The sequence below is a fragment of the Mercenaria mercenaria genome, chromosome 4, assembly GCF_021730395.1.
Source record: "Mercenaria mercenaria strain notata chromosome 4, MADL_Memer_1, whole genome shotgun sequence".
NCBI lineage: Eukaryota > Metazoa > Mollusca > Bivalvia > Venerida > Veneridae > Mercenaria > Mercenaria mercenaria.
In genome coordinates, this window is record NC_069364.1 from 87,001,712 (window position 1) to 87,073,800 (window position 72,089).

The 72,089-nt window shown below is 34.6% G+C and overlaps 1 long non-coding RNA gene and 1 pseudogene across 1 annotated transcript; one reads left to right on the plus strand and one right to left on the minus strand.

Moving 5' to 3' along the window:
* Positions 1-23,137: 23,137 nt before the first annotated feature.
* On the minus strand, positions 23,138-26,260 carry LOC123553554 (uncharacterized). The gene is made up of 4 exons (XR_006686781.2): positions 25,321-26,260; positions 24,753-24,814; positions 24,084-24,144; positions 23,138-23,514 (listed from the first exon to the last, which is right to left on the minus strand). It is a non-coding gene; the product is annotated as an uncharacterized LOC123553554 (long non-coding RNA).
* An 11,089-nt stretch (positions 26,261-37,349) lies between these two features.
* On the plus strand, positions 37,350-41,503 carry LOC128556689 (uncharacterized; annotated as a pseudogene).
* The last annotated feature ends 30,586 nt before the right edge of the window (positions 41,504-72,089 follow it).

Genomic DNA, 72,089 nt, shown 5'->3' on the forward strand with positions numbered 1-72,089 from the left:
AATCTGTTTGTTTCATTAGAGGTAAATTCACCCTAGAACGATTTATCAATTCGCACAAAATGCATCTCGTCTGAGATGAAGTACTTAAATAGTGTTCATTTCATTTTGATATGGAGAAACAGCACTAATAGAAATTACTGAACTTTTCCAGAATATCTTCTAGAATACAGACTACATAAGGTCTCTTTTCTTAAAAATTCTCTAGAGGCCTGAGCATACCAGACAAGCATACAGGCGTCACCATTCATCTTCTGCGGGAGACTGATTATAAATATAATAACACTCATTTCCATTTAAAACTAAATCGTCTGTATCTTTTGGTTTATTGGTCTTCAATACATTGCTTATTTGTAGTTTGTTCTCCTTATGGCCGTTACCAGTGAGAAACAAGCTCAGTATTGATTCCGTTCCACTTACCTAAAAAAATTAGCAGTGAAAAACTGGAAGTGAAATGTTAAACGTTTACGTTTATTAGTAAACAAAAAGATGTTTGAAATTTAAAATCTTCCCAATGATGTTTGCAAAAGAGTGTGTTTGGATTGCTCACTTGTGTCATTATTTAGTATCAAAACAATTTAAGCATTGACAAAATGGCTTCGGACATTTATGTCCAGAAAACTGTTTGTAAAAAAAATTAAGTATGAAAGGGGCATAATTCTGTCAAAAATACAATTAGAGTTATTGGGATTGTAACCACACATGCAGATGATGATTAAAAAGAAATATATTTAATTTCAAGTCATTATCTTTTAAAGTACCAAAGATATGTCTATAAACAAAGCTTTCGAAAAATTAACATAAAAATAATTAAAAGTATAGCACCTTGGTGACCTTGACCTTGGGTATAACAGTCTTAAGTTTTGTTTTATGCAGTCTATTTTGTCATTTAGTCATTTACGTACATTTTTAGTAAGAAATGTTTTTTTTGCAAACAGGCATTGTTACGGACTTGTCTAAAGTAACTGTAAGACGTCAGGAATTTGAGACCATAACGTATATTAAACACTTTATCAAAGACATAGAATTCCTTGACATTTTAAGATATTTTAAAATCAACCGATTAACATGATGAATGTAAAAAGTCTGGAGTATCTAAAACTTATGTTATTCATATATTATGTCATTTGGATTCAGCTGTCACCGCTGATACTCAGTGAGATAGTGTAGAATTGACATTTAAGAAATGGAAAATACGATTTAGTAAATACTTGGTTTCCGAAATGGCTTAAAGTGTCAAAAAAGAAATGGCGTAACGGCGTAAATTTAGATACCATGTAATAAAAACCATGACCCGGAAAACGGCAAAAAATCATCCTGTATATAAATGTCATCCCGTTTGTACATTTATGTAAACGGCAACAATGCTTTCTTTTTAAAGATAAAATATGACAAAAAAAAATGTTGAATCCTGAAATGATTCCATATAATGCTTTCAACTTCACTTTAATAATGCTGGTTCCTAAATCATGTGTACATGTAGAACACATATACTATTACATTTTATTTGACCACATGATAGACAATGTGATAACTTACAACTGTTATATTGTAATGGAACCTATTCAATAATATTTCAAAGATCCACTTTATGAGTCTCGAGGAGTATTGCTAATTTATTTCCTATTCAAAACTGACTTAAGAAAACAGAGTCTTGTACTATTTTGCTTGGTTGCATTATATGCTTTCGAAAGTTGTCTTAAAGATTTGATTTACTTCTAGATCGGCTTTTTATTCGCAATAATATGAGAGATCTTATCTGAAGTAATTAAGGATAGGGTCTAAGTTTCTGAAAGAATGAGTGATATTAAGAAGGCAATTGTGACATTGATGATGAATAAGATCCTAGTTTCCGTAAAACTATCTATTAATATGCAGATGAATGATATATTGTCAGTACAAAATGTTAATGAATGACCAAGCAGCTAGGATATTGCGTGAAGCTTGACAACTTGTCATTATTTAAGACTCGTCTGTTCTTCTGGAATGTCTCAAGAACCTTACAACGCCGAGGAGTTAGATAACAACAGTGTTTGCATATCCATTCAATATTCTGATAAAGAAGGCTTCTGTTTCACAGTCATTTAGAAACTCAGAAATGGGGTTTTAAAATCTTTCATCAACATGTGTATTTATTGTAATAATATAATGATAATTATTATCCAGCCTTTTTAGTAACGTTCGTTAGAGAAGAGCTTTGTTATAGAAAACTAACGCCTTTTTTGTTTAATTAGTGGCCAATTAATCCTTATCTTTGATTTCAGTTAGAGCTGTGTTTCCAGAACTATTTAACATTTTGGATGGCAAATAGGTAGGTAGGTAGGTAGAAGACATTTTTTCTCAATTTGTAAATATACAACATGATTTTTATGTATAAAAATATTTTTTTGAAAGTTACAAGAAAAGAAAAACATGTTTGTCCTCCTGAATATCCTTTTCATTGGCCCTGTAATATAAATGGGGATGAAACAATGCCTTGTTAAATGAAATGTCATATAAAATTCAGTTCAGCAAACACGGCCAGAGTCATGCATCACCAGTACGTTTCAATTATATTCAATATGCAAAAATGGGGTATGGGGTAACAAATGGTTAGGGTGTTGGGTTAAGTGGAAAAAGCAAGGATGAATGTTGGGATAAAAATTACTTGCCTATATAAAAATATGTTTTATTGTCATCAATAAAAATATTCGCAGTGCTTCACATAACTGATCACAACTCCAAAAAGTGTACCGCTAGAAAAAGTTGATCCTCAGTCACAATATAAATCAAACTTGAAACGGAAGTAGATCATTATAAAAAAAATGGAAATTAAAAAAGTGCAAGAAGTCAAATCTCCCAAATCGCTGGAATGTAGTCGTTCAATTGGTTTCAATTTATTCCAATGCAGTCGTCGATTTTGAACAGTATAGTCAACAAAAATAATATTTTATTACCTTGTCCGAACCTTAGTCGCAGATAAAACATTGACCCGCGATACTCCCATTTATTGTTTATGATTAACAGGACGAAAGACCCTGCTCTTTAAGATGTCTACCCAAGTGAATATAAAATCTGGAACATGTCTTACTAGTGATAAAAACCAAAAGGTAATTATACGAAATCCAGATAATTTTACGTGACCGTATAATGGTAACCGGTAATAGTAATTAAGAATTTATTACTGGAGAAAATTGCACAGCCATCAATCAATGATCTTTGACAGAAGGTAATGTTCAGAATTATCACTTAAAATTCATGAGAAAATATGCCATTCATATGGTCCGGTGCATGTGCGGTACAAATTGTTTGCATAGATTAGGAAAACCACGTAATTGATGTGTATCTGTCGTATCATATAGTATGAAGACTGACGCTGGGTAAAGGGCACCTCGTAAGGTAGAACACATGACTGAATAAAGACTGATCATTATAGATGTCATTCAAGTCGTAGAAAAATGTATACAAAAACTATTTGAAAAAGAAGCTCCTTTCACAGATAAAATGAAAGCAAATATGACATTTTCAAATATAAGGAACACGTTTTATATTAATAATGTGAGTGGATCTAGACTTGGGAATGTTTGTTCATTCTGACGAAAATAAGAATAAAGCCGAGAGACCGTACGTTAAGGAACTGATCAGAATTATCATGTCATGTGTAAGCGTAGTAACTAGTCAAGAACATTTAACTTTTAAAGAGAGGTATTTGTGCGTGCACTTGTAATGTGGTATTTTCTATATATCTGACGTCAATGCATTTTATCCACAATATTTAAACAGCAATGTGTTTGAGGTATAGTCGTATAAATGCACGAAGAGAAAAGCTACTATGTCTATTACAATTTCCTATTAAATAAATTAATCGGACGATGTCTCTTTCTCACCTTTGGAATGTTATATTGAGATTATGCGTGCCTTGGGAAATTTCGTGCTTTCCATAAAATAATTCAATCTTTCAACGTCATCGATTATTCATTTGTAGCAAAATAGAGAGGCAGCTCGTCTACTTCCTTATTTCTGAAACCTACCGTACGTTTTCGTTGGGTGATGCTCTTAGATATTCGCAGAGAGCAAGAAAAACTTATAAATAGTCCAAAATTTAGGGACGAAGATTTTCTACTTAATTTCTACCTTTGACAGTTGCCAAGTTGACATATGATATACCAGCATATTTTGTTTGTTTGTGATTTAACACCGTTTTTTAACAGTAGTTCAGTTATGTAACGGCGGACAGTTAACCAAACCAGCGTTCCTGGATTCTGTACCAGTACAAAAATGTTATCCGCAAGTAATTGCCAACTTCCCCTCATGAATAAGAAGTAGAGGACGAATGATTTTAGACACAATGCCTTTTATAACGGTTTTTTAATGTTGAGCTGAAACTACATTGAATTTTGCCCTGACAATCAGGAGCCAGAGAAAATCGTTCCATGCAGTCATTTTTTTTACATAAAAATGCTTATTCTCAGGAATCTTGGTATATTTTACCATCGTTAATTATGAATGATAAAATATATATTTATTCTATTATCAAAATTGTTGTTTTTTTTATATTAAAACAAACAACTTTCACAGGTCCTGGTATAGCATGAATAGAAATGAGTATATGGGGACAAAGATGGGTCGATATTTGCAATCTGTTGCTGCAAGAGACAAAATAACATACTGCTGCTTAGTCTTTGTAAAGTTTAGATTTTTCTAGTCCCCTTTGTGGCTATTCCAAACTCAACCTACCAAAAAAAAAAAAAAAACCCCAAAAAAAACCGTAGCTGTTGGATGTTTACTAGACTGGCATCAGTCGTTAGAGTCATTAAATGTAAAGCACCTAGCCATAAAATCAATCCTCTCTGATAGCACTTTCTGAAAAATTTTACAAAATCTCTTGTCTCTGTCTCTAAAGAAACTGGTATAGGTGACATTGCTCATAAATATAGACTTGATATATCAAGAGAGCACACATGTAAGATTAGTCTTACCTTGAACAATATTCATACTATGGCATATCAGTTAAAGTTACATATACACCTTGTTAAAGACATCTGAATACCACGATACGTTGAAAATGGTGAATCATAAAACGTCGTATACTAAACATATTTCGGCAAAGAAAAGTAAAGTAAAGTATCTTGTTTAACGTGGGTAGTCGACGAAAGTCCCCACCTGGAATGGATGGAACAACTTATTTCCAGTTGAAATAACAGTAGGCGTCATATTTACCTCCCCATCATCAAGTCTAGCCCGATACCGCTAATAGTACGAATTTAAGTGAATCACCAAGCACTGAACAATAGTCGGGTTATCACCCGCGACCGGGAATCGAACCCGGACTGTTGGCGTTGTAGTCCAACCTGCTAACCACTGTGCCTCTGACTCCCTGTATGATTCTGTTAACTAATAACTACTTGTTAATCTAAATGATTATGAAACATGAATTATTCAAACCCCTTTGGTGCCTCAAAATAGTTTTTCTTTGGTAAAAATATCTACCTAAGAACAAATATCTAATTGCTGAAGAAAAATTTCTGGTACATTTTATGGTTTACTACATATGAAAAATGAGGGCAATTTACCATATATTTTCGACGAACTTTAAATTTTTCTTACCAATTATTCTACAATAAACATGTCCCCATAGAGATGCCTTTTTTATTATTTTGTATAATAGGATGTCTGTTACTCACCTGAATCTTAAATACTCCACCTTACTATCGTGGAGATTTCAAAAATAGTGCAAAAAAAAAAAATATACTTGTAAATTATGTGTTACCTGTCTAAAATTTCAAGATATATTTTCTTAAAAAATACTGTAGGGGCCTCAATTTCCAAATAAATTAGTGTGATGAACATGTTTATTCATATTTCAATACATTTAACCTAAAACAGATGCACATTTCATCAAATAAGAATATTTTCTTTAATTTCCCTTAAAAATGGAGAAAAAGACTAATTGTCCCCTTTTGGGGCCTCACAAAAAATAAAAATGGATTTTTGAGCCTGATATCTACCCAGGTTGAATAGAAGAAACAACAACAAACGTTTTGAGGTATGATACCATATGGTACTAAACAATGCCTACGGATTTGTTAACCAGGGGCCGTATTCATAAAGCATCTTAAGTATAAGTTTTGTCTTAAGTTGAAGATTTTACTGAAGTTTGTGGTAATTTCAGCTTAAGTCTAAGTAAAAAACTTAAGTCCTATTCATAAAACAGCTTAAACACTTAACATACGTAAGAAATGACTTAAGGTATTTGGCCCCTAATAGTAATGCTTAAAAATGGAATTTGCTTGGTATATTCTTACAGTTGACCATGCTTCGCACTGTGTCGCAATATTTTAAAAACTTTTACCTTGCCGTTTTTAGCTCACCTGTCACATAGGATCTTTATGAAAGTTGGTCAGAATGTTCATCTTGATGATATCTAGGTCAAGTTCGAAACTGGGTCACGTGCCATCAAAAACTAGGTCAGTATGTCTAAAAATAGAAAAACCTTGTGACCTCTCTAGAGGCCATATATTTCATGAGATCTTCATAAAAATTGGTCAGAACATTCACCTTGATGATATCTAGGTCAAGTTCGAAAGTGGGTCACGTGCCCTCAAAAACTAGGTCAGTAGGTCAAATAATAGAAAAACCTTTTGACCTCTCTAGAGGCTATATTTTTCATGGGATCTGTATGAAAGTTGGTCTGAATGTTCATCTTGATAATATCTAGGTCAAGTTCGAAAGTGGGTCACATGCCATCAAAAACTAGGTCAGTAGGTCAAATAATAGAAAAACATTGTGACCTCTCTAAGGGCCATATTTTTCATGGGATCTGTATGAAAGTTAGTCTGAATGTTCATCTTGATGATATCTAGGTCAAGTTCGAAACAGGGTCATGTGCGGTCAAAAACTAGGTCAGTAGGTCTAAAAAATGAAAAACCTTGTGACATCTCTAGAGGCCATATTTATAAATGGATCTTCATGAAAATTAGTCAGAATGTTCATCTTGATGATATCTAGGTCAAATTCGAAAGTGGGTCACGTGCCTTCAAAAACTAGGTCAGTAGGTCAAATAATGAAAAAACGTGACCTCTCTGGAGGCCATATTTTTCATGGGATCTGTATGAAAGTTGGTCTGAATATTCATCTTGATGATATCTAGGTCAAGTTCGAAACTGGGTCACGTGCGGTCAAAAACTAGGTCAGTATGTCTTAAAATAGAAAAACCTTGTGACCTCTCTAGAGGCCATATATTTCATGAGATCTTCATAAAAATTGGTCAGAACATTCACCTTGATGATATCTAGGTCAAGTTCGAAAGTGGGTCACGTGCCCTCAAAAACTAGGTCAGTAGGTCAAATAATAGAAAAACCTTGTGACCTCTCTAGAGGCTATATTTTTCATGGGATCTGTATGAAAGTTGGTCTGAATGTTCATCTTGATAATATCTAGGTCAAGTTCGAAAGTGGATCACATGCCATCAAAAACTAGGTCAGTAGGTCAAATAATAGAAAAACATTGTGACCTCTCTAAAGGCCATATTTTTCATGGGATCTGTATGAAAGTTAGTCTGAATGTTCATCTTGATGATATCTAGGTCAAGTTCGAAACAGGGTCATGTGCGGTCAAAAACTAGGTCAGTAGGTCTAAAAATAGAAAAACCTTGTGACATCTCTAGAGGCCATATTTATAAATGGATCTTCATGAAAATTGGTCAGAATGTTCATCTTGATGATATCTAGGTCAAATTCGAAAGTGAGTCACGTGCCTTCAAAAACTAGGTCAGTAGGTCAAATAATGAAAAAACGTTGTGACCTCTCTGGAGGCCATATTTTTCATGGGATCTGTATGAAAGTTGGTCTGAATGTTTATCAACTGGGTCATGTGGGAAGAGGTGAGCGATCCAGGACCATTATGGTCCTCTTGTTTATAAATGTTGTGTAATTTATGGTATTCCCTCAAGCTGAAGAAGAGACAAATTTCAAAGTTGTGGCCTTTATCCAAAACGTTTGCAGAGAATTCATTTTACCATTATTTTTTATGAAAGAAACAACAAACTATTGGTAAACAATTATAAAACTTAAAATAAAACTGTAAATATCATTTTTTCTAGGGTGCCTCAAGTAAACAGATTTAATGAGACAGAATTCTAACGCCAACGTTAGAAAATTAAGATCGAATCCTGCGGGTCTGTTTTGAATTTGCTCACCTCATTCAAAAATAACCTCGGGGCAGAAGTAAAACCTACCTGCATTTCTTCCACAATATGTAATCTTAAGAATGAAGGCAAAATACAGAACTTTTACCGCATGTAACTCAGTATTTTTATGAATGTCTAACTCTACCCCTTCTGATTCAGAGGTTAATTCACTTTGAACAGCAAGAAATCGCTTAAACAAATGATTTCTTTCCATTTTTGTACAATAAATGAATAACAAGTCTTGAAAGAAGTGAAAACTTTCTAGAAAAAAAAGAAAAATAAGGAAAAAAATTTGGTCCTGATGGGGCTTGAACCTACGCCCCCTGAAAATTGCAGTCAAAGTAGGTTTATGGTAGGAATTGAATACTCTTCAAAAAGGAGGTAATCCATTATGGGCCTAATACCTTAAGTCAGAAAACAAAATAGCGTCGTGAGTACTATTAAAGTGTTGTTTTTCAGGTAAAAGCACTTTAAACATAATTGTGCATGTTGTATCTGTCTGAAATTAATGTTGTTGTTTTTTTTAAATGTTATCGTCCACAATAAAAGCCAAGACTTACGTATTAAGTTGTTTTATAAATAACAAATATGCTTAAGTAAATTAAATTTCTTACTTAAGTAAATAATCAATTTCTTATACTTATACTTAAGATGCTTTATGAATACGGCCATAGGCCTCTTTTCCCAGTTAGCCAAGTGGGCGGGCTATATAACAGTATATAGTAATACAGAACGAAACTAGCCTGATGAAGGCTAAGATCATCTAGTGCAGACTTGAAATAACAAAGTTGTATATCTGATGCACTTTTTTGTCAGTTCGCTGGCCAAGAAAAATAAAACATGCGATATGATTGCCATTGTAGGACGTTAAATGTATAGGGAAAACAGGAAGGAATAAATGCACTAACTGTACAATTCTTTGTTTACTCAAACGATGTATTACCTATAAAACACGAAATAAAACTTAAAACATCAGTACTGTAATAAAATAGAAATGTACATAGGCCCAAAGCAGAAAACATGTTAATGATGGGCAATACATATTTGAACATTAAGCGTGTTTCATTTTACTCACTACCATTTCTTTTGTCTGTATTTTATATTAACATGATGACATATACCATATACCATGATATCAGACGTATCTCTATCTTTAGATATTGAAGATATATTTCATTGTAATTCTGTAGGAATATTTGAAAGACAGAGTCTACAGGTAGACACTTAAAAAACATTAGTTGAAATCTTGCATTAAAATGGATAAAGAAACTTCATTTTTTCATTTATTTTCCGAGCGTATTAGTTTGTTTATGTATATAATTTATGTGTTTATTCTCGCATATCCTTCATAAGTATATTGTAAGGTTTGACATACATGTATAGGTATGCTTGGGTTTATGGGAGAAATATATTATTGCTATAAATGATATCATCCCTATCTATAAGTACAACAGAATGTATTGATCGAAGTTGACAATCGGAGCACATTCTGTGCATGTATACAACAAGTAAGAGGACGATCATTAGAAAATAAGGAGGGGAGAGTAGAGTTTGGGACATTTATTTACTTTTCACCAAAGGCCAGATTATTCATGTAGAAAGGATCAATTTAGTATTAATAAATGATGCAAACCTGAAGCAAGCATAGATTGTTTTACGCCTTCAGTAAACAGAAACATCACTATACAAAGAAACATATACATGTAGGCATAAAATTGTATGTACCAATACGATACTAGTACATGTATACAAAACAAAAAGGTTTAAATAGTAAATGTATAAGCCTATATATTTGATATACAGATTTTGAAAACAATATACACGTTTTAAATAGCATATGTGTAAATAATGGAATGACGTTAAAATACATTCTTCCAGAAATTGATTCAAAATTATAACAATAAAAACGAAGGTTTCATTAGGAATATGTACGAAATGTAAATAATGTAATATTTCATGTAACTGACGCGAGCAAAATGTTTTAACACCGTCGGTTATCTTTGAATTGAAAACAGATATTAATATTTGTTTGTCAGACGAACTTGTAATAATAATCTGAAGGATATGCTAACTTTCCAAATAATTCTCGCGCCAAGTTATATTTTCAGCGGTATCTAAACACTACTACATCATATATATGCTAACATGATATATGTACATCAGTAACGTGGTTATTAAGTAGATAATTTGATTTTAGCGTCCTTGTACAGAAAGTCATACTCGGCCAATGGAATTGTAGAAAATGACTCAAGGGGAAAATACCTCGTACATATGTATTGTGTTACTGTAATAGAAATGGTAATTATGCGATCAAAGAACCTGTCAAAGGTCCTTGATGGTACTGTATGTCCTAAGATTCCCTTCCGGGTAAAAGTTCAGACTTCCAACCGGAAGTCAACTGAATAGCCCAACTCACATTATACTGAGACCGGGCTGACCAGTCCGAGCACTATCCTTTTAAAGCTGAGTGCCAAGCGAGGAAGCCACTAGTAACCAATTATTACGTCTTTGGTATGACGCGGCCAGGGATCAAACCAACGACCTCCCGCACTCCAAAATGTACAGCATTACATGGATAGATAGTATGGGACTACTTTGTCGGCTACTGAGAAAAGAAAAACAAAATTGCACAAAATGCAGGAGCCAAATTGCCGAGCAAATACATACAGCATTCATATCGAAATAGGGGTACATGTAAATGCATTAAGATGAATGCTGAATGCAAAACCCTTCGGGATGTAATGATATAATATAAGCTGCATTGTCTTCTCGAAGAAACTAGTCTTGACCAAACATAAGCGTGTCCATGTGGAGCAAAGCTTTGTACTGTGATATAATTAATAATTAATGATGACATCACTTCTACTAACATAAGGACACTTCTTGTCTTAAGTTTCGGTACTTATTTAATATATGAAAAAGGCAACGACTGTGCAAACTCAAGACAGAACATTATTATTTATTAAAGGTCAAATTAGTTCTCTGTAGCATAGGAAAAGATTGTGGGGCATTTGATGAAACTAAAAGATATCCAATGGCCATCTTACTCTAAAATGTTTTATCTTTAGATATTGACTTCAAATGTACATTTTATTAAAATCCTAATCAAATATACAGAATGTATTTAACTAGTTATTTACGTTATGATTGCATATAGGGCCACGTTCATAAATAAATGTCATATAGTAATAGCTGAATGTTTAAAAAACAAAATATCCAGTTATTTAGTGGTAGTTCACATTTATACTGTGTATATCTATAATTGTATAATATTCCTTTAAGTTATAGGTTAGTGAAACGATCACTAAATGGTAAATATTTGGCATCAAAATTGTTATATTTATATTTATGCATAATATGACGTAAAGTATGATGACATGATGACTGAAAAAGCTTTCGTGACGTCATAGTATATTGTATCATCGATGGTTCCTGAATTATCTCTTAAGTTGTATCTTTGTAATTGTAACATATGTAAATGTTGAGTGGGAAAGTGCGTGTGCGGTAGCATGTATTTCCACCACCGCCCATGAACAGTTTCAATGAAACGGGTTTTCCTTTTTGTCGTACGGGGCAAGCTGTTTTTAGCCAGTGCTTTAGTAACTGGCTATAGCTCTAAATCAACTACCAAGTTTCAACCTCGCGTCGTTCCAGTTTTCCTTCTATTTCTATGTGACCGCATCACACAAATATTCTGGACGTTTACAAAATAGTCCCATATTTATTTGTTGTATTCTTGGTATTGTGTGAGTGTGTGAGCGACTGAGGACTAATGTTTTAAACAACACAAACAAGCAGCAACGGATTCTAGAATAATTATGAATTTGAAAATTCGGAATCACTCCGATCAAGGGTAGGGTTTAGGGTTTAGGGTTAGGGTTGAAATTGGCCCCACCCTGAGGCAAACTTGGTTTAACATAGAGTTGTATAGGGAAAACCTTTAAAAATCTTTTTGTTTTGAACCACAATGCACAGAGCTTATATATTTGGCATGTAGCATTGTCTAGGACCTCTACCAACATTGTTCAAATTATTACCAGGTCTATGCACAACGAAATATTGATTATTCAGGCGTATCGGTTGAAATATCACTGAATAAGCACTGGCTATCAGTTCTTTCTGGGCTTTGATTCTTTTTTCACAGCAGACTGTTTGTGCAGTGTGGCGGCCGTTAATCACGACCCTTACATTCAATCAGTGTTGTGATATTTCAATATACTAAGATTGTCCAGCATGAAATTTGTATTGATACTGTCTTGCGGAAAACAGGAACACTGGTTAGGCTAACTGCCCGCCGTTACAAAACTGAAATAGTGATGAAAAACAAAGTTAAACCCAAACAAACAAACAAACAAACTGCGTCTGTGCTATGTCTTAGTTTTCAAGCTTGGACATTTTGGCTTTGAATTCATAATTCTACACTCTTTACATATGGAGCATGCTTTTTAATTTGTCTTTTGTAACAGTCGTGACATACAGGCTTTATATTTTTGCATACCTTCTGTTTTGTTCTGCCCGTTGTTTTCTAGCTTTAAGGGCTACCCTTTAATATTACGTCGCAACCATACGTCTACACTACAGTGTTGTATCATTGAAGTTTCCAAGCACACCAGGAATACATCGACGGATATCTATCTATTGTATTTTTGCACTTGTACAATGAGTAAATGTTGAGTTCTCCCCAATTATTAGCTCGTGGGCGTGGATGGTAGTATGCATTTGCACTACCGTACATAGACAGTTTCAATCATACCGATTATGCAACATTTTCATTTCTGTTTTGTTCGGCGGTCTGTGACATTTTCCACTGTTTTTCCCCACTTTTTCTACTTTAAATCATAATAGCTTTTCAAATACTTAAGTACTTTGTGTCATTAATTATACAGTTTTGTCATAGATCAACATATTTGTTTTGTTAAAGCAACCTCTACTCTTTTAATTCCAAAACCTGCTCCTAATATTTAATGTGCGCATATACGCTAAGAAATTTTATCAGGCATGTAAAAACGTCAACCCCACCCCCGCCGCCAAACAAAATCAGGTCGGTCCGGTGTTTCATACAACCCTCAATACATATTTCGTACATGTCATTTACTTTGAAAATGGAGAAAATGGCACTTAGAAGAAAATGAGAGCACAATGTTCCTTCGTACATGTTTTGGCTTTTGTGTATGCTGCTTACTTGATACTAAAGGCATGGTCATTAACGAGGAACATGTTATGTTTGAACATAATGTATTTACCTTTCAAAAATATAATGCTTCTGGTGGTAGTTCTGGCTTACGATTTTGGTTGTAACTATTGTTAGTTATTGTGTTAACTGATACGCAATATCAGCCTTAGTACATAAAACAGAGACGGACGATATCATAAAATTATCTCGCTGGTCTATCTATCTACAAGATCGTTTAATCTAAATAAATAACTGCAACAGTCTTCACATAAAAACACATGTAATAACTTTTACACGTATTGCGTGCGATATAATTGCAAATACACAGACGAACATGTTTATGATTTTGTTCTAAATGTAATTTTCATTAAATATTTAAACGGAAACGGCTTTGTGACGTTAAAACACATCAAAACAGACATTATGCCAGTCTCAATTATTAAGCTGTATCAATAAATTAAATACCGTTCAGAACAAATTGTTTCCACGATCTTAATAAATCATTTTAAGCATTTTATAGGAGACTACCAACCCAAAATCTGGGCTGACAGCTTTTATGCTAAAGATGTTTATGCAGTTACATATTGGTGTCGACTTAAAATGTATAGATAATGAAATAGAAATTCCTTTGTTGTCAAAAAAAAAAAAAAAAAACAAACATATATATATGTTACACTTTTACATTAGGTCATAAGAATTAGAACTAGACTCGGATTACTTTTCTTCAACCACCTCGAAGTACATACGTGACTACATTTATAAGCATAAAAACATTTAACGGTTTTAGGATGAATGGTAGCATTTAAAGCTGTAATCAGAAATTGTACTTAAAACGAGTGAATGAAGCATTGCCATGCAATACAAAGTCCCCTACTGGAAGGCGACAAATTCTCTCAGCTGCAGAAATACATAATGATCTGATATCTGCCAATGATGTATTAACAGTATTGTACTATTATACAATATGTTACAACACAACATTAAGATTAAAATTTCAATTGCATATTTAAAATTCTGCAGTTCTTTATTGCTTATTACATGTATAAATACAACAATAGTATTTTTCAAACTTGATAACATTTATTTTGAAATTGGTGAATATATATAACCATATAAGAGAAAATGTAAGACATCATGTTAAAGGGAAGTAATTCTGAAGAAAATACACCAAGATTTTTTTAACTGAAAAATGAGCTTATATTAAAATATCTTACTGACTGGACGGGAAAAGATCAATGTTTATTTATGACCTTCAAGTGTGACCTTGACCTTTGAGCTACGGGTCTGGGTAAAGCGCATGCCACATTGTCTTATTATGAGAAATTATTGCGTCAAGTAGTATTAAAATCCCTTACAGGATGACAGAGTATTGGACCCTATTGACCCCAATGTGTGATCTTGATCTTAAAGATAGGGGTCTGGGTGTTGTGCTTGACACGTCATCTTATTATGAGGTACATTTGTGCCAAGTATAATTAAAATCCCCTAATAAATGACAAGAGTTATGGACCAGACAGGTTATAAACCCTCTTGACCTTGACGTGTGACCTTGACCTTTGAGATAGGGGTCTGGGTGTTGTGCATGACACGTTGTCTGATTATGAGGTATATTTGTGCCAAGTAATATTAAAATTCCTTCAAGGATTGTCCAGTTACAGACTGTCGTCTCATCCGGGGAAATATTTGTGCCAAATAATATCTAAATCCTGTTCTGTATGATAAAGTTATGAACTAGTCAGGACAAAATCTGTTGGCGTTTGATCTCCACGTTTGACCTTGGCCTTTAAGCTAGGGGTCTGAAAGTTGTGCGTGACACATTGTCTCATTATGGGGTATATTTTTGCAAACTAATATCAAAATTCCTTCATGGATTGTTGAGTTACAGACCGGACAGGAAAAAAAACACCTATTAACCTTTTACCTCCAAGTGTGACCTTGACCTTTAAGGTAGGGGCCCGGGTTTTAAGCAAGACACGTTGTCTCATCAAAGGAAACATTTGTGCAAAGAATCATTTTAAATCCCTTGATGAATGACAGAGTTATGGACCAGCCTTAAAAATGCGACCGGATTGACAAAATGACGGACGGACGGACGGAAAAGCGCAATCCTTTATTCCCTGAAAGTGGTTTTCTGCCAGTAGGGGACTAGTAACATCAACTTTATTATCTGTACTTTAATTCATCACAAGACATACGTTAGGCGGGCGAATGATGAGATGGAGGTGCGTTTCTATGATGGAGAAAAGGATCACTATGATCATTTTTCCTACGAAATAGTGTCAAAAATTTATATTGAAATCTACAGTAAATATAATCAAACTTTTTTGTACGTTTACAAATATTTTATGCTGGTATTTTTCTAAGCTGTAAAATTCAGACCATTTTGCACTTAAATGACAACACCACCATTCAATCCATTCAATACATTTTTTATGTCAAAATGTGATTTTCATTCTACAAACGAATATTCTTGTGGAATTAGTTACAAGAACATTAGGACAATATGCCGATTTGTGATACTCAATATGTCTGTTAAGCACTCATCAAAGTAATAGCTTTCATGACCTATTTAGATACTATAAATCAAACGATTAATATGTATGCAGTAAGTCTGGATTATTTTAAATCTGTATGTTTTTTCCAGTTACGAAGAAGAAATGACAATATACTAGTTGAATTTAGCTGTCACCGGGCGGAATCTGTAAATGTGACATGTTGTAGATGAGGTATTGTCATATCAATTATTGTAAAGTATTTCAGAGTTATTTGGAAGTATACAAGATGCAGTGATAGTTAACCGGTATTATTCGAAAGGAATTATTTCTTTATACACGATTAAAAACGCATTTAATAATAAAGGATAATTACAACTGAACATAATATAAATAGAAAGGTATGTAAGAATCAGAAAAGAAAAATACGATTGTATAAAAGGTTTTTGTCACAAATGACTGAAGTTTACAATAAAAAACATACCACGGAAATGAAGATTAAACCACCACTGGAGAGCTTAAATCATTTGTGGTGCGCATCTAGCCTCATTCTTAACAGTCAAACATGTTTGAAAGCTGAAGTACAGAGTAAATAAAAGTAAACCCAAACAGGTAAACACCTAACACACCGCTTAAAAAGGCTAGACAGCATGCAACTTCGGAAAGTGTCCATAATATGCTACAAGTATCAAAATTACTTAAGGCAGTAGAAGTTGAGTACATAAATAAAGTATGACAGATGACAAACAGTTCAAATGCTAGTACTATATAATGCTTCCTATGTCTTACACACACAGACAACTTGAGCAGGTTGAGGTTTTCATTGGAAAGTCTCTTTTTACAGTGGTTACCTGTATCCAACGGTTCATGAGAAGGTTTTGAATATATATATGTCTAAAGGCCCCTAAAAGGGGCAGATCTTACATTGACGCTACAGATTAAGATTTGGGAACATCCATTAAGCTCTTTATGATAAGAAGCCGTGTAAGATATTTCTAGTTTTAGCTCTAGCGGCGCCTAAAAGGAGTAGGATGCCCCCGTTTGAACACATGTGGAAGCCGATCAAACACTGATGATATAGACTACTTGTTATGAAGATCCATCAAGCAGTTCATGAGGTGAGGTTGTTTAAATGAATTTCTATTTTAGGTTTAGTTGCCCCTAGAGGGAACAAGCTCACCCATTTGAACAAATTTGGGAGAAGACCTTACAATGGTGCTACTGACTTAAATTTAGTGAAGATCGATCAAGCTATATAAATCTGATATAATTCTGTAAAACAAATAATAATTCATGCGATGTAGTTGTTTAAATGTATTTCTATGTTTAGCTCTAGCAGCCCCTAAAAGGGTCGAATCACTCCGATTTGAATAAGATCATGATAAGGCTACATATCAAGATTGATGAAGATCCATCAAGCGGGTCATAAGAAGATATTGTTTTAGGGTTTTTCTACTTTTTGTTGTAGCACTAAGAGCCCCTAAAAGGACACAAGTGCTTAATTGTGAACGAACTTTAGACAGAACCTTATATTGACGCTACAGACCAAGTCTGATGAAGACACATCAAGCGCTCCATGAGGAAAAGTCTTTTTTCTCTTTTTAGCTAAAGCATATTAACAAACTAGAGAACCATGCCAGGATGCAACTGACTAAATTTGGTGCAATACTGAGCAGCAGTTTCATAGTACATGTTATTTGAAGAAAAGAGTGGACTATAGCTCACCCAACCATTTGATACTCAGGTCTGCTTTTTTTAAACAAACAAAAGGGTCATCGTAGCCAAAAATTGCTCTCCTGGTGCTGAAATTGCAAAGATATGACAAAAAGGAGAAACAGGACCCGTGTATCATTGAAGGTTCCATGTTCACCGCCGTTTGAATACATCTGCGGATGTCTCTAAATTTCTTTTTGTATTTTTAGCATGTTGAGTTCTGCTCAACCCGGGGGTAGAGGGCGTGGACGTTAGCATGCATTTCCACTACCGTTCATGAACAGGCTCAATCAAACCGAGCCTGCAACATTTTCGTTTTTGTCGTGTTGAGCGACCTGTGATGTTTCCACATTTTCTATTTTATACGCTCTGTGCCCTGGTAGAGGTCACTTAGGAAATGTGTCATTATGACCAACTAAACTATATTCCAAAAAGTATATAATGAAAACATATTTTCTGTTTACAGCGCTTTTGAACGTTTATTTTATAGATGAAAAGAGCGCTATAAAAAAAATAAAATAATTATAATTTTCAAAATTAGAGAGACATCAGCAATTTTTTAAAAATAAACTCAGTTCAGTCCATTCCAGGTTTAAGTGTATGGCTTCATGGCCTATGATTCACGAAGTCGCCTGTTAGATCTGTTGGACAACCGTTAACAGTTTTCCAGACAGAGGTCACATTCGGGTCAAGTCAAGTGCGTTTAATGGTCAGGAATATCAGGCACTAGGAATCAATATCTAAGAAATTCGTGAGGGATATTACTAGTATATATTTTTTCGTGAGACTTATTTGAACTAATTTTAGATTAGATCATACAAAAATGTTTCTAACTGTCAGATCAGTCAAGCATAATAAATAAATATATAATAAATCGCGTTCCCCAAAATCAGTCAACTGAAACCATTTGAACATATTTGAGTGAGGATATTTAAAGAATACTTCAGACCAACTTTGATGATAATCCATTTAGCGGTTAGGAGTAGAAGTTATCTAAAAGTTATTTCATTTTAGCTACGGTGGCCCCAAAAATCTGTCAAGCGGAACTATTTGAACAAATACAGAAGATGACATTAGAAGGATGCTAAATACATTTTTGGAGACATTCCATCAAGCAGTTCATAGTTTTAGCTATGGCGGCCCCTTAGAGCAGTCAAGCGGAATCATCTTAAAAGGATACCAAAGATCAAGTTTAGTGATATTCCATCAAACAGTTCATGAGATTAAGTCGTCGGATGGCTTTTCTATTTTTAGCTCTTTTGGTCCCTAGAATCATTCAAGCAAAACCATTTAAATAAACTGGAAAACAGGACCATAAAAGAATGATAAAGACAAAGTTTGGTGACGATCCATCAATCGCTTCATGAGAAGTTGTTTTAAGATTTTTCGATATTAAGCAGATCTTATGAACGAAACGCATGTACTCAATGCCTTTGCAAGAGACAGAACAACATAAGAAACTTCCTTAAGGGTCCGACAAACTAAGCCAGAAGACATATATATTTTTGTATGAAAAAATCTTTGGATAATGTTTAATCACCCCTTGGATATGGTGCCTGCTTTTTAATTTTGTCTTTTTGCAGTTTCTGTGATATGCAAGCTCCATAACCACAGATTTCCTCTGTAAATTCCAGTGCGTTTAGTTCTGCCCACTGTGTTCTCGTTTAGGACAAAGCCATAATTTTATCTGGGGACCATACGCCGCTTTTCATGGATTTTCACTCTGTTCATCATTGAAGGGTTCATGTGCACGGCCGTGTGAATACATCTGCGGATGTCTCTATATTATATTCTAGTATTTATAACATGTGTAAATGTTGAGTTCAGAGGGCGTGGGTGGTAGCTTGCATATCCACTGGCTCAATCAAACCGGGCCTGCAATATTTCCGTGCTGGGTGGTCTGTGGTTTTCCACTTTTTTATTCTAATACCGCTAGATAAATAGATAAGCAATATCTGGCCATAGAACAAAAACATATATTGAGAAAAAGACGCACCAAAGGGGTACGTAGGATTTGGGCCAATTTTGGCCCCCCACCAAAATGATGATAAAATATGTGCCGTTTTTTACCAAAATGCATGTATTTTTCAAAAAATAAACATTAAAATCTGCAAGGACAATTGTTTATGGAAAATCTAATGTTCACCTTATATGCTGTAGTGAAAGAAAGCATTAGCGTATCTTGGGGGTATACTTCAATAAGTTGGAAAAAACAAATTAATAAATGATTACTGTTACAAATGTATGATTAAATATGAATGTAAACACATCAGGCTATTCAAACATACACAAGCCGTTAACAGAATTGTCATAGAAACGGTCTTAACTAAGGGAAATCACTCTTTGGAATCCTGAAACTAAAAATTTCTTAAAAAATCAATATTTTATTGTTTAAATTTTATTAATGTTTCAATGTATGATTTAAAATCATGTGCAGAGGTAGAATTCTTCGCCTGGTATATTTATGAGTATAAAATTTGTACTTTTACTGTTGGTTGCCATGGCAACAGGGCTAAAATTTATCATTTTTTAACTTTCTGCATGTTATAGCCTCAATATTTTGAAGTTAGTACATTTAATGGACTTATCACTGTTACAATTGACATTTCATAATGCTCCTGTAAAGAAAGCAGAAAAGGGCCTTTCAGTTGCCATGGCAACGAGGCTAAAATTTAGCATTTTTTAACTTTTTGCATGTTATGACTTAAATATTTTGATGTTTGGATATTTAATGGACTTATCACTGTTACAATTGACATTTCATAATGCTCATGTAAAGAAAGCAGAAAAGAACCTTTCAGTTGCCATGGCAACAAGGCTAAAATTTAGCATTTTTTAACTTTTTGCATGTTATGACTTAAATATTTTGATGTTTGGATATTTAATGGACTTATCACTGTTACAATTGACAGCTCATAATGCTCATGTAAAGAAAGCAGAAAAGAGCCTTTCAGTTGCCATGGTAACAGGTCATTTGGTAATCTGTTTAATAATGTTTCGTTAGGATAAGTAAGTTTTCATTATTTGTTGTCACAACTTTTAAAATTATAAAGATAAATTTGTTAGCAGTAATGAAATGGATTTAATTAACTCACATTGTTTTGCATGGGAAAAAAAAGTATAAAAATATTTCATTGCCATGGCAACAAAAGTGAAAATGTATGTTTCAAAGGATAGAGTACGTTTACTGGAAGACAATAAGTAGAGGCTGCACAATTTCGAAGAGGGCCAATTTAAGAGCTGGTCTAATAGCAATGGCAACAGAAACTAGATTAGTGTCCATAGGAACAGGTGCCCCCACTCCTGCCACTGTAACATGGTTTAATGACTCGGGTTAAACAATTTTTAAAATGTTTGCAACACAAACTTTCAAGAACCTTATGTGTATTTTTCGCTTAATTGGCCAACACTCTGGCCTAGATGAGTAAAATCCTAAAGAGAACACTTCATAGGCTATAAAACAATCCTGTAATGTTTTATGATCCTAGGTCAAGTACATTTTAACATACATGGTTCACAAACTTTGTTTTGAGTAAGTCTGGACAAGAAGTCTGGTCTTGTGTAGTGAAATAATGACTGTAGGTAAATATCTTCGGAGGTAAGTGCGACAAAACATTAAAATGACAATTTTTTCCTAGGTCAGGGGCCATAACTCCTACAATACTGAATGAATCAGGACACGAAACCCCATGTGTACAACTGCATATGCTGACCAACATTCCTGTAAACTGGTGACTCTAGGTCAAATACTTTTGGAGATACGCGAGACACAACATTAAAATGACCAATTTTTAACTAAGTCAGGGGCAATAACTCCTACACGACTGAATGAATCCGGATGCGAAACCCCAGATGCACAACTGCACATGCTGACCTACATTCCTGTAAACTTTGGTAACTCGTGGTCAAATCCTTTTGGAGCTACGCACGACAACATTAAAATGACCAATTTTGTACTAGGTCAGGGGGCATAACTCCTACATGACTGAATGAACCCAGACGCGAAACCCCAGGTGCACAATTGCATATGCTGACCAACATTCCTGTGAAGTTTTGTGACTCTATGTCAAATACTTTTGGAGCTAGGCACGACACAACACTAAAATGACCAATTTTAACAGTCAGGGGGCATAACTCCTACACGAGTGAATGAATCCGGACGCAAATCCCCAGGTGCACAACTACACATGCTGACCAACATTCCTGTAAAGTTTTGTGACTCTACGTCAAATACTTTTGGAACTAGGCGCGACACAACATTCTCGGAAGGACAGACGGACAAGAGCAAATCTATATGCCCCCACCACTCATCGGGGGCACAAAATAATATGTCTCCCATGATGGCCTGTCAGTGATGACTGGGCATGTTACTTGCATTTATTTTCAGTATGGTTTGAATTTGAACTTTGACCTATTTGCCAAATACTATAGTGGTCATCTACTGAACATAGGCATTCATGCTTTAATGCTGGATGATCATAATAAGTGAAAGTGTTCTCAAGCTTATATAACCTGAATCAGTTGTTTATCTAATTGTCAGTGACCTTTAACTTTTATCTACTGACCCAAAATTATTCATCTGTTATGATTTAAAGCCTGGTGACCATGGGCAAAATTATCATTCTGTTTTCCATAATAAAATATTTCAGTCTTAGGGTCACTGTGATATTGACATTTCACTTACCAGCCCTTTAAAGAAAGAGATCATCTACTAAACTACAATGAATTTTGACAATCATAAGCTAAAGCATTCTGCTATTTTTGATCAGTTACTGCTTTCATCATTCTCCATATTTTGTGTGTAATCATAAATTCCATTTATTGCCTTCCCTTTCCAGTTATTGAAGGCTAAACATGAGATATGACCAAATGCTAACTATTACTTTAGAAAATGAATGCAATGCATTTTCAGTTGTGTACACAACTGACATTAGAATTCATATAATTGTGATACTTGGCTATCTTATATGAAGTTAAAGAAAGGAAATATGGAGCTAGTTCCAATCATAATTATGCAGCTTTTTTTCTCATAACAAATCACCATTCAAAAAATATATGTTTATCATATAGCTGCATCATACCTAATCAATATTATTGCCAGTAAGTATTTATTAATTTATATTTGTAAGGCCATACTATATTAATTGTTAGATTATCATCCACTCACACTATATTTATGCATCCCCTTAATATTTTTAGTTTCAAAGATCATCCATGGAATATTTCTATAAAGAATGTTATAAATTATTAACTTTCAGTTATTATTGCTTTTTATCAAATCCATTTGACAAAAAAAAAACTATTATAATTATGTCATTTTTTCTCTTTAAAACCTCATTAAAGCAAAAATAAAATATCTGATCTGAAATCTTGTGAAGAAAATTTAATCTAGCAATTAATTTTATGATGGCCGCAGATACAAGTTAGGAAAACTATACAATGTTATGTATATTCTGCTATTCCATGAACTTGTGAAAAGTAACTGCCTATCTTTTCATCAGTTTTGTTGCATTTATAATAAAGTTTTGACAGATGATGGCCACTGAATGTATCATTTTTCAAAAAGCAAGATATTTACACAGAAACAAAATTTATTACCATTTAACGTGACATATATTATATAACTGCAAGCATTTTATATAAAATAATGATGTAGGAATGTGATAAATTAACCAGTTTGATAAATAATTAGTATTCATAAGTTATTAAAAACACTTGATTATCAAGAATTTAGAATTAGCATCCACACTGTAACTTAGTTTGAAATGTAACACTGGTAGTCTCTTTCAACACTGTAACTATTACCCCCATGTAAATGTTACAAACATGGATATTGCACTTTAACATAAACATTAGTCACTTCTCAGTAAATGTGTATTGTGCAATTATTTATTCCAAGTATTAATTTCTGATGCTCCAGCAAGCACCTCCAAATTCATTGTCCATGGCTGTTTTCAACCCAGATTGTACACCTAAAATGAAAGAAATAAAAATATCTTTCTGTTTAAAAAATTAAGTGTAAACATGTTGAAATGTAGATGCAAATTACTAGAAAAGGATTTAGTGTCATGACTAATTGAAATGAGATATTCAATCATTATTATTATAAGGTTAAAAAGAGAAATCAAACATTCAAAATACTTAAAAGTCCATAGAAAAACAGCTTAGTCTTTCAACATTTTGGGAAACTATATACTCTGGTCTGTAATGTAATATAAAGCAACCTGATAAATTCTTAATATATCCTTTTGAAATAAAGTTCCTGAAATACTGAATTTTGTTATGACATATATTGAAATCTGTCTACTTTTGTCATAGTTGACAAAAAATTGATTCTGAATCTTAATGTGCAGAAACAAATATATACATGAACTATCTTCTCATCTCTATAAAAATAAAAATGCAAGGTACAATCTGTGTGTACATCAGAGCATAATTAGTGTTTTGAAGTTTTATTTATCAGATCTTCCTTAGGTAATTAAATTCCTCAGTTACAGGTTTTGTAATTTTGTGAAAGGCTAGGAAAAGAGTTCTAAAATACCTTCTTATCATACTGGTTGTTTTGGAGGCATTCAATGCTTCAAGACACACAGACATACTCCCTGAAATAAAAAAAAGTTAAATAATATTTTATGACATAACCAATATGCATAACTGTGTGATTCATCAATTAATTTAATTACAAGGGTCATATTCATAATGTTTCTCATATCTCTCTAACAAAATATTGAATATCTTAGATAAAAATAATCTTAGAAGCTTTATGAATATGACCTCAGGTTTATAGATATAAAGCCACAAACTTGATTTAAAAGCAACTTTCTTAAATTAAAAGGTAATGTTCTGGCAGGTACATGTGTATGACTGGCATTCCACTGCAGCTGATCTTTCATTGTGTCATGAGAACAAGTAAGTCACACACCACAACTATATTTTGGGTCTCAGCTGATCTGGTGTTACTCTTGCATAAATATGACAAACATTTTCTTTTACTCTAGAAAATATAGGTCACAGAAATTTCATAAAAGTCATGTGATACACTGAAACCCTGGATATACAGAATACAGAATAGTTATTTTAAAGTGTTTATGCTTTCAGTAGAAACAAAGTAGACACATGGTAAGAACTGTAGAGATTAACTTGGGAGGCCTATAATTATCATAAGAAAAAAGTGTGTAAGGAAAAATTTACAGTTATCAAAAAGACATACCTTTTGACCACTGACCAGTTGAAGGTAACTAAATAATCATCTCTATATTCATACTATTATATCTGAAATATAATACAAAACAAACACTGATTAGTGCAAGACATCACAACATGTCAATATTATAATAATGATAATAAGAAACTACATTACAAGCCTTTATAATTTCAATCATATTCTGTTGACCTTGAAGCATTCTTTCATATCTCAAGGATTAATTGTCTCATTTGTGAAGGACACCAGAAAAATATTCCATATTTTAATCAATGAACAATGTCTCATTGCTTGTATTTGTCAAATTACGGCTTCATTAATTTCATATACAGTACATGTATTCAATGAGTACACACCATTCATCAGGTTGAATCAGAAAAATAATGCAAAATGTAAACACTTTCACTGTGTCAGTAGATCTTTTGTCTTCCTACTGTGAGTGTCACAGATAACATTAACAGTCTGCACCGTTGTGCTACTTGTGTGTCAATAATTCTGCTCCATTTCCATTGAAATAGAATTGAATGAATACTTCCCTAGTTATTTAACACAACAAAATAGCATTTAATCTACTTACCTTAAAAATTCAACGTAGAAGGGTAAAATGTTGTAATAATTCCTAGATAAACTATCTACTTTCGTTTTCACATGCACATGTTGACAGCGACGCCACCTATAATATTGCCTGGCAACGAGCACCTGGCTTCAAGGGAGGCCACTCTTATACGTGAGAAAGGCCAGACAAATAATATCATTTTTTTCCAAAATTCATTTATTAGCAACCCTTGCTTCAGTTTCTGGTTAGGAAAATATTAAATAGAATTAACAAATGAAATAGCTGTTATAAATTGTTACTTGAAGCAAGGGTTGCTAATAAGCGAATTTTGAGTCTGAAATGGCCGAATTCAGCAATTTTAACGCGAAATGCCTGTACCTGTCGTATTTTAAATCCATTTTACATCAATACTGAGAATATGTTATTATTAAAAACGACACAGTTCGGTAGTTTAAAGTTTATTTTAGTGAAAACTGTCGATTTTCAACACTGTCATCGATCTTATTATTTTTCAAAAATTGGGGGCCATCTGCCTATATAAATCCTATGTACGCCTTTTCTTTTCCTTTCTTTGTTCCTTTTTTTTCTTTTATCCTTCCCACTGCGAAAATCTCATAATATGTTACCTAATAAAATATACACACACACATACTTCAATTTCAGATCAACGCCAATTCTTAAACTTTACACACTTAAGGAAACGAATTCATATAAGTTTTTTCGAAGACTTGTTTTCTAAACCTATGTATCATTTGCTCAAATGTATCTCACTGTTTGTATGCATGTATGTACTCATTGTATTCGAAAAATAAATACTGTTTAAACCAAAGTTTGCCAATTGTTATAATACATGGGCACATAACTTTTGACCTTCATCTCTGATATCGGTCATATTCAAATTTGAACAATATATTCGAAATCGGTTAGACATTTTAGATGCTAGAGTTTAAACATGATGAAATATGGCACTTTTAGATTAACAAGTGACCGAGTATTGCAGTGGCAATACAGACGTCCCCTACCGGTGAAAACTAATTTACCTGACTGTAAGTAGTGACCTTGACCTTCGACCGACAATTCGTGGGTCATTTGTGCGACACATTTCAGCGTAGTACTAAAACAATTCTTCAATGCAATTTAAAGTATTTGAGCAGAAACAAATTTTTACTTGATCTTCAATAGTGGCATTGATCTTTGACCGACGACCATGTGCCAAGTGCGCGACACATATTCTAATCATGGGGAACATTTCTGTACTGTACAACAAAACCTTCCATGCAATTAAAAGTAATGGAGCAAAAACAAATGTTTACTTGACCTTGAACAGTGACTTTGACCTTTAACTGACAAGAGTAGAGCATTCGTTGACACATTGTCTCATCATAGAGAACCATTGTGTATAGCACTAAGATAATCCATCAATGCATATAAAAGTTATGGCAGAAACAATTTTTACTTGACCTTGAAAAGTGACCTTGACCTTTGACCTAGAAGAATAAGACATGTACCTACATAATCTGCATGTTGCCCTCTATACACATACTAAGTTTTATGAACATAGCTTGAATAAAATCTAAAAAGTAGATCCCTCGGAAGCACCGAGAACAATGCAAACAGTGAAAATTGCAGACTCGGTTTGATTGAGTCTGTTCATGAGCAGTAATGGAAAATGCAACACTGCCCACGCCCCCTAGCACCGGCTTAAGCAGCATTCAATCTTCGAATCTAAATGAGTTGAAATCAATGATCCCGAAGGACCAGAAAATATAACAACTCTGAGATGAAGTCGGGGCGACTTTTTACGGCCGCCACACAGCACTTGACACCCGTTGTTGTGAAGTAAGTAAAACCTGGAAAGTAGATCCCTCGGAAGCACCGAGAACAATGCAAACAGTGAAAATTGCAGACTCGGTTTGATTGAGTCTGTTCATGAGCAGTAATGGAAAATGCAACACTGCCCACGCCCCCTAGCACCGGCTTAAGTATTAAATCTTCAAATCTAAATGAGTTGAAATCAATGATCACGAAGGACCAGAAAATATAACAACACTGAGATGAATACTTTTTTAATTATCGCAGGATCCAGATTTGCGGACGGACGGACAACGGGCATTTCTATAGTCCCTTCCGGTGTTTCACCGGTAGGGACTAACAAAGATACGTAACTCTAGATTTATAAATCTGATGTGGTCAATAATCTAACTTAAGGTTTGGGTTTGAGTGTGTTAGATTTTGACCTGTGAAAGCCGGACAAGATTTTTCTATTTTGTTAGCTCTGGTGGCGACTTTGTGCAGTGAAGCAGAAAGTGCCAGCGATATGCACAACTAGGCTTGGTACTGATCACTGCAGTGAAGTGCTAGCAGTTTGACCTGTGAAAGCCGGATAATATTTTTCTATTTTTAGCTCTGGTGGCCATTTTATGCAGCGAAGCGGAACGTGGCGGTATATGCACAATTAGGGTTAGTACTGATCACTCCTGTGAAGTTTCGTTGAAATCCAGCCAGCAGTTTGACCTGTGAAAGCCGGACAAGATTTTTCTATTTTTAGCTCTGGTGGCCATTTTGTGCAGCGAAGCGGAACATGCCGGCGATATGCACAATTAGGGTTGGTACTGATCACTCCTGAGAAGTTTCGTTAAAATCCAGCCAGCAGTTTGACCTGTGAAAGCCGGACAATATTTTATTATTTTTAGCTCCGGTAGCCATTTTGTGCAGCGAAGCGAGACGTGCCGGCGATATGCAGAACTAGGGTTGGTACTGATCACTCCTGTGAATTTCGTTGAAATCCAGCCAGCAGTTTGACCTGTGAAAGCCGGTCAAGATTTTTCTATTTTTAGGTCTGGCGGCCATTTTGTGCAGCGAAGCGGAACGTGCCAGCGATATGCACAACTAGGGTTGGTACTGATCACTCCTGAGAAGTTTCGTCAAAGTCCGGCAAGCAGTTTGACCTGTGAAAGCCGGACAAGCTTAATGCGGACGGACGGCAAAGGCAACACTAATATGTCTCCTCCATTTTATGGGGAAGACATAATAATGGTAAAATAGTTAAAATCACTGATATAGTAGATGTACATAATTCTTGACTATAAAATGAAGTAATAATTTTCTCTTGTACTTTTTAAAGGAGCAGCAAAAGCATAAAGGCTCAATGTGTTTTATGCAGTATTTAAAAACTATCGAGTCCCTTTTGAAATCTGCAGTTTAGTAACACTGAAATAATAACATTTTAAAAAATACACAAAACTTCATGTTTTAATAGAAACCATACATCGTAATTACACTTAATCGTTATTTCTATTGCTGGATATTATTCTCAAGACATATTGACAAGCAAATAAGCACCAATTACTTATAAATGGATAACCTTCCTTCATGTGTAAAATTTATGTAATGTAAGACTGAACACAGACTGTAAACATATTTTACTATACATAATAATCATTGGGGAAATCAATTTCAGAAGTAAAAATCTAACCTCAGTCTGCACAATATATTCAAGTGCACTAAATCTTTTAAATAATTGTCAGACTTGAGGAAAATTATTGTTTTTCTAACACAAAGATATCAAAAATTTAAAGAAAAAACTCACAGCATAAAATAACACACGTACCCAGGACGCATGTAAATTTTAGCTTCGAGCTTGATCACACTTAGCTGCCAAGACACAAAAGTGTTATATAGAGCTGGTACAGGTTGTGAACTCCTATAAAAAGACCAAAGTATATTAATCAATATGAAGGATATGGTGATTAAAACCATGCATACTTAAACCATTTACATTAAAAAGTTAACTCATTTAGTGATATAAAATGAAGTAGATGAATAAGCAAGAGCTGTCAGTTGACAGCGCGCTCGACTATTCTCTGAGTAAAACTTAAACATTACAATAAGCATATTCTTAGTCGAAAAGTGGCCATAATTCAGTCAATATGCTTGACAGAGTTGCCTCCTCATTTTTACAGACTGAGGTCATCATGGTAAACAAGTATGCAATATATGAAAGCAATATCTCAATGGACTTTGAAAATATTTGGGGTTGGTACGCAAACTTTAACATTTGTGTGACGCTGACGCTCACGCCGACGCCGTGGCGAGTAGGATAGCTCCCCTATTCTTCAAAAAGTCGAGCTAAACATGAAGCATATTAATCCTTAGCCTGCTGGCGGCAAGTGATTCTGCCTTTGCGACCAGTGCAGACCAAGATCAGCCTGCACATCCGTGCAGTCTGATCATGGTCTGCACTGTTCGCTATTCAGTCAGTAAATTTTTAGTAAACACCCCTTCAAATGATAAATGGTACTGCCCAAATTGGAAGATGGACCAGTCCATAATAGAAATTTAGCATGGTAAGGGTTAAACACATTTATGGCGGAAGCTCTTCCACTTATGTTATAAAAACACAGCTGAAGAAACGTTGCCAGTAATTATAGTACTGACTACTTACTTTTAAAACTATAGTACGTTTTTTTTACTACACATTAGTATTTAAAATGTTTGCAGCGTTGACAGTCAACAACTATGTTTGCTTTCCTGGTTTAACCAAAGTATAGAAATATCAAATAATTTAATTTAATTTACTACTATTCATTATATTTGAACATATAGAAATAATATGATTGGGGTAAACTACTCCGGTATAATGCAACCATTTTTAGCAGAATTTAATAAATAATAATTGAAAACAATGGTAACACAAATATATGATCTGATTCAAGATATTTGTTCTATTTCACCAAGATTTGTCGCATATCCGTTTCAAAACGCCTTTTTTGTTGGCGGTTGTATGTTTACTGGCAGTAAATAGCTTAATCACTAAAACACATGTACGTCGTATAATAGTAGACTCAACGAAAAGCAATTATTCTTATTCCATAAAGTATATTCGCTGATATCAAGTGGCAAATCTAAGCAGCATATTTTTCAGCAAATAAATGCTACTCAAAAATCTTTCATCCGGTAAAACTAAACACGCAAGCTACAGATATAATTGTGGTTTCTATAGTTCTGTATAGGTTTTTGTTATGCTAACTAAAAGGATCGGCAATTCTAAAGAAACAAATGTATGCATTGCGTGGAATATGGCACGTCTTTAATTGTAGAAATATCTTAGTTTTATTGATGTTTGCTTTAAATGAAAAAAGCAACACCTTAATGGACTAAATTCATAAAATAGATAATCTTATTTGTACGAAAAAAGAGCAATCTGAACGCAAAACCTGTACAAAGCATTTACTACGCACCTTATGTTTGTTTTGTTTTAAACGAGCTAACGGTGAGCTAGACATAGTCGTCAGAATAGCAGTCATGTATACGTAAGTTCGTTCAATTATATTTTGACTAATAATTTTACACTCGAGAAGCCTAAAAGACGCTGGTTCTTTACGGTCAAGGTTACAAACGGTGTTTATTAAGATATTAAAATCAACATGCGTCAAGCAATACATTTAGCATGGTTATCCTATGGAGGTAAAGCGTGGGCGTCAATGTAATGTCATTCCGACCCGTGCATTAAAAGACGAATGCCAGTTTGTTTCCTACTGACAGATTTGTAATTATTTTACTGGTTTCACACTTCATTGTAATAGAATTAAGTACAAGAAATAAAAAGAAAACAGGTATCCAGACAAAATCTGAAGTTAGTGGCATGCAAGGGGGGCTAACATTACATGTTTACACAAAGTTAACAACATTTTTTATCACCATGCAAACAGAATTTTTAGCTATCTAGTTATATCCAAAAAGCAGTATCCATCAGAAATGTTTCAAAACATCTGCAAAAATAGCATTTCAACTAATATTTCTTAAATAAAAAAATATTGAGGCAGACCTTTTTTTCCCCATTTTTTGTATAAAGCAGGTCACAGTTATTGAAAAAAAAAAAACATAAGACATATATTCAAAGCCAGGCTCCTTTAAGAGTCATAATCAAAATTCTATTACCTCGCTAAATAATAAAATCTGTAATATTCTAACATTTTCTGTTTCAAACATCATCCTTTGCTTCATATCTATGACAAGTAACTATATGAGTAACATACAATTGTAAAGAGTAACATAAACTGGAATAAAACTCATTTTCCCAGAAAGGCCAAACAAAAAATTGTTTGTTTCGAGTTACCGTACAAATGCCTAAGGATTAAGCCACAACCGCTAAAATATATATACCAGCTAATTTCTGCTGTTTACACAAAAACAAACATGCTTCATAAAACTTTTGTCACTGAACAGACTTTGGTTTGACTAATAAAAGAGATGTTGTTACCCTTTGCCTTGCTAAGAGAAACAAACAAATTTCTTCAGGCTCATGTTCCGTTTTGGGCATTCACCAAGCAAGCCTTAACTATCATGTTTAGCACTCACCGCTGGTATATGAGTCAGATTTATCTAACCAGTTATAATGACTTTTCAATAAAATTGTAAACAGTCTCAGTTATTTTATGTTTGTTACCATTTTTCATTTATTTACTGAAATAACTGACGCAGTCCCTCAAACCAATGTGATTAATTTAAATCACTTCATGTCACCTTTTGGTCATATATTTCGAAATTGCTTTAGTTGCGGTCATTTCCTCAAGGGTATGCATATTTTCATCACACATTTTGTTATGATGATCAGCACTTATTGCAGATTCCATGCAAATACTGTGCTCTAGAAGAGTTTTGGTTTATACACCAGTGTTGTCAACACGTTTCCGTAAGCTTTCCAAATCTACTAATGCATCATGGGCATTATAGTCAATGTCTAGAAACTCTTTCACTGAATATTATTGATTGTATTGAAGCAGTTCTGGATGTACACTTTTGTATAACTGGTATCTGTGGCACCTATTACATTTTCTTGCAAAGCTTTCAGTAACTTACATGTTTCAAATGATCTCAGTAACCGCGGGAAAAAACAAGGATGAATATCCAACAGGGAAAGCCACGTTCCAAAAAACGTTAACCCAGCACGCGGACGCGCACACGACCAACACACACACACACACACACACACACACACACACACACACACACTCACAGAGTAAACACACAAAGACAAAACAAACAAATAAAAGAACAGTGGGGCACTACCTTGGAACGGTCAGTGGCAAAACCAGGAGCTTAAACCGGGTTATGGTGCACCTAACCTCACTCTTACCCCACCGTGTTCCACTGTCACAGGACAGTGTAAATAAATCTAAAGAAATTGTGACAATGAGTAAACACTTTCTAATATTTTGTAACCAGTGAAGGAAAAACAAAAGAGCAGCCTGCTGTACTGGCTGATCTTTGTGATACATCACATTGCTTTTCACCTTCAAACCTGTAACGTCAGCAGCACCAGGAGATATAGCCAGTGTAGGTAAAACATACTGGTTGAATGATTCATTTCCACAGACAACAGCTATCTGTGTGATATCACAATCTTTATTCATAGAAGTTGTTTCATTTATGGAACTGAGACTCAGCTTGGACCTTGTGTTTCACAGTAGGAGTACGTCCTAGGGGAGTCTCCGTTTCATCTTGCAAAGCCAGTCTTGTATTTTCTCCTTCTGTGCAACTCTTTCTGAGGCAACTGCAAGCTTTAGTTAAATATTATTTTCTTTTTTCTCCTTTTGAACTCATTCTTACCTTCATACTCCTTTTCCCATTTTTTGTTCTGTGTACATGCTAATTTATTATAAAGTTTTCCAGGGGATATGCCAAAAGATTTATTTACTTCATCAACATATGTATACCCTACATTTTATTTCTGTGCGATTGCACAGTTGACAAGATTTTTTATACTTGTAAAACCCGAATAATGAATTTTCTTTGAAACTTTTGATGAAATTACACTATTAAACGATTCAACATCCTTGGTTGAGGTCCTTGGTGCAATTTGTTCAGCACTTGAATTATATGTTTACCAGATCTTTCTTTAACTCATCAGTAACAAGGTCTCTACCATATGGCAGTGATTTGTGTCTGTATGTTTCTGTTGATTAATATTTCCACACCAGTCACCACTAGTACTGTGGTCCCCAGATGCATGCGGAAGTATCTGCTGTCAAGCATTTTCGAATTTCTCAGGAATTTCTTTGCTTTGGGACAGAGAATATGAAAAACATCTCTGGAAATATTTAATGCCTTTTGTAGTGAGAAACTTGTGATATCTTTGGAAATTGTTAAGTCATTTGCCAAAAATCTTTCCTTGGTGTGGTTCAAGTCTGACTGCTTGGTAACTTTGTGAGAAACTGAACTATTTATTTTTGCCATGGTGTTGCAATCGTCATCCATGATAATGACATCAACTTGCACATCAATTTTTCCGTTTCCTTCACTAATTATGCCCAACCATCTGCTTCCATCGCCTTCGAGCTACCGTCCAGTTTTTAGCACATTAATGGGGTGATTGTTGCTAGCTTTTATTAGGATAGTAGATACATTTTCTGTATTATTTTATTCTTGTATGATATGCAAACATTTTCCGTTTTATTTCCCATCATTGACCCAACACCAGAGTTACTGTTGTAACTTCTGCCCGATCCACTCTTTTGCTATCCAATGTCTTATTTAAAAGTTCCTAATAAAACCGTCTGTGAATCAGGTTCCCTGAAATTAATTACAACAAAAATTGAAATAAAAAAAATAACATACTTTACCTAGCATTACATATTTCATGTGAGTTGAGTCGGGTGTTTGTTCCTAGAATAGGCCTTGCTCAGACTGTGCAGTTGCGCGCAGGCTGATTTTAGCCTATGATGGCTGCAAACGCCTAACGGGTCTATTTCCCATGAGGCAGCTCATTCATATTTATTACCATACACCAACAAAGCTGGACATTTGCTAGTTAAACGTCATGTTGTATATCCTACAAAATTATTTGCTTGGACATATTAGGAAATTAAATTACTGGACAAATAAACTGTAACCATTGTGTATCAGCCAGTGAAACACACAAATGTGTTGATCGTCTTATATAGAAATAAATCTAACATACAAAATACATCATTACCCCGGTCTGTCAATCCGTTCTGCTTTCTGGCTTAAAGCTTCCATCCATGACTTCTTGGCAACTGCACTGATATGTTCACTGTTTTTGGATTATTTTGTCTTTTTCATGGATCTAATCCCTGTACTTCAATTGTTGCCAACAAGTCGGTTACCTGCCGGAATGCAGTCCCACTTTGCATCATTTCTGAAATGAACAATATATCATTTTGCTTTCCCTTTTGCAACAAAATAAATTAATGACCTCAAAGGTATCTCACTGAGTATTTATAAATTGCAAGTTATGCCCCAAGTCAATTTTTTAATATATATTATAAATTAGAATAGGTGTAAACAATATATCATTGTAAAATGAAAATGTATGCTATGTTTAATCTTATTTTATTTTAAATCATCTGTTGATATATGGATGTCACAAGAAATTCCTGACAATATTACACAGACTACAATATATATTTTTAAATGATTCAATCACAAAAAGTCATGCAGTACTAGTTAAATATCAAGTTTGATCACTAAACTTCTACAGATTAGAAAGCAACTACACTAATCTACTACATAAAACACCCAAACACAACAGACAAATCAATAATTCAAAATCGCCATTTTAGGCCAGAAAAAAATTCTAATCACCAACCAGCTCTTTCAGAGAGTGGTATCTAAAAACCTGCCCATAACTTTTTATTCAGATTAATATTTGAAATATAAATTTATTTGAAATGTGTAAATAACTTAGAAATGACTATGGGTCATATGGCTACTATGAACTTTAGTAATTTAAAAAGTAAAATCCCGTACAGACCAGTTTGAAAATATGGTTGAAAAGCTACAAATTATTTTTTCTGGCCGAAAATATAAATTATTTTTACACTGACAAACACACATGCGTATTACTGTAAAAACGTACAACTTGATCGTCCAGCTAATTTAAAAATACTTTATTCAGTCTATTATTTTAAGGCGAGTACATGCATAAACTTCACCATCATTTAGACAATTAATTAAATTTTCATTGTAAAAGTGCATCAGATTTAATTATGTTTCAGTCATTATATAATATTCAGCCCCATATTTTACATAAATAATTATTTTGTTGGGTTTTCGTCTGTTGGACATTTCAATAGTATTCGAACGATAACAGTAAGTTAACTGTCAAAGTTGTACAACCTTCCGCAAAAGTAAAAATACCTATTGCTGCCCAAGTGTTGATATCATAAACTTCTGGCCCTCGTTTTCCAGTTCCGGCTCTTGTTTGTAGTGACTGAAGTAATTATTCCACATGAACGGTTTATATAATGTGAGGAGACAAAGCCACACCTGACTCAATTGCGTTTGATTTCCCATGATTCATTCCGTGAACCAAAATGGCGGCGCCCAGAAGGGTATGTAAAACAGATCTCAGTAACATAATAAAACAAGAATTAGCCGTTGAAAATGTTTCAAATAATTCTGCCCATTGTTGGTAACGATAGAAAAAAATGACGTTAGCACTGATGACTTGTGTTTGATGATATTCTGATGTAATTTATCGTGTGTTTGTACTTTTTCAAATGCTCGGAACGTTTACTTGCCCAACCAACACCGGCTTTGAAAATGAAAACGAATAGAATTTAGATTTTCAGTTGATGCTCTTGCGATCGTTCTATTATGGACAAAAATTCATTTGCTATTGTTATCAAGAAGACAATTTATAATTTTGATAACGTTATTAATGGACAGAAATGTTTTATTAGTGTTATGATAAGGACTGAATATATTATTTTGATAACGTTACTGATGGACGGAATACTGTTTGAAGGCTTTTAACAAGTCAATTAATGGTATATTTGGACTGTTTGCACCAAAGGTATTTAAATCGTCCTTATTTAGTAGATGACCAATAAAAAAATGAAATATAAACATATAAATTGGTAAGATTCTCTGGTTCTGTTGCTAGTGTTATTTTGAGGACATGGCTTTTTTTGCTAGTGTTACACGATGGACACTATTAAATTGGGGCTTCTTTTGACAAAAATAGAGAGGCAAAAATTTTCAGGGATTTTCTAAGATTTTTTTGTAAGCACTAATTTTACTGCTGTGTTGGCTGCGGATAGGGTTTCCCATGACCCAGTTGTAAGGCCCCATCCCAGGCAAACCTTGTTTTTCATCCCCTTTTATGGCACTAGACCGCATCTTTCTATCCTAATTTGTAGAATAAACAACAGGGTATTAAAGCAAATTTTCATTTATAATAAATGTGATTTTAACGAAAATATGGTCCGTGAACAGAACGTCAAATGGGTTCATTTATGCTAGAAACTGTATTAAGGTATAAAAAAAGTTTTTTTTCAGGTGACCAAATGGACACTGTCTTTTTACGGCCGACCTAAACAATTTTTAGGGTCATAAAAATAAAAAAATAAAATCTTCAAAATGAATGTCACAATATGTGCAAACTTAGATAGTTAATGTACTTTTAGCAATATTAATACATAACACACCAATGATATATAGATCTTTGAACACACTTAATTACAGCCTTAGAGACAAAAAAAAAAAAAAAAAAAAAAAAAACAGTCATGTTGCTACGACTTATCCCAGGTGTCAATGAAAATTGAAATATGAAAATTCCGACCTACCGACCCCTTCTTTTTAAGACCATATCACCAGGAACAAACCTTTTTAAGGCCTAATTGCGCAAACTTATATTTATAAATAATTTTGAGGTAGGAATTTGTAATTTTATTCACAAATTTTTATGGCTGGGTTCAGTTTGACTAAAAATTGCTGGAAAACAAAATACGCATAATTTCTATATTTGTGCAGAACTTTATGTGCAAATTTTACATGCTCCAGTATTATTCTTTAGTAGACAGTCCATTGTTTTCATGTGTGGTATCCCGCATGTGCTGAGGTGTCTGGCAAAAGGAAGCAGTCTAGCCCCTAAAAGGATGTAAAAAATGTTACCTGCCTTACCACCACGTTGGCTTGTCCGACACGGACGGCCAACGTTTTATTTCAGTTTCTGTCCAATATACTGTCAGAAAATTAAAATAATCTCTTATCGGCAAGCTGAGAGTGAGGGTGAACCCAAAAAACCTTTAACCTAGGGGACTTCTGTTTTGAAATAATACAAACATGTATGAAATAAAATGTTCACCATAATAATGGTTCATATTTCAGGCTGACAGACTAATGGGCGTTGAATTTCAGAGCCCCAGCAGTCAGAAAAAACGAAATAGCTCTTCCCCAATGTGTGACACGCCAGCCAAACGATCAAAGCTGCTCGAGGAGCAACAGTCTGTGAGTGATAGTTACCTATAGATAGATCAGTGATTTTGAAAATTTATTTTATAAATGAACCTTGTTTGAGATGTCTGGCTACAGCCTTGAAATTTAGACCACTTGCACAATTTTGCATGCAGAATTTAAGTTTGACCTAGATTTTGACCTACTGACTACTTTTTGTATGTCGAGCTACAGCCTTGGAATTTGGACCACTTGCACACTTTCGCATGCAGAGAATTCATGAACCTTGACCTAAATTTTTACCTAGTAACCTACTTTTATGCATGATTAGCTGTGTACAGTATGTCGGTCAATAGCGATACATCGCTAATGTTCACTGTTATGTCACACCTACTCAAGATAAAATCTGTATTCTGTTTTCTGAAATTCATACCACTTGTACAAAAAAGTTGTCATCAGCTTTGAGTATGATGATTCAGGTGAGCGATCTAGGGCCATCATGGCTCTCTTGTTTAGGCAACATATTCCCTCCCAAACTTCTTGTTAGCTTTGATGAGATTTCCCAGGAATGATCATTGGGTGATCTCCACAAATTTAAATTGTTCTGGTTGGTTGCATAAGTAGGTTAGAGGGGCAAAAAGAGGAGTTTCAAAGTGAAAACTTCAGTATTTTTTAAACTGTTTTGTCCTTTGATTCAAATGTCTCTAATAATTACAGGTTGATCCAACCACAGCATACAGGCAAAGTCTAAAACAACACAATCCAAAGAAATATAAGGAGTACCTACATGAACAAAAAATCAGAAGTAAAGCGTACAGAGATGAAGTAAAATCAGATCAAGAAAAACTGCTGGCCCAAAGAGAAAAGGCGAAATTAAGGCAGAAAAAATTTAGAGAAAAGAAGAAAAAAGAATGCATTGACAATTATTGTCCAAAACCATCAACTCCAGGACAAGATAATTTAACCTCAAAAGGTCCAAGGACTAGAGCAGAATCTGTAAATCAGCGACAGAAATGGCGCGAGGCTAAAAGAAAGTTTAGGGAAAAGCTTTCGCCGTACAAGAAGATGTGGGTCAAACGGAAAGATAAGGAGAGAAAAAAGCTAAAAAAAAACAAAACTGAATCGCTACCAACTGAAAAAGAAATGAATCAAGGATACAAGTCCAAAAAGACTTTATACAATGTAACATCTTTTGCTCGAAAGAGTATTCCACGGTCACCACGGAAATTTGCACAAGTAATCAAAAGTCTTGTCAACAACACAACCCCAAGAAAAAGGAAGCTGCCCAAAGAGCCTTAGAGAAGAAATATCAAGTGGAGATGAAGGAATGTTCAAATGAAAAACATACAACAAATGTAACCCAGGAACAAACGGAAGAATTAAAAGAAGAATCTTCTTGTAATACATGGAAGCAACATAAGAAAAAGAATGTGTGCACAAAAAGACAGCAGTATTACTATCTTCGACAGAAAACCTTGTGTAAAGTAAAGAATTTCTTCTTTAGAGAAGATATCGCAACCCCTCTCCCCCAAAAGCGATATGCTAATAAGCACGGACCAGGCTACATCATGCAAGTAACGCTGTTAGTTGCGTTCACATTGTTCAAGAAGGAGAACCCAGATTGTCGAATTGGACTGACTAAATTCACGGCCCTAAGACCAAAGAACGTCCGGTTGTTAACCACCCGCCATTAGAACTACTGTGTATGTTTAATTTGTCAAAATGTCTCGTACAAATTGAAAACGCTCAACCGATTCCTCCCAGAGAAAATAAAGGTTTTCAACCAACTTTTAGATGTAATACTATGTCCAAAAAGTGATGCGCAGCGATTTCATTCAGTAAATTGCTTGTTCAGGAGGTGCGATAAATGTAAGGACACAAAGTCAAAGTTGCTGTCATTCTTTGACGCCACAAATCAAAAGGTAGACGATTCCTTGGTAACTTGGAACCATTGGAAGAAAGTCGTTGAAGATGGAAAGCCAAGAAAGGTATTAAGAACAAAGAGAGAAAGTTTTACCGACATGTTTGAAGAGCTGTTAACCGATATTTTTGAGCCTGTTCAGGGTTCTTGTTTTGCGGAACATTTGTTTATTGGTAACTGGCAGCAGCATCAGTTCTCAGAACTTAAAAAGAACTTGCCTAGTGACTCGGTGCTTCTTATTATGGACTATGGAAAAAACCGCACTGTAAGGTATCACGATGAACCAAAGTCTGTATTTTTTACAGCACAACAAATTACCATCCATCCTGTGGTTGCATTCTATCACTCACTTCACATTCGAAATCTTCTAGTAAGGTACTCAATTGTTTTCTTAAGTGACGACCATACCCACGATCATCATGCTGTAGACCATTTTTTTGAGAAGTCCCTAGAGTACATGAATGACATCGGAATCAAATTTTCCAAACTTTATGTGTTCTCAGATGGATGTGCCGGGCAATATAAGGGTAAAGGCAGTTTTTCTGACCTTAGCTTGAAAAGCATACATGTCGACAGAAGCTACTTTGGTCCAGATAATGGAAAATCGGAGTGTGATGGGGAGTTAGGGTCGATTAACAGAGCTGTTGACCTTGCACTGGTTGGTAGAAAAGTAGTCATTAAAAATGCTGAAGATATGTCCTCATGGTGCTCTACAAGTAATCTCTCCCTTGATGAGGCAGGATCAAAAAGAACATTCCTTAATGTAAGAAGTGGAGAAGTCAACAGAAAGAGAGCAGTAACAAATGTGAAAACACTAAGTGGATGCAGGAAACTTCACCTATTTGTTAATACTTCAACACCTTACCAACTGAAGGTAAAGAGACTTTCATGTTATTGTGCAAACTGCAGAAATGGTCGAGAAGAAGAATGTGCAAACAAAACGTATACTGGAGAATTTGAAGAAAGAAGTTTACATCCAACAAATGCAGTACATCAGCTGCCAAAAACACGATCTACTCTTCAACCAACTAGTGAGGTACTCCCGAATACATCATCACCCATACAGCTAAATGAAACAGGCTTAGCTCGACAGGAAGATTCAGGTGACCAGCATGCTGCAAAGTCAAGGGAAACACAGACAATTCTGACCAAACCAACCATGTCATCATGCGAAAAGAAAACATCAAAACAGGACCCGAAACTTGTTAAAACACAGACAGAGGGTACACTATGAAAAAGTTGTTGGCTGCAGTACAGCATTCTGTAATTAAAATGGAGATTCCACCACTACCTCATCTTCCAGATGTTACATTTGCTTCTCATAAGCGAAGTATTGATGACACTGCTCTTCCTTTGTTGCCTGAGAATATGAAAGAACTTGGTTTATTTCCGTCTACAGTATATGGTGATGGTAATTGCCTACCCAGATGTGCAAGCCTATTTATGTATGGTTGTGAGGAACACCATTTAGAGATGAGAGCAAGAATTGTATGTGAACTCGTCAAACATGAAGACAACTACCTAGACAACCAGTATTTGAGGTAAGGGGCTGATACAGATGGTAGAACAAACACAGCCAAAATGTTTGCAATGTTCTCTGAACATTTTTATAATAAACAATTGACTGATTTAGCCATACAACGAATTTGTCGTGCAGAAATAATGAATATATGCAAAAGTGGTCGATACATGGGAATATGGCAGGTAGCGGCACTAGCAAATGTTCTAAACTGACAAGTTGTTTCAGTCTATCCAATGTAGGGCGGACAAACTATAAGAAATTTGCTACATAGAACATTTGAACCAGTAGTCGAAAAGAAAGAAATGACAAAATCTGATAAAGTCTTCATTATGTGGAGCAACTTGAATGGTCAAAACATTGCAGCAAAAGAGTGGCGCCCAAACCATTTTGTGCCACTGCTCTTTACAAGTACTGACAAACACAATGATGGAACCCTTCTTGTCGAAGACTCCGAGGAAGAGATGTCTCCGCTCATAGAATATGACGATGATGATTCCAGCGACTTGATCTTCAACAGCAGCTTCCTTGACCACATTATAGAAGGACTGGAACATATATCATAAGAGGTAAGGCTATTCATATTTTGTGTATATCATATCCATAGTATAGTTAGATATTGAAATTGTGCAATTCTGTGTTTGCCACAGTAGATTGTAATATTGTCTTAACGTTTGTATATCTTTTCACAACACTGACGACAAGCGACAAGCGGACCAATCGTATGTTACTGAGACGAAAATTGGGGACAACAACATGAATATTACCTCTGATGTGGACCAGATGTCTGCCAATAACCCTGTTAATGAGGTGTGTGTTACTCATTACTTGTTGTTATATTATTTACTTACAAGTAAGTGTTTGCCACAGTAGATTATTACATGAGCATATTGTCTTAACGTTTGTATATCGTTTCAGTTCACTGATGACAAACGGCAGATAAACCTTGAGACAGTTGTACTGAGCACTAATGACACTAATAAGTAAATTAAATACATAGCCTCAGATTATTATGCTCTTAGTCTTGTAAACCACAGTCTTGACAACATATTTTAGCCTGAACATTAAAAAAAACAGCATATAATTAAAATGTCCTTGTATAGTCTTATAACATTAACATGGAACAACTAATGCATTTACTGACCATGAAATGTAGTATAAAACTGTACTAGGTTAATGTAATCGGACTATATTAAATGACTTAAAAATTAAATGCAATTCTTTTCAGTTGTAATGTGGGCCCAATACTGAGTTGTGAAAAACATGCTTTCCCTTTTTTGAGCTTAGTAACAATCTATCACATACATACTCATACCTCAATATTACAATACTAATTGATAGGTGCAAAGTTGGAGACTTCATTCTTGCTTTGGCAGCCAAAATTGCCCATGTCTAGTAAGCCTTGCGTTATTACTGTTTAATTTTTTGTTCAAGTTTATAAATTTATGTGTTTCTAATTTTTGAATGCAGCTATCCAGACTGTTGATTGTCGGATTTGATAGTTAAATCTGTTCAGATGGCAGTTTTGAATATCTATGTACACTCAGATGAAAAAATTTAGTCAGTGAAAATATATGTAAATGCATGTAAAATCCCATTGTTTCAGGTTTTGTTACTGGCAACAATCTCTGTTTGACAACACCAGTAATGAAAGCATCAACATAACAATTTTTCTGATAATTACAAAAAGGATGTTTTGCATAAAAGGCCAGTAACTATGTCGAAATGGTCCAAGCAGTGCAGTTTTTGTCAAAGTTGGCAAGAAATTGCTTTGGCAAAGCGATCAATGAGAAATAGTTAAGGCATGCTATCTAAAATGGTTGTAGATCTCGTCAAAGTTACTGACTAAACTTTTTCATCTGGGTATATTTTGAAAATATATGATATATGATACAATTATGCAAGTATACGCATTATAACAAGTTATTACAGGGTTGCCACGCGTCAGGGAAAGGTCAGGGAAATTTTATTTTTCTTTAAGGTCAGGGAATTGTCAAGGAATTTTCATTCTAGTTGCCTGAAATTGTCAATTTATGTCGAGAAAAATAAAAAAGACAGAATGTTTTTAAGCTCGCTTCTGAAACAAACGTAAATTTGAACATTTTCCTTGTCCTTAGTGAAAACACAGTGTGTCTGTACTTTTATGATCATATTTTGACCAAGAGAAATGGTTGTTGAGGTAGTGGTCACCCGTCCGGCTGTTGCGAAATATGTCGGGGATATCTCGTATCATGTCAGGCAAAAGTCAGGGAATTTTCTTTCCTCTGGATTGTGGCAACCCTGAAGTAAATGGGCTATGTATTACTTTGTGCATATTCCTATGATAAGCCCAGAAACAAAATGGCAAGTTACAGTTGTTTCTTTTTTCAATATTTGTTTCACATCACAGTACAGTGTTCCTATTCCAGTTTAATCATTCACATTTATAAATTTAAAATAAAATTTTAATGTCTTGAAAGAGGTAAAATATGTTCAGCATCCAGAAATTGCTCAATATTTCGAAATTGCTTAATGCCAGTTTGAGATGCTTTCCTAATTCTATTGTTATACAGACTCCTAACAACATGGAAGCGCTTCCTGGCGTTGGTGTCTGGGTACAGTGCTTCAAAAAAGTTAGAGCTAGCCGTTGGACTCTGGAAGAGAAGCCTTTGTTTGTAGAAAACATTAACATTAGCCGTTCTCTGGAGTACCCATCTCTGACAGCAGCCGGGACAAGATTATATTATCAGTTTAAACTTTAATAAAGAATTGAGTGTTTTATTCTAATAAATGGAACCTTTTTGCATATAGTGACAGTTGTGATTTTCGTGAGTCTAACCCATATTTTGATAGGTCAAGTTCAGTTCAAGGTTTATGTATCAGACTTTGTTTACAGTCAATTAATGATTAACTCATTTAGGAGTCAGTGTCAATTCAAAATGAAACATTTAGGAGGAAAATCTAGATTTCATCATTTTTGTGAACTCATTAAACAAAATTAATCTAAGAGTGAAGACTATGATTTGTTTCCACCTTTATTATGACAACATTATATTGCGCAGCATCTTAATCATATAAATTTTATAAGAAAACATATCTATCTTGAAAAAACGAACACATAGCGGCCAAAAATGGACGGTCTTTGAAATTGTATGATATCTATATGAATATAAACAGCCTCTAATGGAGCTGGGTGGTTGCGTTCTTTGACACTTTGAAGCCTGCTCATCTCTCTTGCGTTGTTAGCTTAGACATTAGATTTTTTTCAAGAATAATATTGTTTGATCAATAAAATACCAGTTATTGAAATACAGCGTTATTTTTGCTATAGGCTCCCAATAAATGGAAGTAATTACATGTAAATGTATATGTCCATAAACTGTTGTTTGAAAATAATAGAGAATTAAGAAGTTAATACTTGTTTAATTTCAATTTTGTATGTACAAATTTATCGAAGCTGGATTGCAATTAATGCTCTGAAAACATAGAATGCTTTGGTGAGCCCCCAGGTCCACTTGCACTGTGGTTGCCTGGCTAACCAGTCAGCTTTTAGACTGGGGAGCATTTAATGTATTAACATAAGAATATCTACATATTTATACAGAAAGAATAAAATAAGCTAGAAATACTCCAACCTAATACAGAAATGTGCATGTTATGAAATGTGCAGCAAGCAAACTACTAACTACTAGGTTGACAGTTGGGTAAACAAGGTATTAGAAAAAAAGCACAAAGTCACAACATCTGCCTACTTTGCTGTTATGTTACATTGCACCATAGCATACAGCAGGGAGTAGCTAATGGGTTAAGGGCGCATACGTGTTGTTAATATTCACATGCATACATGTATACATCTAATAAAAGAAATGAAACTGAAGATGTTTATGGTATAACATAGTAAAACATGTATATAATATTGTTTTAATGCAATATAAACATAATTGTAATATTAATGATAGGGTTAATTATAATTAAACATGTAAAAGCTCAATGTTTTGTACAATATAACAGTATTAATTTCAGTTTCAGTCCTCTGTAACATTAGCAATTCTGATGTTCTGTCCTACTGGTAACACTAGCAGGACATTTTCTGTATTGTCAGATTAGCATCCGTCTTTCCATAACATTAGCAAATAGTTTTTTTTAAGTCTTAATAACTAAAAATATTTAACTGAAATAAAATTTCTGTTAACTTTTTAAAGTAAATACATATATGACCATCTACAACTTCCCAAATGTTACCAATTTCATGTATTAAAGATTATGTGGGGGAAAAACGAACACATAGCGGCCAAAAATGGACGGTCTTTGAAATTGTATGATATCTATGGAAATATAACAGATATTTTAAAAATTCAAATGAATCCATGTTTCATTATGACTAATAAAAGAAAATGAGTTATATCAGCACTTTTTTCAAAATGTTAAATGGCAAAAAATACTACTTGAAATACGTCGATGAAACGCGGTCCACTTTACATGCTCTTGTTTTTAACCATTTATAGATTGAAATTATATAAAAAATGACAGATACACTTAGTTTAAGGATTACTTCCTCTGTTTCAACAAGAAAAATCAGAAAAATAACATGTTTATATTTCAAAAGTCAGCGGGACACATTCCGTCCATGTAACACTAGCACTTGTGAAATCTGCCATAAAGCATTTTAAAACAGTCAAAAAACAGTTCCAAAAGCTTAACCTTTGCGTAACAAATCAATATCACGTATATGTATGGCTAGTGTATTGTGACAGAAACACCAAAATAACAACGTTTTACTTTAAATTCCGAGTCACTTAGCAGAATTATCTAATAAAGGTTGATACACCATATGAAAACAGGATTTGACACACTAGAAAAGTAAAATGAAAGATTAAGCAATTGATTGTGGAAAACGGCTTCCAGAAAGGGAATAATGGATTGAAAAGCTGAAACAATACGTTGTCTTATGAAAATAACATAATACAACGATGAACTTAATGCGTTGTCGTCAGTGAAGACTGCAAAAAGAACGTAAACAACCTGAGTGAGGAAAAAGAAAAACAAGTGAAAGATAAAATTTCTAGAGCATTTTCAAAATAATCGTTCTGAGTGTACCATGAGTGTACCATGAAAACAACGAATACAAATCGATTATTTTTAATCAACCACGTTTAAATATAAATATCATACCATTACATTAAATCATTGCTTCTAGCCTTCCGTGGAAATCTCATTATAACTGACAGTAGAAAACTTATTCTGTCAATATATTGCTCGTTTTACCCCTACGGTTATTACGGTTATTGTCTTAAGGGCAAAACAAAATTGTCTACCAATTCAAAGTTAAATAAAAACAGCGTTATCTGGATTAATAATGACATGCGATAAAAATGAGGCGCGATAAATGATAATATCCGTGTTAACACTTGATTTGTTGATGGTACGGAAACGACTTCAGCTGACACCTCTTAAAAGAAAAAAAAATCATTAATTTCTTGAAAGGTTCAGTTCCTTTGCAATACATTCCACTTTTTCTTCTGTTCAGAAAAAAGTACTTGAAGACATTATTTCTTCGCTCGAATAGCGCTCAACAAACAAAAATGATGAAAGATTGGTGGGTTCCTTAAAATTCTTGTCAACATGTCATGAAAATTGATATTAAATTAACAAAAAAAAAAACAAAAGGTTATTCATTGGAATTGCTGTTCAAGGCTTCACAATTCAATCTTTGAAGTCTTTATTCGAGTGAATTCAGTCAGATTCTCTTAACAAAATGATTTTATGACTTTTCAATGGAATCGACGTTCCGCGCATGAGAGGGTGGTGGTGGACGGAAACTTTACTGTTGACAAGATGAGTAAATTTCATATATAGAATCATGTTTAAACCCGTTGACGGACACATTTTCTATATTTGTTTTATTATTTGAGCGACAATACATAAACTGATCAGAATAATCTGAATAATGTGACATAAGTAACTGGTCAAGAATTTTAAATAAAAACAAACAAAGACAAATATCAAACAGGGAATGCCACGTACCAAAAACGCAGCCTCTCCAAAACGAAACCCACAGCACGCAGACGTGACTTTGCGGCACTGAGTACATACGTTTTTGTTTCTTAAGGTTTGCTTTTTATATATTTATACACGAGCATTTTTGTATTTTACATGCCATGCCTTTTTGTTTCCCTTACACGTGCCAGAGATTCACCTGGAGAGGATTACTTTTATTTACACTATCCCGTGTCTTTGGAACATGGTGGGGGTAAGAGTGAGGTTGCGCAGGGTGCGCACCATAAACCTGTTTAACTCCCCAGAGGTGTTTTTGCCACTGACCGTTCCAAGGCTTCAAACTGTGTTCCTTTGTTTTTCATTTTGTCCTCGTGTGTTGGCTTTGTGTGTGAGTGTGTGTGGTGTGCACATCTGCGTGTTGTGGGTTTCGTTTTGGGGAGGCTGCGTTTTTGGTACGTGGCATTCCCTGTTTGATATTTGTCTCTGTTTTTTTTTTTTTTTTTTTTTTTGCGTGTTTACATATAGTATGATAATAGTTGTTTCCAACGTTAATGCATTTAATCTACAATATTTCACAGCAAAAACGAAGTATAGTCGTAAACACGAACGTAGAAAATGCGCACAAGCGTTCAGCTGTGTCTGTTGCAATTAACTAATAACATAGAATAAACTGCATATCTCTTTTTCTCACCTTTGAATGCCATAATACTGAGAGTGTGTATGCCTAAGGAAATCTGTGCCTTCAATGAAATATTTCGATCAGTCTAAATGTTCGGTTATTTATTTGTAGCAAAGTAGAGAGACAGCTCATTTGATACGTTTCGTGTTTTTAGAACGTATCGTTTTGTAATGCCCTTAATTCTGAGAAAAACGAATATCATAAAGGTTCTTGACCGTTAATATGATTTTGGTATGATAACAGCTTTAAGAGTAGTGTCATTATTTCGAAAAAAAATTCTAATTTATTTTATTACTACTGATGAAAATCCTTTCTGTAACGTCAAACTAGCTGAGGTAGGGATGCTTTTTTCTGCTAATTTTCAGATTTCACTTTCATATTTCACTTGTATAGACATTTCAAAGTCGTCAGAATATTGTTCAATCTGTTTTATATGCATGATCATGACATGGGTGTGCAGTTAAATACCCAAAGGAATAAAGTTATCGGTTTCGTTTTTTTTTTCGTTGGATTAAAAGACACACGACCAGAATAATAGGTCATATGATTGCTTTCCAGCTTTTGATTATGGAGAAAGACGGTCACTTTAGGTGCCCCTCTGGGCATTAATTCAGACACCTTTAAGTTAGTAGAACTACCGGCCGTAAACAAACTGAAAAAAAAAGCTTTCTCACAGGACCAAATTAAAAACTCCGAGCTGTTGTTGTAGTGAGTTGAAGTCGTATTACCTTATCAACTCGGCCGCAAAGGTCCACTGTTTCTTGTTTGCTCAAACAGAGGCATTAAGTTATTAAACTATATGTTCGTGAGCCGAACCACATTTTATGTCCAAGTTCAAACGACTCATTTGATTCTAATGACACTTTACATGAATGTTGAGCATGATGAGAAGGTATGTTGGGTTAAACTACCCCGACACCACCTGTAGTGGCACTCCAGGTCAGTGGAAGTCTTCAGTTACTTGTGGCATCTTTTCTTGATGATGATTAATTTGATAAAGTATCTACGAATGCAATTTATTCAATTCAACAGAATTTGACAGAATACGTAGAAGGGCCTTTGAAAAGTGGAATTCTTTTATTTTTTTAATAGGGAAGTCGTTCCCCTTTTATTCTGCATTTAAGGGTAAATTGTCATGCAATTTTGACACTGAATTTCATTATATAAATAATTAAAAAAGGTAGCCTTATTATTAATGAATCATTTTCAAACCCTACCCGTCTGACATATCATACAACATTTCCTGTTATTTCAAAGAATGATTAAAAAACAGCTGAACACTGAGAATCTAAATCTGATTTACACAACTAATTGTCTACAAGCTTATTGGCATATAAGTATTATCATGTTAAAATATTCTAATTGGGTTGACACAATGTAAATGTGTCCTTTTTTGAGCGATGGTATTGGATTACTTTATCGGTTGCTAGGAAGAAGAACAACAAAGTCAAAAAAACATTACTTTCGGGACACATTAATGTTATAAATCAAACGATTAATATGATGGATGGAGTATCTAAAACCAATATTTTATTCAAGATATATAGAAGAAATTATTATACAACGTACCATTTGAATTAAGCAGTCGCCGAGCAGAACCTGTTAAATGTGACACATGTAATATATGTGTTATTGTCACAACGATTATTCTAGAGTATTGCAATAAATGTTTAATGATATTTTCTGAAAAGAATTATTTTTATACCAGATTTGAAAAATGATTAAAACTGAAGAATAGTTACTGTTCCTTTATTAACAATGATATATAGTGAAGGATTGTAAGAATCAGAAAAAAAAGATTTTATTAATAGTTTTTGTCCAAAATGAGTGGCATTCACACTGAAATATATACTACGGAAATAAAGGCTTGATGTTAATCACTATATGTTTTAATACTTAGACTTTAAGTGTCATGAGACGGCAGTAAAATATTAACCCTAAATCTTTTTGGCGATCATTATTTTCATCACTCACCCTGTAGGACTAATAGCCAATGTAATCAACTCGCCTGTAGTGAACTCTCTTACCGCAATAAAAATTCTTCCGTCAGCCAAATAAAATTGCTTTAATAGCCCACCAGCAGCCAACTGTATATTACTTTTAACCGTGTGATAACCACTAAATGCCAGTTACCAACATGGTAACCCCGTGATAAGTGATTGTATAAATAACGCCATTCGTGGTAACCGCGATATAACCACGGTTAATCTTAACCCACCTACGGGAGCTTGGTAACCACAAAGTAACCACGTAAACATGGCCGCCATTCATTTTGTAAGACATAGACGACCTCGACAGTTTCGACGTATTGACAGACAACTGACGGATGAAGAATTACGCCAAATTTCAGCTGACAACATAGACTTGTTGGACTTCCTGGACCGACCAAGCTCTGACACCACGGCAACAGATTTTAAAAACATAAAGATTTGTTACTACAGGTAATTTTATGCAAGTTATCGGTGACACCTTTGGCGTAGACATTTCTACCATCTCACGACTACGACACAAGTTGTGAGGGCAGTGCCCGACGTACTATTTGGACTGTTCAAAAGACAATTTTATCAAGTTTCCTGTGACATGACCTCGACCGACAACGAATAATTAGTGGGTTTTACGCCACTATCGGGCTCCCGTCTGTTATTCACTGATTGGTTGTATTGACAGGACCCATGTAAAAAATATTTTCGCCCGGTTATCCGCATTGAGGCCGCATTTGTTAATAGAAAACATCAAAACAGTATCAAAGTCCAGGCGACCTGCGACCACAACGATATGTATTTAACAAAGGTATTGCACCATTGTGCACTAGATCTACATTAAATTGATACAGTATGTGAAATAAAGAAGCAAACATCTTACTTGATAATCCATATTCAGCAATACAGAACGAGTTTGTACACATTTCAAGCAGCATTTCCTTTTACAGTCCTACTGTCACTTTAAACACACATTAATCCGAAGATACTTAATTCTATATTTTTACTTAAATGCACAGATTCTCTCTAGTTAATACAATGTTTACACTGTTTAATAACCTTGAAATTGGTAAAACACAATATGTAGGCTAAACAGGTAATGCTATTGACATCAAAGCGTAACTCCAAGTACATTGATGACGTTTCTGTGAAGGTCGGTGATTCTGTGATAAAATCCACGAAATGTGTTAGGAATCTTGGAGCAGTATTTGACAGCGGTATGGATATGGAACAACAAGTCAACTCGGTGTGCCGGGCTGGATATGCACAACTTCGCAGAATAGGTCACATCAGACGGTATCTTACCAGTGATGCCACAAAAACCCTTATAAACAGCCTGGTTACTTCACGGTTAGACTACTGTAATGCCTTGTTAAGTGGTATACCAAACAGCACACTTAACAAGTTGCAACATGTCCAGAACACTGCAGCTCGCGTAATCACTAAGACGCCCCGTCGCAATCATATAACACCGGTTCTGAAGGAGCTTCACTGGTTGCCAGTGAAATACAGGGTGCAGTACAAGGTTCTGACCCACACCTTTAAGGCGTTACACAATCAGTCCCCTGCCTATATTAGGGATATGCTAGAAGTGTATAAACCGGTCAGGACCCTAAGATCGCAGGACACGCTGTCACTGGTTATGCCAAAATCTAATACCATGATGTATGGCAATCGCAGCTTTTCGTGCACTGCTCCAAAGCTTTGGAACTCTCTTCCTGTCAAAATCAGGGAAGCTGACACGCTAGCTGCTTTCAAAAGCCTGCTCAAAACCCACTTCTTTGTACAATATTTTGTTAACTGACCGATACATTTATTTTTTTTTTATCTTGTTTTTTTTTTTAAATTATACTTGTTTTCATTCATGATTTTTGTTAATGTGGAATGCATTATCTTTGTATACGTATTTGTTTGTATTTTTGCAATTTATTCTGTAAAGCACTTTTGAACGTGTACAAGTGCATGAAAAGAGTGCTATATAAATGTGGTATAATAATAATAATAATAACACGTGAACTGATGACATCATTATACTGAAGACATCATAAAAGTACCTTGTTCAAGGAACTATATGGAAGGCCGGTCATGTGCGCAGTGCATTATTGGAAAATTTACCGCGGTTAAATTAATATTTTACGTTGCGGTTAACCTGGTTTATACAAGTGAAAATAATCAGTGGTTACCTAACCACGATATATACCACGGTTATACTTTTACCGCGGTATATTTTAACCATTGTTTACACAATTGGCTGCAGGTCTCTACAGATATCATATGTGACACAGCACGAGCTATAAAGCAGCGAATATAATAAAATCAACACTGACAAAATATCTTTATGTCCGGGCTGGCTACTGTATTTTTATTATGCAGATAAAAACGAATGCACACTAGTTGTAACCGACAAATTTTCGCGCATCTGTTAATCAAGAAAGTTGTAACCGACTTATCATTCGTTGCGAGGTGTTTTAGAACATATTAAGATGAATTTTGGAAATGCTATGTCGCAGAAAACACTCTCCAAGTCCTACGAGTATAAAGGAAGTTTCACTCGTCCTCACCCGATTTAATTAGCCACTGTGTGCGTGTGAGTGGAATGGTAAACCCCTGTAGTCTGCTCTTACCATAGCGTTACACGTTAAGTGTGTTGCTGTTTTGTTCTCTATTCTAAATCAACTCAGTCACACCAAGTCTGCTATTATTATGCTTAGTTGCATTCCTTGTTTCGGAAAGATCGCCACATAGACTTGATTTCCCTTTAGATCGGTTTATTATTCGCGATAAAATACAACTCTTCAAAATGGGAAATCTCGTCTGAAGTAATTATGGATCAGGTTTAAGTTTCTGAAATAATGAATGGTATTATGTAGGCAATTATGACATTGATGATAAATTAGATCCTTCTTTCTGTAAAACTGTTACTATTAATATACAGATGAATGATGTATTGCCGATGCAAAATGTTAACATATGACCAAGAAGATAGGAAATTGTAAGGACTTGACAACTAGTCTTTATTTACGACTCGTATGCTTTTCTGGAATTTCTCAAGAATTTTGCTACGTCAATGGATCTGGAGCTTTCAAATTAATATGTTTAACTTATACAAAGAAGGTAAATGATCTGGCCTACTAGGTGTTTTGTCAAAACAGATCTTTCAAAACAATCTATGAGAAGGCAAGTAAATTTTGATTTATACTATTCATTCATGCATATTGGAGTGTATGAGACTTTTACATATTCATTAAATGGGAGTAGCTCGCAGTATTAATGAATTGCTGCAAAATGAAAATTAAAACTCACAGTGATTATATTCTTGATCAGATATTTCCTCAACCCTGTTTGTCCATGTATGCTCTTCTAGGCAAGATGGGGTAAAATATCAAATACTATCAGGTAACATGGTCCATAAGTAATTTTACCCTGAATTCTCATTTATAATAATGAACGTCGTGTACAAGTAATTGTGTCGCCATAATAGTTGACTATTCTGATATTGTACATCCTGATTTAGTTCTGACGTTTATAATCAAACGAAGCACATTCTGAATACTTCTAAAATACTAGTAGTTAGTTTATAGTGCGATAACTGATTTTCGATCGATTGTTTCTGTAACCTCATTTCTTTCACAAACAATACAATTGGGAAAATGAAACATTTCACATCATAAGTTACAAAATCTGAGAAGATCCTTTTGGAAGCACAGAACGCTGTTACACAAAATAATTGAAAACGCTGTAAGAAGAGCCTTTGGAATCATGTAACCAACCAAATATTAAAATGAAAACAGACTCGGTTTAAATGCAGACTGATTTAAACATATGATACGTAATGTTAAGATCATTATTTTTGGTAGAAGTGATGACACTGAAGATATTAAACTTGATACTTGGGCATTGACTGTTTAACGTCTGAGGTTCAGAACATAAACTTTGAGACACACTTTCGTCTGTCATATTATCGCGGAGAACATATGCCACACCGAGAATTTGAAGGATTGAGCTCTTACTTTGTTTGTTTGTTTTGAGTTTAATGCCGGTTTTCTTACTTCTCTATGACTCTTTGTACATGTATTGTATTTACAGTGTGTACATTGTCATGTTTATATATCACATATTGGTAGGGTTTTCTCGGCTAAATTCAGTAGCATATACAAAAATTATTTAATTGCTTTCTGGAAATCTATCTATTTATACATACATTTGATGAAGTCCAGTTATACAAGACACCAATACTTTAGTAGATTTAAAAAGAAGTAAAGCAACTTAGAAATGATGGAAAAAAATGTTACGGTTACTTTAGTTTAACGTATAAATTTTATTGTTCTAAAGACTTGCTGCGATTTTGGTACGTGGCATTCCCTGTTTGATATTTGTTTTTGTTTTTTTTGTTTTTTTTTGCTGTCTTGTTTTATTTTGTCTATATATTTATCTGTTAAAGTCACATTTGCACATCCGTATAACCTGGGCCGTAAGTCGCTTAGCTCAGTAGGTAAGAACGTTGGTCTACGGAAAATATCCATGTAAAATGTAAAGAACACTGTGAATAATGTAAAACATATCTAAAAACATCCATGTAAAAGTGTAAAGCATATCTAAAATCAGTTATGTAAAAATGTATATACGTATGTGTTAAAATATCAGCTGCGAACATAATAATATTGCAAGATGTAAATAAAAAAAATGATTTTAATGATTAATGTGCTAAAGAGCTACCATAATATATAGTGGTGCATTCTATTTTGTTAAACTAATTTGTATGTCAATTATTTTATTATATTCAAATTACTTTTGCGCAATCAAAAATCTAAATAATTCATTATAATGACATTGTTACTGTTTTCAATTTTATACTTAATTTAATTTATTAAGGAGAATGTGTTAATTTTTTTCAAATACCCACTTCCAATAAAATTTGCAGCACATTATTATACTAGAATACAGACAGTCAATTGCGGTATAGTAACAGATAATAATGTTGTATGCATTTCGTCCGTTTTCTAGAGGATGTTTCCTTTGATACTTTGGGTACGGTAATGGTTTTAATCCAAACTTAGACCCATTCTGTGCGTGTTAATATCACAGAAGTCATTCATTTGCTTTGAGGGTAATGACATTCGGATGATTTAGTTAACTAATGCTTTCGTGAACACTATAAGACGTAAAATTAAATTAATAATGATACATTGTGAGTTCCATTATACTATTAGTTAATGATTTGACTTTGTTTATACCGGAGACATGCTCACTGTATAAAGTAAATGTAAATCTGGATACTGATTTTGTAAACAGTGCATATCTCTCCATAGTGCTTCATTTAAATGACAGGGTAAATAGATACGGCCATAGTGCAAAGATATACAGTTTCGGCCAAGACAATTTTTTAAATTTCTACTAAATACATGGAAAAGTGACCACGCCCCCTGGCGGCCATGGTTTTTGATGAATCGGTATAATTTGAATAATCTTGGTAGTAGAAGATGACATATGGACCATTTGTGTGAAATTGTTTCAAAATCGGACCATCGGTTTAGGATACGATGTGGTTTAAAGATTTTTCTATTTTTAGCTCTGTGCAAGCAAGCGGAACCGTTTAAACAATTTTGATAAGGACCATCCAAGGGATATTCATGCCAAGTTTCATCAAAATCCATTCAGCGGTTTTGGAGGAGACGTCTTTTAAACACAATTGTTGACGACGGACACAGCGTGATCACAATAGCTCACCATGAGCATTGTTTAGGTGAGCTAAAAAGTACTACTAAACAAGAGGGTTATGATTACACTGGATCGCTCACCTGAGTAATATGAGCTACATGTTTTCAAATGTCAAACTGATGCTAAAATATTAAGAAAGTAGGTCAGTAGGTCATATCTATGGTCACTGAAAGTCAGTTCTATGATCAGTATGCGAAACTGTACATGTCATCCAAATTTCAAGGCTGTACCTTAAAACACAAGAATGTAGATCAGTAGGTCACATTCATGGTCACTGAAAGTCAGTTTTATGACTGATGTGCAAAAACTGTACATGTCGTCCAAATTTCAAGGCTGTATCTTTAAAAAACACTAAAGTAGGACACATTCGTGGTCACTGAAAGTCAGTTTAAAGATCGGGTTGCAAAACTGTACATGTCATCGAAATTTCAAGGCTATATCTTAAAAAACAAGAAAGTAGGTCAGTAGGTCACATCCATGGTCACTCACTGAAAGTCAGTTTTAAGATCGGTGTGCAAAACTGTACATGTCATCCAAATTTCAAGGGTGTATCTTGAAAAAATAAAGTAGGTCAGTAGGTAACATTCCACATGACCCAAATGCAAACTTGACCTAAATATCTTCAAGTCTGACCAAGTTTCATGAAGATACAGTCATAAATGTGGCTTCTAGAGTGTTAACAAGCTTTTTCTTTCATTTGACCTGGTGATCTAGTTTTTGACTCTAGATGACCCAGATTTAAACTTGACCTAAAGATCATCAAGATCAACATTCTGACTAAGTTTTATTAAGATATTATCATAAATGTGGCCTCTAGAGTGTTAAATAGCTACTCCTTTGATTTGAACTGGTGATCTACTTTTTGACCCCACCTGATCCAGATGCGAACTTGACCTAAAGATCATCAAGGTTAACATTCTGACCAAGTGTCATAAAGATATGGTCATAATGTGGCCTCTATAGTGATAACTACCTTTTACTTTGATTTGACCTGGTGCCTTGTTTTTGATCCCAGATGACCAAGATTCGAACTTGACCTAAAGATTGTCAAGAGTAACATTCTGAACAAGTGTCATGAAGTACAACATAAATGTGGCCTCTAGAGTGTTAGCAAGCTTTTCCTTTGATTTGACCTGGTGACCTAGTTTTTGACCACACCTGACCTAATATTTAACTCGTCCAAGATTTTATTGAGAGTAACATTCTTACTAAGTTTCATTAAGAATGGGCCAAAATTGTGACCTCTAGAATGTTTAAGGTCAAATTGCTGACGACGGACGCAGGGCGATCACAAAAGCTCACCTTGAGCACACACTTCGTGCTCAGGTGAGCTAAAACCTCTAAGTGAATTGCACTCTTACCTTTTTTTTGTTGTTGTAACCGACAAACTTACGCGAATTGTTGTGCAATTGTACCAACGTAAATACCATTATAATTTTTCCCGAGAACATATTTAGATGAATTTTGGAAATGCTATGATGCAAAAAGCACTCGCCTAGTCGATCGAATTCACGGGAAGTTTCATTCGTCCTAGCCCGAATGGTATTTTACATCCCTAGCATTTTGTTATGATTCATGGGCACGGAACCCTTGACCATCTATGATATGGGTCACAATCAACTTATCGTTGTTTATCGCGGCCTGAATAGGTGAAGAATATGCGCGCTGGGGAAAGTATTTCATGATGGACCTGTGAATTCTTTACTTATGGGAGAAACAGGTCTCATAAGCGTAAATACGACTAGCATCTACTGATTATAAAACATACCGTACGATTTATTGTGAATTAACTGTTGTTGTACTTTTTGTAGTTCAACCGCCACCCTTGTTTCAGAGCAACATTTAAAAAACACGTTTTTTTTCATCCTCAAGTAATAAGTAAGTCGACTCGCCCAGTGTAATCAATAACCCACAATTGACCGACCACTCTGGTACAGTATCAAGACGCATAATCTAACTCTATACATAGAGCACCTACTTCACCCGATTTACATTCGGAACATTTTCACGCGTTTCGGGCTTTATCGTATGTTTAACATGGGATTTTTGAACCGTCCAAAGATGTTGGAAATGTTTGTCTCATTGTTTTTGTTTTTTTTAATAAAAATGTTACTGCTTTCATTGTCTACCACTTTTTTTCCACCCTTGCCTGAAAAAACAGTAATGAGTTTGTACACTGTTCAGACAGTTGTGCTCTGTTGAAATTTAACCAAACACAAGTTTACCTGCATAAACAGAAAGCATGATATCTTAAACGTATATATCACTATACCTGTCCAGTACTGGACATTATGGTAAACGCTTCTTTCCTGCACAAATGACAATTTCGCAACTTCTGTCCGGTTTGTACAAATTTCTGGTCGCGATAAACCATTTGACTTGTACAATTCTGGAATTGGTAAGGAATTGAAAATGCTAGAGTTTCAACATATTGAAATACGGCACTTTTAGAGGAATCAAGGATACATAACTCTGGCTGGCTAAACTAATAGAATCTGGTCAATACTTGAACTTGAGCAAACAATTTTTGTATGATTCAGGTAACATGGACTGGTCCTTTCCTAATTTAACCAATGCTTACCTAGTTGATTTATTGCAACAGTGACAAGGTAAAATAATTTAATTAACTTTGCTTTTACGTATTACACTTAAAGGCATAAGAATAAACATGTTAGAAGCAAACAACTGGCAAAATACAACCGTTTCTGCCAGCGTTTAATACAAATGATAAAAAATTGTTAACACAAAAATATGCTCACATTTGTTCTATTTCACCAAGATATGTCGCATACTTATTTTCGAACGCCCCTTACGTTGGCAAACAGTAAATAGCTTAATCACACATATACACGAGAGTCGCAAAATGGCAAATTCAATGAAAAACATTTTCATATTTCATAAGATAACTTCCCTGATGAAGTGGCAAGTCTATACATGATATTTTCAGAAACAATGGTTTTTCAAAATCTTATATCCAGTAACACTTAGCAGGCAGGCAACATTTTGTATAGGTTTTTTGTTACAGCTAAAAGGATTGGCAATTTAATTTACTGAAGATGTTAGAATAATTAGCCAGCAACCCTAAAGAGACAAATAATTGCATTGCGTGGAATATAGTGCTCCTTTAATTGTGAAAATATCTGTATTTTACTGATTTATGTATTAGATGAAATAAAAGCAACACCTAAATATCATGGAAAAGATTTTTTGCTGCAAATAGGATTTATGATATTGTTTGTACTAAATAAGAGCCAACTGATCGCAACATATGTGTCGCGCCTTGACATTTTTGGCCAAAATGTGGCTTTACCTCATTCAAAAACTCGATTAAAGTTACGTCACAAAAATTGGTGGAGTTCAACACGTTTACGCGTCAATTAATGCATTTTATCCATTAATACTACATTATTGGCACAATAAATGAATGAAGAGACAAACGGCATTTGTCAAGAATATATTTTAACATTTCCGTGTTTTGCCTTTTCGTTTCATTATCAAATAACTGATAATTTATCGCCCTTTTGTATCTACACGCCATTTGTAAACATGAAAGGAAGGAAACTTTTGAGCAGTAATTTGACGATTAATTTAATACGGATAATGAATGACAAAGTGCTTAAAATATTACTTTAATTCATATCGACCGTTTTGTCCATTTAAAAAATATATATATCCGGATCTGGGCTATTCCAGAAAATATCCACCCGTCCCCCTGTGGAATCAGTTTTTGTAAAGAACCCCCCCCCCCCCCCCCCCTCCCGGCAACATTTTACCCCCAACCCCTTCCACGACCCGGTCACCTAAAAATGCCCCCTCCCCTCCATTAAAAATACCTCCCTTCTCCCATTTATATAATAAAAAACCCCTTCCCCGGCTTGAGAACTGCTTCCGCACTACATAAGCTAAATAGCCCCCTCCCCGGTTTCCTTTATCTGTAAATTATCCCCTCCCATGTCCACCAAAAACACTGCTTCCACGGGAGGTGACTGTCAGCAGGTCAGAGAGATGGTCTGTTTGCACCAGGTTGGTCCAATTGACCCATAACAAGACATTTACACACGGGCATAAATGTCAAATTGTGATGAAAAACTTGTAAAAACATGCGCTTAGAAACACATTCGCAATCTTGTTTTGGCGTGTACGATTACTTCTGAGCATGCACTTCGTGCTTAGACAAGCTATATTAGCTGCCTTGACTAGATTTTTGCCGCAGAACAAAGAGAATATGGAACGGAATTTGAACTGTCAGTGAATCAGGGTTTTTTGCATCGAATTTACGATAATTTTCAACTTTTATACTTTACTTTGCTGTCTTTCATCAGTTCGTTGCCATTTTGCAATTTTCCCAGCTGTATTATGATCATGTGACTAAAAGTAGCCATTTGATGCTGGAGAAAACAGGGAGATAACTGAAATAGTATAAAGGGAGATAAATGTTGCCATATTTTAGTTACGGATGCAGGGGGATACGAATATGCGGTTGCATCTCTAGTCAGTTTCTTCAGCCTTTATCTCCCGGATTTTACAAATGTCCGAAATAAATAAATACAAGCAAGTTAAATACATTTTAAAATAACGTACACATAAATGACCTAACTTTTTAATAGCATTTTGAAAGAAGTCATTAATAATAGATTCATTCAACAAGGATGTTTAGTATATTAGAAGGGTAATAATGATTGATAAAAATAATGATTGAATATTATCATATATGTATTTTCCTAAGAAACTGTTTCAGTATTGCAGTATTTCAGTATTCATTAAGTTAGATTGAATAAGTGTGTGTCTAGTATGTCAGAAGCTTAGCTAGCTTTTGTAGAGATAGACCCTAAAATTTTCAAAGATAGTAATACATTAAATAAAGTCTAGAAATTGGTTTCCAAGTCCTTGAAATAACCAAAATGATTTCACAAATGTGAAGTTTATGGTAGTTTTGTTAATATCAATAACAGAAGTTTTAATTTTTAATTTAGAGTTGTGATTCACAAAGAATGACAACTCTTGCCTTGGGCTAGTACTTATAAGGGGATATATCTATTAGTTTACTTCCCTTGCAATTACACAATTGAGTGGAAAATGAAAACTGTTTTAGACACAATATCATACTTTTTTGCACAACAAAACATTTAGGCTTTATTCATTTGTGTTTGAATTACCCCTCAAAACATGGTTCCTATGATTCTGTCAACTTACATATGGTAAAAAATTTGCTTGTATCAAAATGTCACAATAGAAGCACTTTTGTAATACAGAACACCTGGTAGGATTAGTAAAGGTGCAATTATATTGATCTCTGTTTCCAACGCCTAGCTTTTGTATTCTTGAAATGCTGCATTCTCTTCTTGAAAATTATAAGATTGGTGGATGAATGGATACTTATCAGTCACGCTTTTATGTAGATTACACAAAAGACACTTTTATTTTAGAAGATGCTTCACGGTATTCTAGACTGTAACTTCCTACTTACTTTAGTTACAAAGTACTAATGTTGTATTTTTGTTTTGCAGAATGGCTGAATGATGAAAGAATTTCCAGAATTTTTTTTATGGATCTGTGAATGGGAACCAATATAATTGCTGACCATCCAGTTGAAATCATGCAAGTGGAATAAAGTGCAACTCTCGCAGAAGTGCACAAAATAAGGTCATGTTTTCTGCAAAAGTACATCAATCTGATTCAAACTACAAATGTGTGTCAAGAAAAAAGTAAAACTAACTTAACTGTGAGAAATGTTTGGTAAAAGTATGTTTTGTTGCCATGACAGCAGTGAAGTGGTTAGTGAAGAACAATCTTAATTTTTCAAGCACTACAGAATTTAACTCTTTAAATTTTTCAAAACTTACTCCATGCATAAAATACCTTGATTGCTCTGTTTGATTTAAATAATCATACAGTTTCAAGAAAATTGACAAAACAATATTACTTCTATAAGAAAATAGTACATTGTTGCCATGTTAACGTAAATTTGACTTTGAATTTCACAGTTCTTTCGCTCTACACTACGTCACATTGCCAATTACCATTATCTCATGATTCATTAGATTTTCTTCAGCCATTTAAATGTTATCGTCCGATCAAAAAGTATTATTCAAAGACGGGCGATATTTCAAAAGCGATTCAAACCGAGTTATGGTTCTTTTGCTCTGCATTCCGCCACATTTCCATCTGTCATTATGTCAAGTATCCTGACATTCCCTTCAGTTGTATGAAAATAGTTTTGATAACATATATTCCGAATTACAGTAGATTGGTTAAATTGCTTTTTGACATGACCAATATAACTTTAAGCGTACAGCACAATTAGTCAAACTGTTATTTCCTGTACCAGTGGAAATTACTTGACACACATAATTATTGACAAACAAATTACTCTCAATTGCCTATAAAGAAAGCAGCCTTTTCAAGGGAGTTCTAAACTTCCATTTTTAGCTGTAAATTCAGAATTTGTTTGTTTTGGGTTTAACGCCGTTCTTAACCTAACCAGTGTTCCTGGATTGTGTACCAGTACAAACCTGTTCTCCGCAAGTAACTGCCAACTTCTCCACATGAATCAGCGGTGGAGGACGAATGACTTGAGACACAATGTCTTTTATCAAATCGTCACGGAGCGATATTTGAATGTAAAAAATCCAAACAAACCAGAACAGTATATTTTTCTGTATAAATCCTTCTGGAAAAAGTCATGAATGAGAAAATATCCAGAACGATTTGTCCAACAGAAATAGTACAGCGGTATCCTGCTTTTATGAAAAAATAAGATATTTTTTCAATTATATTTGCCCAATCAATTACATCTTAGTACCATGGCAAATCAAATTGAAAAAAATTATCTTATTTTATTCATAAAAGCAGGATACCGCTATACTATTTCTGTCAAATCGTTCTGGATATTTTCTCATTCATGACTTTTTCCAGAAGAAGTTATACAGAAAAATATACTGTTCTGGTTTGTTTGGATTTTTTACATTCAAATATCGCGCTATTTGACTCTTTTTGTTTCGTCCAATGAGATCGCTTGCACTGGGTAAAAGCGGAAGTTGATGGGTTATCGAGGTGTAAATAATTCTGAAAGTGATAAAATTCGCTTGATTTCTGCAAAAATAGCATTCTTTGGTGGGGATTTCTTGTTGTCATTGTTTAATTAATGTAAGACCTTCCGATCAGTACATGAGTATCAGCGATAGCTTATTTCTATGGAAACTTATGACCGGCGAAACGGAGCGATGTCGGATTCCGTTCATTACCATGTTTTAATATAAGAACAGAGGGTGGGACGTAATATATAAGAAGGCACCATTTCTTTTATATTTCTTTATAAATTGAAACATAATGCACATATTTATAAAAATAGGCCACTCAAGGCTACATTTGCGGTGCTAGTGCCAGTGAACACATTATTGCCGAATTCACATATTCCATCAAGATGGTTTTCCTCGTATTAAGTTCTCATGAAGATAACAATAATTGTTGATTAACCTTTTTTGAAAATACACAAATGCCCGGTCTACGATGATTCTGAAAAAAAGCTTCATATAAAGGGGCAATAGTTTCTGAATAGTTTCTGAACATGTTAGCCGTAGGTATTGAACCGACGTTGTCATTTTACGATGCATGTTAGCCGTAGGTATTGAACCGACGTTGTTATGTCAACATGTGATGCCAATACTGAACCAGTACTGTGACATGTGTAAAATTTCGTGACGTAGACGACGATAAAAATCAAATTGAAAGTTCATAAAGCAGTTTAAAAGCTAGATATTAAGAGGCAGTACCATCAATCACATTACTGCCGTAAATAAAAGTATTTTGGCCAGTAAACGAAACTCCCGCATTTTCGTTGATTAAAATAACTTAATAACTTTTAAGCCAGATAGTGCTTTTTAATTTGTCAGGGCAATGCTAACAAGAAGTTTGCAGTTAATGCTTTGTGCACTAGTTTCTTACAGCCGCGGTATTAAATACGAGATGTCTTTGGGGAACATGTAATATCAGCCTGGTTTTTATACAAATCTAAATCTTCTGGCTCTGTTGTTTATTTGTCTGCAGCAAATTGCTTTGGTACATTTTTGTACCACCTCGCTACCTTCCGGTCATAAACAACAGTTTGTGTCCCGCACAAATTGAAATATTGTCAGAGAAATATCGGAGTCCTTTAATAACAAAAACTGATATTTCCAACGAGTTCATTTGTTTTATCATTATAATTATGTTGAAGAGAATAAATTAACACAATTTCAATAACATTAAAGATACTCTATCGAAGTACAGTAAACACAAAGTTATTTTCATTTTTATAGCCATGTCTTAATTTCTTGATAACTGATGTTTACCTGTGCATCTTTGATAAATTTTGTTCTCAAGTGTATACTATTTTATTTAATTCACAATTTTGACTGCAATTCTTTTGATTAACATGCAATGAAAAGTTGACTCTATTTTATCTTCATTTCCTTCTTACGTATCTTTGAATAATTAATTGACGGTTTCTGTGCGTTTATACGGGTATACACCATAAATTGGACTTCTTTAACCATATCGGATCCCTCTCTGTGGAAAATGAGATAACGGATCCCTCTCTGTTCGCGCACAGGACACTCTCTGAGCTAAATAATGAACTCCGACATCAGTGAGGTCGGAAATCAAATTATTTGTCCTAAACACATTTGTGTGCATAAAAACATATAGCCCACGGAATGGCGCAGGTATATACCATTCCTTTTTTATTGTTACATTTGTTTTATCAGTTGACACAAGTCCAAACGTTGATGGAATATAGACGGAGATACTGGCTTGGATGAACATCGTGCGATGTATATGAAACTCACATACGACTTTCCTTGAATATAGCAAATATCTTGTACCTTAGATGTGAAGCCGTTGATCCCATCTTATTTGTACAACACAATTCGTGGTTATTTTCAGCACATTTCCTTAAAACCGCTCTACTTTTGATTTCGTTGATGCATGGGATCCCTCTCAGTCGGCGCAATTTTGAAGATTTTCCTATAGAAATCTATGTAAAATCAAGTGACCCCGGGGTCAATTTTAAGCCCGGGGTCATGATTTGAACAACTTTAGTAGAGGTCCACTAGCCAATGCTACATGTCAAATATCTAAGCTCTAGGGCTTCTGGTTTTTGAGAAGATTTTTTTTAAGATTTTCCTATGTAAAATCAAGTGACCCCTGGGGCGGGGTCAATTTTGATCCCGGGGTCATGATTTGAACAGACTTGGTAGAGGTCCACTAGGCTATGCTTCACACCAAATATCTAAGCTCTAGGGCTTCTGGTTTTTGAGAAGAAGATTTTTAAAGTTTTTCCTTTCGGTTGCCATGGCAACCAGAGTTCTGCATGTAATTCAATTCGCTGAACAGTTTTTGTAGAGCTTCTCCCAAGGAAAAATCCTGTGAAGTTTAGATGAAATTGGCCAAGCGATTTATGAGGAGATGTCGTTTAAAGTAAAAGTTTACGGACGGACAACGGACGACGGACAGGGAGTGATCACAATAGCTCACCCTGAGCCTTTGGCTCAGGTGAGCTAAAAAGGAATGGTATATAACTACGCCATTCCGTGGACCATGTTTTTATGCACAAAAATGTGTTTAGGACGAACAATTTGATTTTCCGAGCTCACTGACGTTGGAGTTCATTGTTTAGCACAGAGAGTGTCCTGTGCACAAAGAGAGAGGGATCCGTTTTCTCAGTTTCCACCGAGAGGGATCCGATATGGGTATACACCGTGTTCTTGCAAACCAATGAATTGCGCTTGGATGATTAACAAGTCCCAGTGTGGTTTATAAACCTATAACCGCTCTAAATATCACTCAATACTTATATTTTCATTTATAGCTCGACGTCCTTCCGCGTCCGCACTTTGGTTAAAGTTTTGATGCACTTTCTCTTTATCTTTGTTATTACAAGATGGATTTACTTCAAACTTAAAATAGTTGTTCCTTATCATCATCCACATCATATGGCACAAGGGTCATAACTCCGTCACAAATATTGCATGAATTATTCCCCCTTTTTACTTAGAATTTCAGGTTAAAGTTTTGGTGCACTTTCACTTTAGAGGCCACAAACACACAAAAATACCCGCGCACACACAAAGCCAACACATTAGGATAAAACGAACAAACAAAGGAACACAGTGGGGCACCGCCTTGAAACGGTCAGTGGCAAAAACACCACTGGGGAGCTTAAACCGGTTTATGGTGCGCACCCAACCTCACTCTTACCCCCCACCATGTTCCAAAGACACGGGACAGTGTAAATAAAAGTAATCCCCTCCAGGTGAATCTCTAACACACGTAATGGAAACAAAAAGGCATGGCATGTAAAACACAAAAATGCTCGTGTATAAATATATAAAAAGCAAACCTTAAGAACCAAAAACGTATGTACTCAATGCCTTTCCAGAAGACAGAGCAACACAACAAGAGAAACACCCTTAAGGGCCCGACGAAACAGGCCAGAAGACAGATATGAAAATTGTTCAGTCCTGGTGGTAGGATTTAAAAACTGCTCATCATAGAGTCCTCCCCCTCTTCCGTCAGACACAATCAAAGAGGAAAGCGTAGTGTCCAACTGTAAACGGGTTGAACACTAAACATGCGGTTTGTCTTAAAACAGTTTGGTCGTAACCTCTTTTGAGAAAACGTTTTATAATTTTACCAAATACATTTGGAAAATTACCATGACCCAAGATCTTACGAAGTTTGTAAACCACATCCCCATACAAAACGGATTTAGAAATACCTTCTCGCAGAAGTGTCTTTAAAACATGTCATACACATGTAGCTTATGTACTTCTTTCAGGTAAAATATAATGCTGGTATTGGGATATATAAGATATTGATACATCATACATTAATCATGTTTTACGATGAAATTTGTACAGTAAGGAACAAACAGATGTTTAAAAGAAACACCTCTGGTACACATAACAACCGAATATTTGACCAAACCGTACGAAATCGTCTGCGCGAGGGTAGTATACGTGGACCTCGTCCTTATGTTGGTTGTGTAATGATGCGACGTCACCTCGTAAATTGTGTTTATTTTGCACGTACACACCATAGCTGGTTACGGAATCAATGGAATAGCGTTTTCCGACGACGAGTCGAGATTTTCCATTCATCAACGTGATGGCAGAGTTTGAGTATTATATACCGTCGAAAAAAATGAACGTTATGCCGACTGCTGAGTACTTGAACGAGATCGTTTTGGGGTGGAGGTTAAGTCTTGGTCTGGGCAGACATTGCGCATGGTTATCGCACACCTCTCGTCGTTATCGATTGGAATTTGAATACCTAACGCTACCTTAATGAAATTCTTCCTGGCACGTCATCCGCCTGTTTCAAAATAATGCCAATATCATTCTGTTTAAACAGGATAATGTCACAAGCCATACAGCGAGAAATACTGTGAAATTCCTCTATACCTGGTATTTGGGAACCTAATTCTATTCATTCTGTAAATCACCGTTAGATATACGTGGTATCTGGGAACTTTCTTTTGTTGGGATCTGGGAACTATCATACACCATCAACACGAGAATCCAACTCAGTTATTTGGGATTTATTATCTAATTGTTAATCCTTGCCATTCTTGTCAAGACGGCTACTCTGTGGGGATTTAAACTCCTAAATGTCAAATTTTAAGGACGGAAAAGGTGAACTTTATCTATTCATTGTGGTTTTGTTGCGTATATTGACGAAACCATATAGGATAAATCACCACAAACACTAAATATTTCACATGATACATGTTTGTGCGGCATCCTTATTGTTGCTTCTATGTGTCTTAAGCTGTTTAGCTGCGGTTAAACACTCGTTTATTATTTTTGATAGATTGTTTTGATAAATTATATTATATTATGATGAAATAAACAAAATTAAAGATGAAATTGCATCTGTAAAAGAGTCATCCGTAGCTTATTTGTTCGTGACAGATTTGGAAAGATTGTAAAAAGGAAACGTTCTGAAAGCGGGTTATTATATCAGTAAGTTATGTTTGTGGGTGGAATGGGAAGATAAGAATACAATATTCTAAGAATGTAGCCAGTATTCTAAATGGAGCACATTATGTACTCATATGCTGTACACATTCCATTCATCTGTTATTTATGAACATATACACAATGACAGAATGAATGGATATATATTAATTGAAAAAAAAAAACATAAACCGGAGTTATAAACATAATAATATTGCAATATATGTGAATAAGAGTATTTAATAGTCAGATTTTAATATAATAGATGCCCGGTCTGTTTTAAAACCAATAATATGGTGTCTGTCAAATACCTTTCAGTAACATAACTTCAAATTATGTACTGTTCTGTAGACGCAAGTACTAACGATAGTAATATAACAATAGTGAATGGTGATTATATATCAGGTTAATCTTCTTTCTTCCGAAGATAAGAATGTAAAAGACAAGTTAAATCTACTCTAATATCTCAATAAACGTTTTCAGAAAACTCTTTGAACCTCAAAGTATGTAATACGTTAGGTCTAAAATAAACTTTTGTTTGTTTGCCGCTTCCGCCCGACCCACGCACATTCCGCCGGTTCAAAAATATGTTTTTACCCAAAAACTTCGTAGATTTGCTTTTTTTATTTCCAATTTTTAAAATACATGTATATTTCTTTTTTTCTGATTTAGTATCTTTTCGGTAGTTTCGTAGTCTGGATCGTCTAGGTGATATACAAAAAGCTTCCGCTGATAGAGATTTGCAGATTTCATGCGCCGCTGTCTGGGTTGGCGAAAACTGCTTTATATACAGCCGATATTGACATGGATATTTTATATAAAGGAAGCGAAGACAACGCCAAGACGATATTGTTCAATATTGCAATGTTAATATTGGCGGTAAAAATGTTATAAGCAATAGAATATATGGATTTGATCCCGAATGTTCATGGACAATAGTTTTGTATAAAGTCTCTGGTGAACTGAATTGGAAAATGTGATACTTTTTGACATTTCTTTTTCGGGTAAATTACATGGGGCGGAGATATTTCATCCGGACAGAGAAGAATCTATTAGGACAATTATTTAATTTGATCCTTCTTTGAAATGTCAAATTTGATATAAAAAGGCAGACGGTGAATCAGCCTAACCGGAAGCTTCTTCGAAACATTTAAAGTACCCATGGAAAGAAGATAAGCTTGTGACAAACAGCCTGTCGATTAATGTTTTATAATAAGTGGTGCTTCACATGCCTTGGTATAAATTCAGATAAATCTTTATTCAGAAGATAAGAATGAGCCAGACAGGTATTACCTATCAGAAAGCGAGAAGGACCTGTTCCCTTAATGCCATATGCCTTAAGTGTGTTTTAATATCACGAAGTTTATTGAATGAAGCATTGTTCCATGACGTCGACTTTAACGTAGATAAAATATACGTTTTTACATCCGGTGTAAATCAGTGCCGAATTTGGGTACGGAATTAAAAATGATTTATTTGCTGTATTGTCATAAACATAATTTCTAAAAATACCAAATTACTTGGAATCCCACAAATTGTTATTCACAATTTAACTTTGAATAAAAGGGGTTTCCACATTTCGATTAAGATTCAAAAATAAGACAGAAAGTAAGTTGGAAAAAATATTAAAATTGTCCACTATACTTCGATATCAGATTTAGCACATAGTTTATACTAAGCGTTTGCTTTAGTTGGCAAACGTAATTTTGATCGATGAAGGCACATCTTACCTTTAAATCGTTTTGTACGTCGATGTCAATTTAGAAATAAACCTTGAATGTCAATTTGATTTCGTAATATTTTGAAATAAAAAATTCAAGATTAGTTTCAACTTAACGTGCAGATTTCATACCAAACGGGCTATTGGGGAGGTGTGATTTATTTCTCTTATATCTTTGAATTTAAAGTTACATTATTTCAGTGAAGGTTTGATACACATATACACAAATAAAAGTTGAAAGGAATGATTAAAAATCCTGTAAGAAAATCATTAGAAGCATGAAATGCAAACTATTACATACATATGTACAATGTTTCTTTTGTTAGAGTAGTTTTACGATAATACCCCACATTAGTACCTTTCCAATTTTCATGTTATTTATGCAATTGGTAATTATTCAGAATTTGTAAACAGGAAGTTTACAATCTTTACTCTGATTCGATTATCTCCTAGGCGTTCCTAGGTTGTTCATCTATCACTTATGACAACCAACAATAACATGTGACAGTAACTTGAAATTGCTGAATAGTCCCCTAGTGTTCAATAGCACATAATTATAGAGACTTTGAAAATGCAAGGCACGAAAAACACACTGTTTTATGATTTTTTGTTTGGTTATTTCGTTTTGTTAACTTGTGAAAGAAAAGAACCATTATGCATTAGTTTTTATCATGTTCGTTCATTGTGTTTGCCTGCAATTTCATGTTTACGCTATGAACAATCATGATATGCAGTGCTTTCCAGGTTGAAGAACGCGATATGATCATACATAGGCTGTTTTTATACCTTTGCCGGTAGTGTTTTATTTGTGCTCGTGGCATTTTCCTGTTTCTGTGGTAAGGTTATAAAACATTAAGTAAGAGTGTATGACTCGACTGATTGGAGACACATCGCGCGTTCGTTATTTAGCCCTTCTACGTTTTCCTGTTTGGTTGTATTTAAAGAAAGTGATGGCAGAGATGACCTCTTAAAAAGCCCAATGAGACCACTAGTCACTTGCCCTTCAACGCTGCAAGCTAGATATATCGCTGATGTTTATACTTCTAACGACTGTTTTGATATCGATCTTGGTATTTCTCTTGTTGAGTTGTCTTTTGCATAGTTATTTGGTACATGGCTTATATCGAACACATGGGAATACAGCAACCAAACTTGATAGCATTATTGTTTGATTACTCTTCATTTGGCGGTAAGAGGACAGACCATACTGACATCGGCACAGTTTTTGAAAGGTGATTTGATAATGCTCTTGTTTTGTTTTACTTCAGAACTTAATAAAACAATATAATCGCCCGTGGTTAGTAATGCTCAATGGATCAGTATCTCTAATGTCAATGACACTGTCTTTTCAGATACAAAGTGTATATCAAAACCATCATGCTATCAAAATTCACAGCTTAATTGTCTTATGGTTATTAGCCAGTTCCTACTGTTAAGGGGTCAAATGTCAAGGCAGCAATAACATTTAGCCTGTAAATGCATCACACTATATGTCTGTGGCAAGTGTATGACACCTATTGTTTTTCATCACAAGTTCAAAGTCACAAAATACTTGAAAACAAGATACACATCAAATCAAACTCGACAGATCAGCACTTGTCTGATTGTTTGCCATACAGAATTTAAGTGTTTTTCCCCTTGTGCTTTTAGAAAATGAAAGAAAGTTTAAAAAGCTAGTAATTTAATGTATTATGATCATTTTGATTGCACACAAAGCAGTCATTTTTTTACAATATGTGTCTTACAGGAGGTATCCCATTGTTCCAATAAATTTAACAGTGTTCACTTGCAGTGAATAGACGATGACGGTCTGAACCATAACAACTATCACTCTAACTATTAACTTGACACAAACAAAAACGTTATGTAAATGTTAATCAGTGGACATTGCCACTGTCCTAATTTCAAATGGGATTTTTCTTGGAAATCCCTGGATGCGAATGATTTTAAACAGGATATGTCTTAATATACAGGATGCTGCTAGCGGAAATGGATAAAATGTCAATATATTGTGACACAAACCTCTAGATTTACTCTCAGTCATTTCGTTTAGAATAATTCAAAGAAAAGTAAGAACAGGAATAGGCTAAATCGTAGGCTTGTAACATTTTTATTTCTGTCGTGTTTAGCGACTTATGGAGTTTCACTTTTTCTTCTTTTTATAATCGTTCTGTTGAAAGGAATTTACTTTTACGTTTGGGGAGGCTGCGTTTTAAGATCCATCCTGTTTTTTTTCTGTTGCCTTTACGTATGTCAGGGTTTCACTGTCTTGTGACCTTGGAACATGGTTGGGGTAACAGTGAGGTTAGGTGCACCATAAATCGGTTTAAGGTCCCCATTGGTAGTTTTGCCACTGACCGTTCCAAGGTGGTGTCCCTCTATGTTCCTGTATTTGTTTGTTAGACGAAAATTCTGGTCGGTAAAAAATTCTGGCGAAATCCTGGATAAATTTATAATTAATATTTACAAGGTGTCTTCAGTCAGTACATATGATTGTCACAAATTGACATACGGGCCTTATTTTATCTGTAGTGTAAATGCAGGTATTGCATTATCTTTTTGTAAATTTTTGAGTTATTGAGGTAAATGTCAGATTTCACGCATGAAATACCTCTCATATTTTTCTGTATTTCATAACTTAAATTTCCATGTAAATTTCATTAAATTCTGTTCAGTAATAAGAAAGTTAATATTTTATAAACTTCAGTAATTCGTGTTTTTATCCCCAAAACCACTATAATGGGCCTCAAATTGTCAATTTAAATCCGCGCCAAAGTAGTTAGATTCCCCGGCTATATCGTGAATCCCGTGGAAATACAAATAGTCAAGAGTTTACGCATAGGCCGTGAATCCCATGAAATTTAGTATTTGGCGGGACATTACCCTTTAAATAGACTGGACTAGATATTCCTTGCGCACACCACCTTCCGACATTATAGACAAATCTATGTCTGATCAATTTTTCTTGCTAGAAATTTATGCTCGATCGAGGTAAGAAATTTATTTGTTAGATTTTTGTATGATTTTTGCATTACGATTTTTATTTGGTAAATTTTTGTTCATTCTACAGAATTCTGTAAC